Here is a 72,089-nt window from a genome sequence, read left to right as displayed (position 1 = left end):
GAGATTAAGAGTTAAAAGAACTGGGTTTTGGGGATTTCCCTGGTGGCACAGTGGTTAAGAATCCGCCTGCCTTACCCTTCCCCCTCCCCATGACCTCAAGTCCATTCTCTATGTCTGTGTCTTTATTCCTGTCCTGCCCTTAGTTCATCAGAACCATTTTTTTTTTTTTTTAGATTCCATATATATGTGTTAGCATATGGTATTTGTTTTTCTCTTTCTGACTGACTTTACTCTGTATGACAGACTCTAGGTCCATCCACCTCACTACAAATAACTCATTTTCTTTTTTTTTATGGCTGAGTAATATTCCATTGTATATATGTGCCACATCTTATATGTATACATATAGCTGATTCATTTTGTTATACAGCAGAAACTAACACAACATTGTAAAGCAATTATACTCCAATAAAGATGTTGAAAAAAAAGAATCTGCCTGCCAATGCAGGGCACATGGGTTCGATCCCTGGTCTGGGAAGATCCCATATGCTGCGGAGCAACTAAGCCTGTGCGCCACAACTACTGATCCTGTGCTCTAGAGCCCACGAGCCACAACTACTGAAGCCTGTGTGCCTAGAGCCCGTGCTCTGCAACAAGGGAAGCCACTGCAATGAGAAGCCCTCACACCACAACGAAGAGTAGCCTCCGCTTGCCGCAACTAGAGAAAGTCAGTGCACAGAAATGGAGACCCAAAGGAGCCAAAAATAAATTAATAAATAGAACTGGGTTTTGATAAAATATTTGCTAAATGTAGTGAATACGGAATGTGGTATTAATCACTTTTTCAGGTCCTGTTTTTTCAGCTGTTATATGACTTAGCTAGAGAAGATGATCCTTAAAGCCTTCTTTGGTCCTAATATTCTATGTACATCTCCCATAAAACAAAGAAGCGGGGTTTATTTGTTAATTAATTAATTAATTATAATTTGAAATAAGGATTTCAGGTAGTCAATTCTGGGCCTTGGAAAGTTGGTGAATAACATAGCTATATTGTTCTGAAAAGTTCACTTTTGATATTTTTAGCTTCTTATTCATACCTATATTTATCTTTCAAGCTACTTGTTGGTGTCATGGCATATTTTCATTTTCCCTTCTGAATTGACCACAAATGAGTAACTAGAATGGCTACAAGATGAATAGTTAGAATGACTACAGGTGAATCACTGGAGTGACTACTGTAGCCATTCTCTGGCTTTAATGAAGGTGTTTAAAATTATTCCTAAAGGTCAGACATATGTCAAGACCAAAATTAAGTAATATCTGCTGCTAACCTGTTATTTTATGGTCTATTCTTTTTACATATTTCTTTAAATATCACCTTAAAGAATAAACAGAAAAGTTTTCTTATCAAGGACTAAATAAAACACTTGAAAATTAATGTTAAGAGTTGTTATGGGTAGAAATAGACACAGGCAAGCAATTCCAACTGAAACAATTTCACAGTTTTTCTAAATCTGTTGTTAAGCTACAGGAGCAGATCCACATTTCTCCTCAATTTTATTTATTTATTTTTATTGAATTATAATTGGCATGCAATATTATATTAGTTTTAAGTATACAATATAGTGATTTGATATTTTTATGCATTACAATATGATCACCATGATGTCAATTACCATCTGTCATATACAGTTATTACAATATTATTGATTATATTCCCTGTGCTGTACAATACATTCCCATGACTTACTTATTTTATAGGCGGAAGCTTGTACCTCTTAATCCCCATCACCTATTTTCCCATCCACCCACCCCCACCCCCTGTCAACCAACAGTTTGTTCTCTGTATCTATGAGTCTGTTTCTGTTTTGTTTTGTTTGTTCATTTGTTTTGTTTTTTTAGATTCCACATATAAGTGAGATCATATAGTATTTGTCTTTCTCTGATTTATTTCACTTAGCATAATACCTTCTAGATCTACTCATGTTGTCACAAATGGCAAAATTTCATTCTTTTTTATGGGTGAGTAGTATTCCATTGTATATAAATACCACATCTTTGTCCATTCATCTGTCAGTGGACACTTAGGTTGCTCTCATATCTTGACTATTGTGATAGTGCTGCAATGACTGTTGGTTTTATCTTGTTGGTAATAAGACAATCAATCCCACTGATAAGAAGACATTTAATCCCATACACTGTGATTAAATCCAAAACAAGTTTATGTGAATTTATATTAAACATATATTTATAAGTCACCTGCACTGCAGTATCTTATTTATAACATATTTTGTGTTGTTTTCTTTGCTTGTATATCTAGAATTATTCAAGAAGTACACAAGACACATTTAATACCTAAAACAGTTGAACCTAAATATCCTTTTCTTTTAACATTAATGCAATTATCTATCCTTTTACTTAGAGGAAATGAGATGTGGTCACTTATGATCTGTAAGTCACTTACCATTTGCATTTTCTACTTCTTCCTGGATGATTATCTGCTTTTAAATGATATCTACTGCTTTGAAATGCTCTGTGTATTTTAGTTTTATTTTCTTCTAGTCTTTTAGTACATATTCAGTTGTTTCAGTAAGAGAGAGAAAAAGTAATCACAAGCTATGACTGATGAAAATGTCACCTACTGAACCACTTACATAAATGGTATTTATATACTTTCTACATATACAATAGATAGAGTTTAGGAGGAACACAATGATGGAACAAGGAAATGGTGACAGGGTAAAAGATGTACTCTGTGAAAGGTTTGTGAACAAATGGGTTTTCAAACTCATCTACATGTCAACAAAATATATATAAAAAAGAATGTTTTGAACAAATGAAAAGCTCTAAGCAATAAAAAAGCATACATAACAATCCGCAAGAAAATTAAATATGCTTCCTCAAGACCACAAATTCCTGCTTTCTAATTTTAATTTTATTTAAATTTGTTTTACCACTCTCAGTAAACATTTCATCCAAAAGCTACTGCAATTTTTTAAGAGGTTCACAGTATTTCCTTATGGCCAAAAATACTGAGAAAATGCTCCTAGTTTTGTTAACCATCTTTTCATACTTGCCATATTGGTAAAGAGGGAGAGGAGGAAAAAAATAGATAAATACATAATGTTGCTGCTAGGTACCTGTGTTAGTCAAGGAAAACTAATTTTTATAACAATTTGAAACCTCTTAAATGTTTTATGGCTAGTCTTCTACTTAGGAGAGGATTCAGCAACTAAGGCTGTTTCTTCTAATAGCTCTGTTGTTCTGTACGGCCACTGGACTTTTGACCTCTATTAAAGAAACATGTGAAGAAAGAATGAGGAAAGTCTTATTGGGAAATATTATGGTCCAGGTCTAGAGATGATGTTTATCACTCTGCCCATATTCCATTGGCCAGACAGTTGGGATATAAATTTTGACCGTCTGTCCAGTTCCTATGTTGATTCCACTAAATCTCAGTATTGGTAGGTAAATATTTCCAGAAATTTTTCTTAATGAAAAAACTAAATCTTGAGAACATGTTTATGGTAACCAGTTCTTCCTGTTTTGCCTGAGACTTCACTGGTTTTAAAACTGAAAGTTATGCATCCCAGGTACACCATCCTGTCCTGCGTAAATCAGGAGGGCTGGTCACTCTGCACACCAGGAAATTCTAGTGCCTGGATGTCAAGAGGTTGAGCTTGTTTCTGGGTCCACTACAAAAATGCTATGTCTGTCCTTGTGAAATTCACTTAACCCTTCGGGGTGTTAGTTTCAAATTTAGGATAAAACATTTCTTCCATTTCTAACATCATGATTCTACAGGTGGTTGGGCATTCACAGGGGAAGGAAAGTAGCTAAATGCCCTGACCCTAAATATACACAAATTAAAACAGAAACAACTCTTGCCTTATTCACAACAGGGAATGCTGTAAACCAACTGTAACTGCTTTACACTTGGGCAGTACAAGCCTGCTATTCCTCCCCACTGGCCCACATGAGTATGTCTTCAAATTCATCCTCAAGGAATAGTGTGTGGTCTAGTCAACTGATAAGAAAACTGATCAAAGTTCCAAAACACTTGGAAAAAAGACAGAAAACCATCATATTTGAAAAGGATACAGAAATTTACTTAGAATCGTCTCTGAGATACCTTTTGAATTAGAGTATTTAAGTTTGCTATTGTGTAAGAGGACAAAGTATTTTTGTAATTTCTCTGACCTTCTCTGCATCATTATACCTCCAAATAAGATTCTTTAATAATGGCCTCAATGACACTTCAAGCTTCTGATTTCTCCCACAGTGGAGTATAGAAGGTTGAAAATATTCAACCACTTTTGACCTAAAGAATCTGCAGTTTCTTACAGTTTTGCCTATAACATGGCCCTGACGCCACATGAGAAAAAACATGAATGTAGAATCTAAAGAATGTGTGAAACACCATCATTTCTGATTTCTACTCCCAGCAGAAAATTTGTAGATGCTGCCTCCCGTGTGAAGTAATGAGTTCCTGTGTGAAGCATAATTTGCATCATGTTTTTCCAGTGTGACTGAAACAAGAGAAACCTGTAAGGGCCAAAACGCATAAAATAAATAAAACTGTGTGATCTGAAACTATAATGAAAATACACTAACAGGAAGAGTTGTGCTGAGGACAGGTGATGTTATTGGTGCAAAGTAGGGTAAACAAAATTAAGAATAAACTGATAACCTGGAAGGGTGTTAGAGTGGTCAAAACTCCAACTTGTTCCTAGAAGAATCAAACTAAAATTTTCTTTGAGGATAGCATACCTCAATTTAGACACCCAGGTTTTCAACAGATTAAGAAATAAGATAAAGACAAAAAATTCAAAATCAAAAATCACTAAAACAAAAGGGGCAAATCAATGTTAGTGAGAATTATTAGTAATAAAAACAAAGGAGTGAGATATGCAAGCACTTCAGATAATAGAAATATGAGCCACAGAGTTAATTTAGACTATCTATGCAATAATAACTGCTAATACTTGGCACTCTTCTAAGTACATCACATATATTGACTAAGCCCATTTTACAGGAGAAACTGATTAATCTGCCACCTTTTGAGAGACTTCAAGTCACATACCTCCATTACTTACAGGAAATACAGTAGACACTTTTGGATCTCTACACAATTACAATGTACCCTCAACAACCTTTGATTTCACCTGGAGTGGCCTGATGCCATGCACGCTGAAAGTGTCTGCCTTCAAGATCCAAACAGATGTGTCTTCTTGTCTGCTTTAGGATTTTCTCTAAATCAATGAGATTTTTTGTTGTAATTCAACTTGACTGTAGGTGCAACCCAAAAGTTCAACAGAGGTAACATGCCCGGAGCTAAGTCTCAAACATTGGGGAATATAAGGCAGTGGATAAATTATTCAGCTTCCCATACTGGGGAGGGCGAGCATTCTGAGGTGTATTCTACACAGTTCCCCAGGGGGTCCCCAGTGTGACTGAGCTTCAGTTATCCTCGGTTGGCAACAGCTTAATAAAGGATCCATATTGAATTTGAGATATTTATTATTCATTCAAGTGGAAATGTCAAATATACTAATGACTATACAAGTATAGAGAGAGGCATTGGCTGAAACTTTCTATAAATTTGAGAATTTGTTACTCTTTATTTCTCTGTTTTGCTATTGAGGAATTTATGTTGTGCTCCGACTCTTGCTACTCAAAATGTGGTCCATGGACCTGCAGCATCAGCATTACCTAGGAAGTCATTAGAAAGGTCTAACCTCCACCCCAACCCATCTACTGAATAAGAATTTGGATTTTTACAATATCCTCAGGTGTGTATTTTATACATTTAAGTTTGCAAAATGCTGCTCTATACCTTCACTGTCCAATATGGCAGACAATAGTCACATGTGCTTTCTGAGATGTGCTATGAGTGTAAAATACACACCAGATTTCAAAGACTTAGTACAAAAAAAAAGTATATATTATAATGTCTCATTAGTGATTTTTATATTGACTTTATATTGATTATATGATAATATTTTGTATGTATGGGGCTAATAAATATATTACTAAAATTAATTTCCTCTCTTCTTAGTAAATGTGGCTATTATAAAATTTGAAATAATATGTGTAGCTCACATAATATTTATATTGGAAACTATCTTTATAAGCCATGAAAGGCCGTGGAAATTAACATTAAGGAACTTATATTCTTTCTTCCTCTGTTTGTATGTGATTTGAACATGTTTTCTTGGGGAAAATATATACTACAAATTGTCTTTGAATTTCATTTATCAGACTTTTGTTCAACTAACATTGTGATGCACCAAATATCTGATAAGCATCTAACATGATCCAGTCACTGTGCTCTGGAGAGTTAGTGAAGAAAGTAAACAAGGTCCCTTTCTTGAAGTAATCTGTAGTCTACTATGTTAAGACAACAACTAACAAATCATGGTAAAGTGTAATGAGGAAAGAAAGCAGAGTTTGGGTTTAGAAACAGTTGACAGTAACATTTCTCAGGGTAATGTTACCATTGTAGATGGGTTCATAGCAGAGGAAATAGTTGCTTACAATGAACTTTTAGGTGGCAAGAATGAGAATGGGTGGAGGCAGAGGTATTCTCTCTGTGCTAACTGAAATCTTAATATAAAAATATCTCCTGCTCTCTCTGCTAGTAGAAATAGCAGTCTTGCTACATACCACATAGATATTAAATGTGATAGTTTTTGTGTATAAGGAGAATAGAAATGATTTCTTGAGTTTTACTCCTTTGATCTTGGTGGATTCTTTCAAACTAGCATTTTCTCAGGAAATACAAGTTCTATAGTTCATCTGCTTTGGAAGTCTAATGCCTTCAATCATTCACCTACTGGTCTTCAACTCATTAGTGGCTCCAGTGTTGTGCACTAACCTAACTCACAGTGTGAATCAGTTTTGGTGCATTAGACAGAAGCATTTACAGAACTTTCTGAGGTTAGTATATTCCTTATGCACAATTTGATAGTTTCTAGAGTATGATTTTTAAAAAATATTTTAAAGATAAGCCTCAATTTGGGATGAGGAGCTGATTTATTTCTGTTGTGATTAGATCACACACATCAGACTTTAGTGAGGAAATCCACATTGTCTTTGATTTAGACCCTATTTCCCAAAAAGACTTAGACAAAAAATACAAACCCTCCTAGAACAGATCCTCTGTGCCTTTAACCATCATACTGGTGAAGCTATACCTCTTTCTACTGGTTAAGGGAACACCTTTGGAAGGAAACTTGAAACTTGAAAACAATTGGTTTATGGAACATATGCATTTAACATTTTCATTCATTCAGTTCCTTAAACTGTGGTAGGTTATTAGAGAACAATTCTTATGTTATTTTCCTCCTACTAGACAATAAATTGCTAAGAGTTCATTAACAAATGGTAGGGAAAAAGCAAGGGATTCAGAAAATATGTAGAAAATCTTAAAACAAATGCTTTCCATTCTGGAATAAATAACAGTCATGTCTCAGATCAGTAATTGGACAAAAGGAGCCTAGAATCAAGTTACTCAAAGCATTTAGAGTCTTCAGGAAGAAAAAAAAAAAAAGCTGGTGGTTACCATCCAGGATTAAATGCTAAGGAAATTTAGAAAATCTCTAGATGAGATTTTCTAGATGAGAAAATCTCTAGATGAGATTTCTGCAAATGAATTTATGTAAGTCTATGAAATAAAGCTGGTTCTGCCACTTTGATTAGCTTATAGAAAATATAGAGTCAAAATCTGTGCTTAGCCATATTTATCTGCTCTTCTTAAGGCTGGGAGAATTTTTTCTCTCTGTTCCTGTTCAAAAAGTTCCATTTGTTTTTAATCCTAATTGTCCTGTTTTTCAGAATTAACTTTCAAGCTGCCTCAATGGAAGTGTGGGACATTTTATTTAAAACAAACAAAAAAAGAACTCAGGAAATAAAGTGTCTCTGACTCCTGGCTCCTGACAAGATGGAAAAGGAAGGAGCACAGGAATCTGGCTCCTTTCCCAGAGCTTAATCCTGGAGATGCCACAAAAGCAAGAGGGAAGTTGACAGATCTCAGAACATTAAAACCCAGAGACGCAGAAGGTGGAAGGTTCCTGGTCCTGGGTTAGAAGAGAGCCAGAGGCACCAGTGGGGAATTAAGAAAAGAAGAGCATTATTGCTGTTCCTTTTTTTGCTTCAGGGTATCTCTGTTTACTTGTTCCATCTCAGACAAGATCAAAAAACAAAATAATCAGTGAAGGAAATAGGAGGATGAACTGGAGGATTACAAAACTGACTGTGCTGCAGGGCAAATAAGAAAAGATAGGGGTAGAGGGACGAGCCTCAGATTTCAAAACTTTCTGTTCATAACCTCCTCTTCTTTCAGTCATCTAGTTTATCAGAACGCAGGGGAGAAATCCTTGGGTGTGAGCAGTGTCTGGAGCAGAAGTACAGAAACTCTCCTGATTGAGTATGGGTTGAGGGCAGGAAAATGAGTTTGCTGGTGAACTCAGGTTGTAAGGAAAGAGCATCTCCATCTTGAGGCACATTCCCCAGACTCACTTCCTAAATTCACCTTGGAAGCTATAATTAGGAGTCTGGATGATAATATTTTTCCTGGGTCAGTGCATTCCCAGCTAATGCAGCTGCTATTTCCCAAAAAGCTATGTACTCACAGGATAAAATTAGAAATTTGAAGAATATGAAATGTAAAAATAAATAATTAATAATAAGAAGAAAAAAAAGGAAAGGAAAGAACAAAAAGAAAAATTAATTGAACAGACCTCCCCTGCCAAATCAAAATAAAGCATTATAATTAACCCCGGCAGATAGGTAAGAATGATGGAACAGTGAAGCAGAAGTAAGCAGTCATAAGAATGAACAAAATGAAGATTACCTGAAAATTTAAATAGACTAAGAGCCAAGAGATCAAATGAATAATGAAACACTAACTTATGCTTACAAAAGATATCAATAAAATAATTCTAGGCCCGGATGTTTTTACAGGTGAGTCTTTCCAAAGTTTCTAAAAATAGGTAATTCCTTTCTCTTACACATTGTTACAGAAAAGAGATATAGTTATTTAGGGTTCTCCAGCGAAGCAGAGCCAAAAGGATGTGTGTATATACAAAAAGAAATTTATTAAAAAGAAATAGCTCACACGATAATGAAGGCTGGCAAGTCCAAAATCTGCCTTGTGGGCTGGCCAGATGGAGACCCAGGAGAACTGATGGTGCAGATGAAATTCAAAGGCAGTCTTCTGGAGAATTTCATTTTGCTCCTCAGAATTGGAAGGGGGTGTCTTTTTTGTTATATTCAGACCTTCAAATGATTGGCTGAGGCCACCTACATTATGGAGGGCAATAATAATCCAAGGTTCCCAATTTAAATGTTAATCTCATCCAAAAGCACCCTCCAAGTTGACACATAAATTTAACGATCACAACAGAAAAAAATTCAAAATACATGCAGCTAATTTAAAAAGCATGTTTGAAATTCAGATTTCTAACTAGATGAGGATAGCAGAGGAATAGAAAAGCAGAGGCTCTTTTCATTTATGATAATAGATATGAAATTTCAAGTAAACTATTAGCTTTGAGTGGTATTAAGAATGTTTAACGTGAATTTAAATTAGAAAAATACCAGAGTTGCTACATCTTTATCCTAAAACAGATAATTACCATCAGAGGCAAAAATATTTCACATGCTAAAGATAAATTTTGCACACATAAAAGCAGATGCCAAGAATCTAAGTCATCCTATCAAACATAAAGATTACATTGTTGGTGTTTTTTGACATCTACACATTGAAAGAATTTTGACAAATTGAATAGAAGGAATTCACACACCTAATAAATAGTTTTTATTTTTCTTTTACATTGATATAGAGCAAGGAATCTCCCTTTGGGTGATTAATCAGCTACTCTAAGATCCTTCTTCAGGTTTTAGTTTATTTTTAATCAAATCTGGGTAAAAGGAGACAAATAGATTTCTTATTGAATATAATTTTTTTTTACAAAAGTATATGTTTACTTCTATGCTATTTGACTCCAAAAGTGTATTAAAATTTATCACATCCCCACATGTTTTATCCCTAGAATGCAAGCATGATTTAATGACTTGTTGAAGAATAATCAGTATGGAGGCTACAAAAACCAAAGAATATTAGGGAACTTAGGACTGCAAATTGGGAGACACAGATTTGGGTAAAACTGAGAATGTTCTGGGAAAGAGAAAGAGTCAGGAGCTTATATAGGCAAAAGCCACAAGGTTGTTCATGAATTGTTTGATCCTGATGCAAGAAAGGAAATATTTGTCCTTAAGGGATAGGTTGTCATGAGTTATTCTAGGGCAAGGGTCCAATAAGTATCTTGAGTTTCTGGAATATTGTGCAGATGTTCTGGATGTCTATGTTAAGACAAAAAGTGGTCAAAGTTAAATTCCATCTGGGTTGAGACATGCATAAGTCACACTCCCTCAGTGGCCTTCTGGCTCCATTTTAGAGAGCTCTTTTAGCAATACCAACTTCATTTTGATTTTCCTTTCACAGTCTTAAAATCTAGTGAAATAATTTGCCACAAAAGTTGTATAAAGGAGGAAAATCATATAGTTTTTTCAACTAAAAGAGAAAAAAATTCAATAAATCTCAAACATCAACTCATGATGGAGAAAAATCATTTAAAAGTAAGCAACTTGCGTATTTATTAAATTTATCTAGCAGAAATGAGTGTTTGTGTGTGTATGTGTGTGTGTGTACATCATATGAACTACAAGCCTTATACTTAAGAAGAAAAAATAATCAATGCAGGTATATGACCTCTAAGGAAAAAAAGATGTACATTATTATCACTATTTCTCATCATATACTGAAAATCCTAGCCTAAGTAATAAGTCAGAGGGAAAAAGAAAAAGTAGAAGTATAGGATCCAAATGATAGAGTCAAGACTGTCTTCATTTACAAAGATATAAATCACTACATACACAGCCCTATAAATTCAACAGTTACCAAGATTAAATTTCAAAAATCAACAGTGTTCTAAGAGTTTTACTTTTCATATGGCCGATTACCTCCTATCAATCCAACTTTCCCTGACAACTGAAAACAGCTGACAAAAAAATATAAAAGCTACTAGGAAGCACAAGGGAATGACCAATAACAGGCAGATATTGACTGGGAGGAGGAAAGTTGACACTTTGAAGAAGGAAAGTCACAGTGTGAATTTCCTATGTTTACAGCTTTTAGTCTAAGGATAGACTAATTCCATTAGAAAATGTGCTGGTTTGAAGACTCAAAGTCCTGGGATGTGGAAACCACAGCAACTAGAAACTGAGGCAAAGAAATTCAAGGAAAGGGAGAGCCAGAAAGGAAAATATCAATTGTTGCTGTAAATCCTGCCCAAACTATTGACTAAGATATGAACTGCAAATACATGGGGAAGCATCTAAACAGCCCAAGTAAGCTAAAAAAAACTAAACTGTTTTGAGCTGTTCCCCACCATGGGTCTGTAGAGTTCATCCAAATTATGTGCCTGTTAAAAAAGCAAAACAAAAGAAAAATAAAATACTCTTTAGAAGAATATAATAGAATTCAGAGTTTCTAAAACATATTATTTCATAATGTACAGATTGCAATCCAAAACTTCCCAACATATGTAAAACAGGAAAACTGAGTATTCACAAGAGAAAGGCAATCAATGAAGACCAACTCCAAGATGACTCAGATACTGGAATTAATGGACTAAGATTTTAAAGCAACTAGTATAACTATACTCAATGAGGTAAGAAAAAATACAGTCATACTAAATGAAAAATAGTAAAACCTCAACAGAGAGATATAAAATATATGAAAGAACCAAATGGAAATTCTAGAACTAAAATATGCCATATCTAAATAAAGTATTCACTTGATGGATCTAACAATAAAATGGAGACACCAGAAAAAAGAGTCAGTGAACCTGATGAGTAATCAATAGTAAGTATGCAATCTAAAAAACAAAGGAGGGGACTGATTTCTGTTTTCAGCTCCAACATGTAAAGAGGTTGGAAGTCATCAGTTCTGTCCTCCCAAAAAGAAAAAAAAAAAAAAAGCAGAGAAACCTGAAAATCAATGATTTAAGTGAAATGGACCAATTCCTGAAAATACTTACACAAGGAGTAATAAATAATCTGAATAGGTATATACCTATTAAAGAAATTCAGTGAATAATTAATAAACTTCTCAAAAAGGAAGCATTATGATCAAATGGCTTCAATGGTGAATACCAACAAACGTTTAAGGAAGACATTGAAATGAATTATAATTTTCTATAATCTCTTCCAGAAAACAGAAGAGGGAGGGCTTACTAACTCAATTGAATGAGGCAAGCATCATACTAATATCAAAACCAGATAAAGACAAGACAATACAAGAAGGATATACATTACAGAACCAATATCTTCCATGAACAGAGATGCAAAAATCCTCAACAGAAATTAGCAAATCAAATCCCAAAATTTATAACAATAATAATACAACATAACCAAGTAAATTTATTCCAATAATGCAAAGCAGTTTCAACATTAAAAAAAATCACATAATGTAATCTATCACATCAATAGGCTAAAAAGGAATAATCATACCAATATGTGAAAAAATGTACTTCACAACATCCAATGACTCTTCATGATAATCTCTCAGCACATTAGGAATGGTGGGGACCTTTCTCAACTTAATAAATAATGTCTACAAAAACCTACAATTTATACCATACATAATGATGAGAAACTGGATGTTTTTCTCTTAAGATCTAGAACATGGCAGGATATGCCCTCTCATCACTCATATTCAGTATCACACTGGAAGTCCTAGCTAGTGCAATAAAACAATAAAAGGAAATTAAAGATAAACATATGGAGAAAGTAAATAAAGCTGTCTTTGTTCATATATGACATGATTCTCTATGTAAAAAATCACAAATAATCAACAAAAATACTCCTGGAACTAGTAAGTGGTTGTAGCAAGGTTGCAGCATACAAGGTTAATATAGAGAATTCAATTGCTTCCTACATATCAGCAATTAAAAATCAGATATTGAAACGAAAAACACATCTGCAACCAAAAATGAAATACTAAGATATAAATATGTCACAAAATATGTACAGGATCTATATGAGGAAACCTATAAAACTCTGGTTAAATAAATCAAAGAAGATCTAAATAAATGGAGAAATAGACCATGTAAATGGATAGGAAAACTCAATATTGTTCAGATTCAATTTTTCCCAAGTGACCTATGGATTCAATGCAATCCCAGCCAAAATCCCTGCAAGTTATTTTGTGAAAATCAACAAACTGATTCTGAAGTTTATGTGTAAAGGCACAGGACCCAGATTAGACAAAATAAAATTGAAGAGAAACAATGAGGTGAAGAAATGACTATCTGACTTTAAGATTACTGTAAAGATTCAGTAATTAAGATAACATAGTATTTGCAAAATAATAGACAAATAGATTAATGGAACAGGAGAAATAGCTATTTGTGTAATAGGCTCACATAAATATTGCCAACTGATTTTTGACAAAGGAGCAAAGGTGATACAGCAGAGAAACGACAGACATTTCAACAAATGGTGCTGGAACAATTGGGCATTCGTATGCAAAAAAATTGTTTTAGACACAGATCTGACACCTTCCACAAAGATTAACTGAAAATGAATGACAGACCTAAATGTAAAACTCAAAATTATATAACTTCTAGAAGATATGAGATAGAAGGTATGAAGATATTCTCTGTTAAGAGAATGGAAAGACAAGCCACAGACTGGAAGAAAATGTTTGCAAGATAAAGGACTTGTATCCAAAATATAAAAATAATTCTTAAAACTCAACAATAAGAAAACAAACAACTCAATTAAAAAATGGGCAAGTGATTGAACAGAGACCTCACAAAGAAGATATGCAAATAGAAAATAAGCATAGGAATAAATTCTAAACATTTACCATATCATATTTTTATAATAATCATATATCATTAGGGAATTACAAATTAAAACAATGTGATAGCACTACATACTTATTAAAATGGCTAAAATCCAAAAAATTCACAATACCAAATGCTGGTGAGGGCAGAGGGTACAGAGCAACAGGCATTCTTGTTCCTTGCCTGTGGGAATGCAAAATCATGCAGCCACTTTAAAAAAGAGCTCCATAATTTCTTGCAAAGATAAATATACAACACACTCTTACCTTGCAATCTAGGAATCATGCTCCTAGTTATTTACTCAATTGAATTGAAAACTTATGCTTGTTTTTCATAAACAAAAATGTTTATAACAGCTTTACTTATAAAGCTGTAAGAAACCAAGATATTTTCAACAGATGAATAAATAGAGTATATACATAAATGGACTATCACTCAGCAATAAAAAAGAAATGATCTATCAAGCCATGAAAAGACATAGGATAACCTTAAATGGATATTTCTGAGTGAAAGAAGTCAATGTGGAAAGGCTACATATTGTGTGATTCCAACTACATGACCATCTGGGAAAGGCAAACTATAGAGAAAATTATAGAATCAGTGGTTTTGGGGATTTGCTGGAGGTAGAGGAGGCATGAATAGGTGAAGTACAGGGAATTTTTAGGGTGGTAAAACCATTCTGTATGTATGTAATTGTGGATACATGACAATATGCTCTTGTCAAAACCCAGAGAACTGTACAACATAAAGTGATCCTTAATGTCAACTATTTATTAATAATATATCAACAGTGGTTCATCAAATGCAAAAATGTACCACACTAATGCAATATGTTAATAATAGGGGAAACTGTGAAGAGGGATATATGAAATGCTGGACTATTTTGTCAATATTTCTATAAGTCTAAAACTGTTCTAAAAATAAAATCTATAAATTTAAAAAAGGAGAAAGATTGAAAAAGTTAAGAAGTTTGGGGAGCTGTAGGACAAAATAGATAAAACTAACTGATGCTCATGGTACATACTCTGAGGGGAGTATAAACTGGCAAAGCGCACAGTGAAAATTTATGAAGCACTGGAAATATTCCATGTCTTTTTTTGGGTGGTTACAGGAGTATGTACATATACATATGAATATGTGTATATAATCATAAGATATACACTTAAGATTAGTATACCTTATAGACCTTACTATATATATATATACTAGTGGCGAGGGGGAGACAGAGAGGGAAAGAGAGAAATTGGTATTGGAGTATAATTATTTTATGAACTAGACCTAGAAATGGAAAATAGGAGTTATCATTAACATAACTGTTCACCAGAGATTCAATTCGATTTTTTCTTAAAAGTTGGTCAAATTTCTCCATGATAAGTACGTTTGGAGATTTTTCTTCTAATTGCCTTTAGAGGGTTTTTGTGTTATAGCAATTTTTCACTGTTTATTAAATGCCAGGTAGATTTCTATGTGTTTGGCTATATACTGAGTGTGAGGTATAGAAAGAAAATGCCAAGGAAACAAAAAAGAAAACCTAAGAAAACTAGAAAATTTTAATATAACAAAACTTATAAGTTGTGGGTTAGGCTATGTTTTAAACATTTCATTATAATTTGTTTGATTTTGCTAAAAATCAGTGTGTGGCTTTTTAGAAATATTCTCATAGCATTAGGAATATTAAAATATTCCTAAACAGTTTCCTAACTGTGGAGGTAGGGGTCATTGGGGTAGGTTGGAAAGCATTTTTAAGGTCAAGAAAATATATGAATATAGGAGAGATAAGGCAAAACTAAAGAATGTATTACACAGCGAGTATATGCAAAGATTGAATAACAGTAGCAAGTAATCATGATGAAAAAGTATTAGCCAAACAATTTATTGAAATGTATCTTTGTGAAGAACAGAAAATGCATAAGATGGAGAGAAAGAAGAAATTATGAACCTCTTTGTTATTTGGAAATGACTTAAAATAAGTCACATTTAGTAGAAAATCACCCTAATCCCGAAATCCATGGAAATCTACTTTAAATTTCCAAGGAATCAGTTATCTTTGAAGATTCAAAACAATAGGTTTCAAGACTGCATTCTATACATTCCAAGGTGTATGAGGTAGTGCATATCATTCAATAAGAATATAATTGTAATACTCCCATTTACAGGTGTTTCGTAAAAATACTCAAACTGGAACTGCTTGTTACTTGTTCCTGATTTGTATTTCTATTTCCCTTCAGATATGTTATTCCTGAGGTATAAGAAAGTGGAAATACAAATGAGATGTGGGCAGATATATTTTGGGGAACTTTTGGATGATGCCAGCCAAGGGTTTAAATACATTAACATCCATCCTATTGTTTGATGACATCAGGTAGAAACAAAATTGTGTTAATAAGTGAAACTATAATAGGACATTTTTTTCTTTTTAATTTTAGTTGGCAGTTTGATAGGTACAGATTTCTGTTTTTGCCGTCCTTGAAGGAATATAATGCTAATGAAAATATGAAACTCTAGAAATGTTACCGAGACATTCTACAGCAGTTAGAACAAATTCTACAGAAGCTGAAGAAAACTGGGCAACCAGGACAGATCAAGAAAGAGCATAAACACATATTAAATGCTGCAGCTTAATGCTCTACATTTAGTTATTTATTTTTAGTTCAGACTATGGCCAGAAGAAGGGGTTTTCAGACTGTACAGAATCAGGGTAAAAATTGCCTCTTCTTATTGCCCCTTGATGAGTAATACATTTTTATTAAAATAGTAATTTAAATAGGTTATTGATGACAATTAGATATACAGTGGTTTTAAATATTAGGAAGTAAAAGAAATTAGTACACCCTCAAAACCATAAAATGAAACAGATATAACTGTTAAAATGAAAAAAAAAAGTTGCTGATAATTACTGAATCACTTTTTATCTAGTCCAAAACAAATCTTCTTAATCTCTGGTATGTAAGTTCTAAACACTAAACATTTTTAAAAAAGAGATATATGGCAAAGTCAAAGATAGGCAATGCAGCAATACAAAATTAAAATGAGAAAGGACTCAAGGAATTAAAGAATGTAGAAAGAACAGAAGATTAAACAGTATAGCATTATCTACTTTAAACCAAGCACAATGTTTAACTAAAAAAAAAAAAAAAAATCAAATCCATCTTCTCCAGTGCAGGATGATAAAGCAGATCAAGAAATGTTTGTAAAGATAAGATTGGCCTTGAAAAGACTAGAGGAGTGCTCAAGGGGGATTTCCCACATTCTGACACTGATCAGCATACAAATAGCTAAACTAGCTAAGAATGGGGGACTTTCACATCCAAAGAATGAATTGTCTCCATGCAGAAATGTATAAATGAGCAAAAAAGATGGCTTTAGGACATGAACCAATGAAATCCCAAACAGCCTTATTCTTAGTGAGGAAAACAGACATGTGTTGCCCTTTCATTCCCTGAATTACGATTCCATGGAAACTTTAAATGCTCTCTCAGTCCAAAGATATTTGAAAGACAGTTTATAAATGCTTACTGCCTCAGTTCAAACATTTCATGCAAAATCCTCAGGACTTGAAACTCCCTTTATGTTTAAGGCCTACTTATCTTTGATCATTGTAATTTGGGGAAGACTAGTGCTTTTTAAAAATCATTAAATCAGCTCCCATTCTCTCAGACTCCAAGTCAAATACTATAATGAATACAGCAAAATAAAAAAAAAACTTTTAGGAACATTTTATGCTTCTATTTTAAGATAAGATAAGATTAATTGTAGCCTAGTTTTATATAAACTTGAGTTGAATAGAGATCATTATAAAGTCTGGGTCAATTCCCATACACTAGTCTCCCATTTTTATACCTCACATCAAAGATGTACTACAAAAGGCAAAATAAACAAACTAAAATGAGAAATTGGTTGTATTTCTTTCTAAATCACAAATAAGAATTTATTTGGGAGTGATATGCTTTGCTCAATACCTATATTTCTCAAGCTCCCTTGCAGATAGATGTGGCCTTATGTTGATGCTACTAGGAAGGGTGTTTAAGCAGCTATTATTTGTGTTTTTTCTCACATTTCAGGAAATTCAATTCCTAACTGATATGACACCATAGAGCATGGGTTGACAAAATATGGTCAAGGGCCATATCTGTCCAGGCACGTATTTTGTGAATGAAGTAACACTACAGCGTAATCCTACCCAATCTGTTAGATAGGTCTATGGCTGCTTTCAAGTCATAATGGCAGAGTTACAACTGAGACCATATGGCCACAAAGCCTAAATTATTTACTCTCTTCTCTTTTACAAAAAAAAATGTTTTCTGACCCCTATTCTAGAGAATGTCTCACACATAAACAAAGGAGAAATGTTTAGGATCACAAAAGGTTTGCAGTTGTTATTTCTTACCCTCTCTTCGTCTTGACCAACTTTAGTCAGGCTTCTGTCTTTCCTCTAGGTTCCTGAACTCTGCATGCTCTTAAGTATGAGAAAGCACTGAAAAAAGTAGAATCTGCCCCTCCTCTCAGCTTCTCCTGGGAATCAGCTGATCACAGCAAGACCCTTTCTTGGTATATTCACTGGTCTCTTCCTTTTGCTTGTCCAGCTTCCCCTTAAAAGATTCTGGGGCTTCCCTGGTGGCACAGTGGTTGAGCGTCTGCCTGCCGATGCACGGGACGCGGGTTTGTGCCCCAGTCCGGGAAGATCCCACATGCCGCGGAGCGGCTGGGCCCGTGAGCCATGGCCGCTGAGCCTGCGCGTCCGGAGCCTGTACTCCACAATGGGAGAGGCCACAACAATGAGAGGCCCGCATACCGAAAGAAAAAAAAAAAAAAAGATTCTGTACATCTGTGCTTGCCCTTCCTTTACCCTATAAACCAAAAAGCCTTTTCTGTTTGATTGTGAGGTGAGTGCAGATTTCTGAGATTGCAGCATTCTCCCTATTGCAGGAGTATTTCTTCTGAATAAAACCTCTCTCTAAATCCAGGTTTGTTTTTAATTTGACAGTTTCTAGTGCCATGACATGGATGGAGTACTGACCACTGCACACACCCTGTGGTCTTTACCTTGGTATTCACGCTGGCTTCTCAAACCCTTGTGTCCATCTTAGCTGGGGAAATCTGGATCCACGGTGGTGAGTCACAACTCATAATCCAGTGCTCCAGACACTATTTTGAATTAGCATAATTGGGAGTTGCTTTAATTCTATTAAATTGACTTCTTCAAGTTCTTTCCTATTTGAGCAGGACTTTTCATGGCTCTCTTTTTTTTTAACTTTTTATTTTATATAGTGGAGTATAGTTGATTAGCAATATTGTGATAGCTTCAGGTGTACAGCAAAGTGATTCAATTATACATATACATGCATTAATTCTTTTTCAAATTCTTTTCCCATTTAGGTTGTTACATAATATTGAGCAGAGTTCTCTGTGCTATACAGTAGGTCCTTGGTGGTTATCCATTTAAAATATAGCAATGTGTACATGTCAGTCGCAAACTCCCTATCACTTCCCTCCACCCTTCCCCCCCGGTAACCATAAGTTTGTTCTCTAAGTCTGTGAGTCTGTTTCAATTTTGTAAATATGTTAATTTGTATAAATTCTTTTTAGATTCCACACATAAGCGATATCATATGGTATTTCTCTTTCTCTGTCTGACTTCACTCAGTGTGACAATCTCTAGGTCCATCCATGTTGCTGCAAGTGGCATTATTTCATTCTTTTTAATGGCTGAGTAACATTCCATTGCATATAGGTACCACAACTTCACTCTGTATGACAGACTCTAGGTCCATCCACCTCACTACAAATAACTCAATTTCATTTCTTTTTATGGCTGAGTAATATTCCATTGTATATATGTGCCACATCTTCTTTATACATTCATCTGTCAATAGACACTTAGGTTGCTTCCATGTCCTGGCTATTGTAAATAGAGCTGCAATGAACATTGTGGTACATGACTCTTTTTGAATTATGGTTCTCCCAGGGTATATGCCCAGTAGTGGGATTGCTGGGTCATATGGTAGTTCTATTTTTAGTTTTTTAAGAAACCTCCATACTGTTCTCCATAGTGGCTATACCAATTCACATTCCCACCAACAATGTAGGAGGGTTCCCTTCTTCCCACACCCTCTCCAGCATTTATTTTTTGTGGATTTTTTGATGATAGCTATTTTGACTGGCGTGAGGTGTATGTCATTGTATTTTTGATTTGCATTTCTCTAATAATTAGACATGCTGAACATCTTTTCATGTGCGTCTTGCCCATCTGTATGTCTTCTTTGGAGAAATGTGTATTTTTTAGGTCTTCTGTCCATTTTTTGATTGGATTGTTTCTTGTTGTTGTTGAGTTGTATGAGCTGTTTGTATATTTTGGACATTAAGCCCTTGTCAGTTGCATTGTTTGCAAATATTTTGTCCCATTCTGTATGTTGTCTTTTTATTTTGTTTATGGTTCCTTTTCTGTGTGAAAGCTTTTGAGTTTAATTAGGTCCCATTTGTTTATTCTTGTTTTTATTTCCATTACTCTGGGAGACAGACAAAAAAGATATTGCTGCAATTAATTTCAGAGAGTGTTTTGCCTATGCTTTCTTCTAGAAGTTTTATAGTGTCTGGTCTCATACTTAGGTCTTTAACCCATTTTGAGCTTATTTTTGTGTATGGTGCTAAATAATGTTCTAATTTCATTTTTTTTACATGTAGCTGTCCAGTTTTTCAAGCACCATTTATTGAAGAGACTGTCTTTCTCCCATTGTATAGTCTTGCCTCTTTTGTTGTAGATTTATTGACCATAAGTGAGTGGGTTTATTTCTGGGCTTTCTATCCTGTTCCATTGATCTATATTTCTATTTTTGTGACAGTACCTTACTGTTTTGATGGCTATAACTTTGTAGTATAGTCTGAAATCAGGAAGTGTAATTCCCCTAGCTCCAATTTTCTTTCTCAAGAGTGCTTTGGCTATTCAGGGTCTTTTGTGTCTCCATACAAATTTTAAGATTTTTTTGGTTCTAGTTCTGTGAAAAATGCTATTGGTAATTTATTGATATTGCATTGAATCTGTAGACTGCCTTGGGTAATATAGGCATTTTGACAATATTGATTCTTCCAATCCAAGAAACATGGTATATCTTTCCATCTGTTTGCATCATCTTTCATTTCTTTCATCAGTGTCATAGCTTTTGGATTACAGGACTTTTGTCTCCTTAGGTAAGTGTATTCCTAGGTATTTTATTCTTTTTGATGCAATGGTATATGGGATTGTTTCTTGAATTTCTCTTTCTGATCTTTCATTGTCAGTGTATAGAAATGCAACATATTTCTGTATATTAATTTTGTATCCGGCAACTTTACCAAATTCATTGATTAGCTCTAATATTTTATGATAGCATCTTCAGTATTTTCCATGTATAGTATGTCATCCACAAACAGTGACAGTTTAAATTCTTCTTTACCAATTTGGGTTCCTTTTATTTCTTTTTCTTCTCTGATTGCAGTGGCTAGGACTTCCAAAATTATGTTGAATAATAGTTGTGAGAGTGGACAACCTTGTCTTGTTCCTGATCTTAGAAGAAATGCATTCAGCAATTCACCATTGAGTATGATGTTAGCTGTAGGTTTGTCATATATGGCCTTTATTACATTGAGGTATATTCCCTCTATGCCCACTTTCTGGAGAGTTTTTATCATAAATCGGTGCTGAATTTTGTCAAAAGGTTTTTCTGCATCTATTGAGATGATCATATGGTTTTTATTCTTCAATTTGTTGATGTGGTGTATCACACTGATTGATTTGCAAATGTTGAAAAATCTTTGCATTCCTGGGATAAATCCCACTTCATCATGGTGTATAATCCTTTTAATGTACCGTTGGATTCAGATTACTAGTATTTTGTTGAGGATTTTTGCACCTTTGTTCATCAGTGATATTGGCCTGTAATTTTCCTTTATCTTCTATCTTTGTCTGGTTGTGGTATCAGGGTAATGGTGGCCTCACAGATTGAGTCTGGGAGTTTACCCTCCTCTGCAATTTTTTGGAACAGTTTCAGAAAGATAGGTGTTAGCTCCTCTCTAAATGTTTGATAGAATTCACCTGTGAAGCCATCAGGTCCTGGACTTTTGTTTGTTGGGAGTTTTTTGATCACCATTTCAGTTTCAGTGCTTGTGACTGGTCTGTTCATATTTTCTATTTCTTCCTGGTTCAGCCTTGGGAGGTTGTATCTTTCTAAGAATTTGTCCATTTCGTCCAGGTTGTCCATTTTACTGGCATACAGTTGCTTGTAGTAGTCTCTTATGATCCTTTGTATTTCTGTGGTGTCAGTTGTAACTTCTCCTTTTTCATTTCTGATTTTATTGATTTGATTCCTCTCTTTTTCTCCTGATAAGTCAGGCTAAAGGTTTATCAATTTTGTTTATCTTTTCAAAGAACCAGCTTTTAGTTTCTTGATCTTTGCTACTGTTTTCTTTGTCTCTATTTCATTTATTTCTGCTATGATATTTATGATTTCTTCCCTTCTACTAACTTAGGTTTTGTTTGTTCTTCTTTCTTTAGTTGCTTTAGGTGCAAGGTTAGGTTATTTGCTATTTTTCTTGTTTCCTGAGGTAAGATTGTATTTCTATAAACTTCCCTCTTAGAACTGCTTTTGCTGCATCCCATAGTTTTTGGATAATTGTGCTTTCATCTTCATTTGTCTCTAAGTATTTTTTGATTTCCTCTTGATTTCTTCAGTGATCCATTGGTTGCTTAGTAGCATATTGTTTAGCCTCCACTTGTTTGTGTTTCTTACAGTTTTTTCCTGTAGTTAATTTCTAATTTCATAATGTTTTAGTTGGAAAAGATGTTTGATATATTTCCATTTTCTTAAATTTACCAAGGCTCACTTTGTGGCCCAGCATGTGACCAATCCTGGAGACTGTTCCATGTGCACTTGAGAAGAATGTGTATTCTGCTGCTCGTGGACGGAATGTCTATAAATACCAACTGTCCCTCTGGTTTCACATGTCATTTAAGGTTTGTGTTTCCTTATTAATTTTCTCTCTGGATAATCTGTCCATTAGTGTAAATTGGGTGTTAAAGTCTCCCACTATTACTGTGTTACTATAGATTTCCCCTTTTACGGCTGCCGGCATTTGCCTTATATATTGAGGTGTTCCTATGTTGGGTGTATATATATTTACAATTGTTACATCTTCTCTTTGAATTGATCCTTTGATCATTATGTAGAGACCCACCTTGTCTCTTGTAACAGACTTTGTTTTAAAGTCTATTTTGTCTGGTATGAGTATTGCTACTCCAGCTTTCTTTTGATTTACATTTGCATGGAATCTTTTTTCTATCCCCTCACTTTTGGTCTGTATGTGTCCCTAGGTCTGAAGCGGTCTCTTGTAGACAGCATATATACAGGTCTTGTTTTTGTATACATTCAGCCAGTCTTTGTCTTTTGGTTGGAGCATTTAATCCATTTACATTTAAGGTAATTATTGATATGTATGTTCCTATTACTATTTTCTTAATTGTTTTGGGTTTGTTTTTTCAGGTCTTTATTCTTCCCTTCCTCTTTTATTCTCTTCTCTTGCAGTTTGATGTCCATCTTTAGTGTTGTGTTTGGGTTGCTTTTGCTTTTTTGTGTGTGTATCTATTGTAGTTTTTGGGTTTGCTGTTCCCATGAGGTTTTGATATAGCAGTCTATATATATATATACAATGTTGTTTTAAGTAGCTGTTCTCTTTCTCTCCTAGAAGAGTTCCTTTAGCATTTGTTGCAAAGCTGGTCTGGTGGTGCTGAATTCTGTTGGTTTTTGTTTGTCTGTAAAGCTTTTGATTTCTGCATCAAATCTGAATGAGAGCCTTGCTGGGCAGATTATTCTTGGTTGTAGATTCTTCCCTTTCATCACTTTAAATATATGGTGCCACTCCCTTCTGACCTGCAGAGTTTCTGCTGAGAAATCAGCTGATAACCTTATGGGAGTTCCCTTGTATGTTATTTGTCATTTTTCTCTTGCTGCTTTTAATATTTTTTCTTTGTGCTTAATTTTTGTCAATTTGATTAGTATGTGTCTCAGCATGTTCCTCCTTGGGTTTATACTGCTTGGGGCTCTCTGTGCTTCCTGGACTTGGGTGACTGTTTCCTTTCCCATGTTAGGGAAATTTTCAGTTATTATCTCTTCAAATATTTTCTCAGGTCCTTTTCCTCTCTATTCTCCTTCTGGGACCCCTATAATGTGAATGTTGGTGCATTTAATGTTGTCCCAGAGGTCTCGTAGACTGTCTTCATTTCTTTTCATTCTTTTTTCTTTACTGTGTTCTGCAGCAGTGATTTCCCATCTGTTTTCCAGCTCACTTATCCATTCTTCTGCCTCAGTTATTCTGCTATCAATTCCTTCTATTGTATTTTTTTTTAAATTTCAGTTATTGTATTGTTCATTTTTGTCTGTTTGTTCTTTAATTCTTCTAGGTCTTTGTTAAACATTTCTTGCATCTTCTTGATACTTGCTCCTTTCTTTTTCTGGCATTAACTGGCAAAATTTCCCTTTCTCTGAATTCCAAGCTTTAACAAGGCATCATGATGATATACAGGCATACCTCATTTTATTGTGCTTATCAGACATTGTATATTTTAGAAATTGAAGGTTTGTGGCAACCTTGCTTTAAGCAAGTTTATTAATGCCATTTTTCCAACAGTAGTTGCTCACTTTGTGTTTCTGTGTCACATTTTGGTAATTCTCGTGGTATTTCAAAATTTTTCATTATTATTATATTTGTTATGGTGATCTGTGATCAGTGATCTTTGTTGTTACTATTGTAATTGTTTTGGGGTGCCAGGAACCACACCCATATAAGACAGCGAACTTAATCCATAAATGTTGTGTATGTTCTGACTGTTCCACTGACTGGTTGTTCCCCTGTCTCTCTCCCTCTCCTTGGGCCTCCCTATTCCCTGAGACACAATGATACTGAAATTAGTCCAGTTAATAATCCTCAATGGCCTCTAAGTAATCGAGTGAAAGGAAGAGTCGCATGTCTCTCACTTTAAATCAAAAGCTAGAAATGATTAAACTTAGTGAGGAGGACATGTCTAAAGCCAAAACAAGCCAAAAGCTAGGCCTCTTGCACGAATAGTTAGCCAAGTTGTGAATGAAAAGGAAAAGTTCTTGAAGGGAATTAAAAATGCTACTCCAGTAAACACATGGATGTTAAAGTGAAACAACTTACTGCTGATATAGAGAAAATTTTAGTGGTCTGGATAGAAGATCAAACCAGCTGCAACATTCCCTTAAGCCAAAGCCTAATTTACAGCAAGGCTGAGTGAGGTGAGGAAGCAAGAGAAGAAAATTTTGAAGCTTGGTTCATGAGGTTAAGGAAAGGAGCCATTTCCAAAAGGTAAAAGTGCAAGGTGAAGCAGCAAGTGCTGATATAGAAGCTGCAGAAAGTTATCCATAAGATCTAGCTAAGAAAATTAATGAAGGTGGCTATACTAAACAACAGATTTTCAATGTAGAAGAAACAGCCTTCCATTTGAAGAAGATGCCATCTAGGACTTTCATAGCTCAAGAGGAGAAGTCAATGCCTGTCTTCAAAGTTTCAAAGGACAAGCTGATTCTCTGGTAGGGGCTAATGAAGCTGATAACTTTAAGTTGAAGCTCATTTACCATTCCAAGAATCCTACAACCCTTAGAATTTTGCTAAATCTACTCTGCCTGTGTTTATAAATGGAATGACAGTGCATCTGTTTATGACATAGTTTACTGAATATTTGAAGCCCACTGTGGAGACTTACTCCTCAGAAAAACAATTCTTTCAAAATATTCCTGCTCATTGATAATGTACTTGGTCACCCAAGAGCTCTGATAGAGATGTAAATGAGATTCATGTTGTTTTCATGCCTGCTAACACAACATCAATTCTGCAAACCATGGATCAAAGAGTAATTTTCAATATTGTCTTATTATTTAAGAAATACATATTTAAAGTCTCTAGCTGCCATAGACAGTGATTCATCTGATGATCAGGTTAATGTAAATTGAAAGTCTTCTGGAAAGGATTCATCATTCTAGATATCATTAAGAACATTTGTGAGTCATGGGAAGAGGTTGAAATAGCAACATTAATAGGAGTTTGGAAGAAGTCGATTCCAACCCTCATGGATGACTTTGAGGGGTTTAAGACTTCAGTGGGGGAAGTAACTGCACATGTGGTGAAAACAGCAAGAGCACTTATCTCATGATAAAATTTTAACTGATGAGGAGTCGATTCTTATGGATGAGCAAAGAAAATTGTTTCTTGAGATGGAAACTACTCCTGGTGAAGATGGTGTGAAGACTGTTAAAATGACAATGAAGGATTTAGATATTACTTAAACTTAGTTCATAAAACAGTGGCAGGGTTTGAGAGGATTGACTCCAATTTTGAAAGAAGTTCTAATGTGGGAAAAATGCTGTCAAACAGTATTGCCTGCTACAGAGAAATCATTTGTGAAAGGAAGGGTCAATCAATGAGTCAAAATTCATTGTGGTCTTATTTTAAGAAATTGCCATGGCTACCCCAGTCTTTGTCAACCACCTTCCTGATCAGTCAATAGCCATCAACACTGAAGGGAGATCCTCCACCAGCAAAAAGATTATGACTTGCTGAAAGCTCAGATGATTGTTAGCATTTTTTAGGAATAAAGTGTTTTGTTTTTGTTTTTTTTTTTAGGAATAAAGTGTTTTTTAATTAAGGTATATACATTTATTTTTTAGACATAATGCTTTTGAACACTTAATAGACTACACTATAGTGTAAACATAACTTCCACATGCACTGGGAAACCAAATTTGTCTGACTTGCTTGATTGTGATATTTGATTATTGTGGTGATCTAAAATGAAATCTGCAGTATCTCTGAGGTATGCCTGTACAGGCTAACAAAGCTAAGTGTATACAGCACAGACTTATGACTATCTAACTTGAAAAAAAGTTGAGGGAAATCATTCTAATACCTTAGGGCCACCCTCAACTTCGCCAAAGTATTTGGTAGAGATACTTGTGGCTATTAGGGAAAGGATACTAAAAGAACACCCCAGGACAAAAAGACAATAACTTTAGAGTCTCAGTGACTTCGCTCTGAGAGATCTGCTCTTCTCTGCCCTCAAATACTCTTAAATAGGTTAGAAGAAATAATAACTGCATTCAATGGGCAATCCACCACCTTTCTGGTAGGCACTGGAGTCACCTACTCCACATTTGACACCTCACAATTTTCCACCCTTATCCCTCAGAGTACACAAACAATCTCTGAGGTGCAGTTAGATAATTCACCACAAGTTTTATCCCTTATGTCCTTTCTATATCTCTTGGGCCTCATGCTGCCCCACATAGCTTTTTATTAAGTTCCACCATTCAGTTTATCTAACAGGCAGAGACTTGCATTCTAATTAGAATTTTAATATTTCATGTTCACCTCAGGTACTTGCCCTTAAAGCCCAGGATTCCTCTCCCACTCATCTTCGTTCTCTGACAGCCCTAATAGATAACCCCAGTTTTCTTGCCCCTTTTACAGTTCCCAAGCCATTAACAATTCCCACATTCAAGGCATGTTTAACTCACATTCCTGACTCACTTGGGGCTATAGGACCAATAGACTTAGGCCATATCTGGGAGACAAAGTCCTTAAAGGTGGATGTAGACCTCACTATGTCCTCCCAAATACCATCCTGTCTTTCATCCTGTCCTCCAATGCCGCTCATTTTACCACTGTTGGTTTATACTTCACTTTCTTCAGCATATCCTTTCATTCTAATTCCCAATACCTGTTTACTTTTACATGGGAAAATCAACAATACACTTGAGCACCAGGGAATTACAGAAACCCCCACACATTTTTCCTGGACTTTAAGTGAAAATATAAAAGACTTGATCTTCCCTTGTAATTAAATCTTCATTCAATATGTAGATGACCACCTTCTTTGTTCTAAGACATTCAGCAAATCTCTACATGACATCCAATACTTATTAAAAGACTACTCTAAGAAGTGCCATAAGGTCTCAAGTGATAAAGTTCAGCTCTGCTACCCCCAAGTCCACTATTTAGGTCATAATATTCCCTCTGAAGGAAAAACCTGATCCCCAGATCACATGAAGACCAGAATTAACAGCCTCCTATCTGAACCAAGAGACAACTTCAAGGCTTTCTGGAACTGATTGGCTATTGTAGAATGTGTATTCCTACCTTCTCTGCTAGAGCACCCCCTTTATATGGCATGACTAAAAAAACTTGTGTCTGAACCTCTAAAATGGGACTTGCCTACTATAACATAATTTGAATCCCTAAGTTCTCCCTTTGTTCCACCCCACTTAGGGCTTCCTGACTACTCTTTGCCATTCTTCCTATTTGTTCATAAAACAGAAGAAAATGCCATAGGGGTCCTTTCTCAAAAACATAATGGAAATCAGAGGTTAATCAGATATTTTCCTCTTACCTGGCATCCTACAGCTCATGTTTTCCCTCCTTGCTTGCTAGCAGTAGTGGCAACTGCACAATTAGTTCAAACTACAGCTGACCTTGTGCTAGGTCATACCCTGAACATTTTATGTCCCTTATGCGGTTTGGACCCTTCTCCTAACTGAAAATACCCAACACTTTTTGAACTCTCAGTTCACCTGTTATGAAATTCTTCGGCTTTCTCCTTCCACATCACTATCCACCCATGTCAAAGTCTCAATCCTGCCTTTCTTCCCTCTCTCAATGGAAGAATAACTGCATGATTCTATTATGGACACTCAAGCCTCAATCCTCTCCCATCTTGGCCTTTTAGAAATCTTCCTTGCAAACCCAGACCTCAATCTCTTTGTTGATGGCTCCTATCTCTGTATCTCAGAAGGAAATGTTCAGGCAGTATATGCCACTACAAATTTTCAAAATCCCAGAAAGCATAAGTCTTTATTTGGTGCTAAGTCAGTTCAGATCACTGAACTTGTGGCTCTCACAAGACCTTCTTATCTTTGGTAAAGATAAGAAATTTAACATCTATAGGGACAGTAGGTATATTTTGGGGATAGCACATGATTTTCATATGTCATGGAAAGCCAGAGAATTTAAGACAACAGCTGGGACACCAATGGAGAATGAAAAGCAGTGACTTCTTAGGTGCTTTATTATTGCCAAAGGAAATAACCATACTTAAGATAGCAGCACACATTGGCTACAAAACCCCTGAAGCAAAAGTAAATTTACTCTTGATAGATATACTAAACTGTCATAAAGCTGTTACACCCTCACCACAATCAGATAAGATCCTAAATCTACTCTGATTACACCTGATCCTCTAGTTAAGGTACTTAAAACCTCCCAGTTCAAAGCGTTTGAACATTAAAAGGCCAACTGGAAACAAGTCGAATGTCTTATCTAAGTGGTTGAACCTTGGAAACACTCAGATAGCCCCTTGGTCTTTCCTCAGTCCCTTACCTGAAATTCAGTTTCTGAACTTTATAAAATCACTCATCAAGGAAGGAAGAAACTAAATCAACTCCTCCACAAACATTGGTGGGGAAAGTTTACCCCTATCTGAAACAAGTGGTGGCTTCCTGTCCCACACCTCAAAAATATAATCCTGATAAACCTGCAAAGGTGGGACAAAAAAAGGAACCTTTCCAGCAGGATCTTTTCTTCATTGACAATTATATTTATTCAGTTTGCTAAATCTCATGGAAATTAATATATTATTATCATATCTATGTACTCTCACTGGCTTGAAGTTTTCCCTTATGAAAGTACCACTCACTGCCACTACTGTTACTAAACGTTTGTTACAATAAGTATTCTCTGCATGGGGAATTCCACTGGACCTTTCACCTGACCAAGGGACCCATTTCTTTGGTAGTCCTCTAAGCAATCCAGTAAGTTCTTCCCTTATCCCCAAATGACACTAATTCTATCATTTCCAGTCATCTGGAATGATAGAGTTAATGGACTATTAAAGTTAAAACGTACAAAACTGATGAAAGAACTAAATTTCCTACTGCTTAAGGTTTTACCTTTAGCCCTGATTGCTCTCTGAGCCTCTCTATATGGGTCACAGCAACTGACCCTATATGAAATAATAACTGAATGACCCATAACTATTCCCTATTCTGTATGGGCTCTTGAAAATTCTATCTTGGTCAATTCAAACATCCTAAATATTGCAAGGGACTTATTATATCCACACTAATCATCAACAGAATAAGGCTGCTATTCCTCCAGTTCTTCCATCCAAACCCCTCTTCAGCCTAGAAATTAGGGGCTGGGGAGGGGTTTGGATGGAAGCCTAGAAATTAGGGGCTTAGTTCTCTGGAGCTGATATCATGTGAAAATTAATTTTGAACCCTGTTGGAAGGAAGCTTATGTCATCCTCTTTACCATTAACACTGTTGTCAAACTCCAGGGGATATAAACCTGGCTTCATATTTCTCAACTGAAAAGGTATAAATCCTGCTCTGAATGGAAGTCCACTCCAAATGGAAACCTTAAACTGAGGCTTTCTCGAAAGTCCCCAGAAGCATACAGAGCCATGAAGTAGATAGCTTTAAGACAAGCTGATGACACCATGAAGTCATCAGTTTCCACCTCAGATGTCAGAACACGGCCTCCTAGGATTCTCTTAACTACTTTTAGTTCTCATTATTTTTCTTGTCCTCCTTGGCTTCCTCCTTCTCTATCCCCTCCCACATCACTTTGGCTATTCCTATAACTCTCCACATTGAAAGCATAACTTTATATAATAAGATTTATATTGTACTATCTATTCCTCCCTCACCAGACCTGTGACCTGTTCTCCCTTGAATAATTCCTCCATCCCTGCAAGGACCCCAGAATCTATGACATCGTTTTATTCAATTTATAGCACAATCTCACAACTCTACTTTTGATTGTTGGCATATACTCCCTTTCCTTTGTAAGCCTCTGGTTTCCCCTAAATTCCTATACCGGTGTCAGATTTAAAGTCATCCTCTGTGTTATCATTCAGTGGCCCTTTTGCTTTCTACTCTAGATTTCAAAAGGACCCTCCTTCAACTTAATACTTTTCAAAAAAGGCAATTTGTGCTTCCACTGTGACATAACCAAAGGCCATTTCATGTACCTAAAACTATTTGCAATCAAACATACTTTGCCACCAATACAAATACATACACCATTACCATGGGAGGCAGGAGTACATGAATCTAATAGACTTAGATGATCCTAAACATAATTTTACCCAGTATGCTTCAGACTGTTCATTCTGTAAGCACAAACCTAATCATTATCTTCTTCTTAATTGGATGAGATAACATCTCTATCAAAAGAGCACCTATGAATTCCAAGATGCAAACTCAGGGGAAAATTATTTCATGAATTTGGATAGCCCCTAATGAGGCATAGTGGTACCTCTTGGTATCTACCTGCTAAGTGAACGGGGATCTTGTTAACCTAGTTAACCTAGTTAACAAGATCTTGCAAACCTAGTTAGTGTTTATCAAATTTTTAACCAGACTGCCTTTTCTTCTGATGTTAACCGCTAATTTTTTCTCATTCTATTACCTCTAAATTTTCCAGGCTCCACAAGCCCAAAGGTCTACACTAACATGTTACAACTACAAACTCAGGCACATAATAGTAGCCCTAGAAGGAGGGTTCTTAAGAAGCCTTAGAAGAGGAGGTTAAAAGATTGAGAGTAAAACCTAGAAGACTTAACTACTGCAGCAGATCATGTATGAACAACCTTTGTGCCTGAAGCTGTTGTTCAGTGGGCCACTTGGGAAATTTGATAAAACTCCTGAATTTTCCTTGCTCTACCCCAGAAAATATCCATAACTGTGGACATTACCAGAACTTTCAATATCATTGCCAAAGAACTACAGAACTCCAGTTAGCAGTCCTGCACAATCATCTGCACATGATTCTGGCTTTCTGAAGAGGCACATGCACAGTGCTTGGAAGACATGTTCATGTTTCTAGAATCTGCTGATGTCTATGTCATCACCAAAAGTATTCAGACTGTAAACTGGGAAATTCTCAGATTGCCATTGTTATCCTCATTCTAGTATCTGAATGTAGACGCTTTAGGCCCAATATCTTGGAATCTTCTCAACTGTCTCCGTCCAAACCTCATATTTTGGTTCTATTCACTTGTTCAACCTTTAATACTTATTTTTAAAATTTTCTTCTTATATATATATTTTTTGTTAAATGCCTGATTTCTAAGACCCTCCAACAGCTGTCAGTCTGACAGCATACTCACTATAAGATACCTCTAGTCTTTCAGGGTCAATAAGAATGTGAAGGGCATCTTACCCCCGAAAACTATTTGGACCAACCTTAACCCTGCAATGACTCTTATTCTATTTCTAATAGTGTCTAGGCATATACTTTTTCTCTTAAATAGTGAGGAAGATTGATCAAATGTTCACAATTGGCCATTTCTTGTCCTCAGCTTTGTCTTGACCAAACTTTAGTCAGGCTTGTCTCCTTCCTACAAGCCCCTGAGCACCATGTGCCCCAAGCATGTGCAAGCACTGAAATGTGGAATCTGCTCCCATTCTCAGCTTCTCCTGGTATTCAACTGACAATAGTGAGGCCCTTTTCTTGTCAGATCCTACTGGTCATTTCTCCTTGCATGTTCAGCTTCCCCTAAAAAGATTCTGCTTACTTCTGTTTCTTCCATGTTTACCCTATAAAAGGAATTTTTAAAATTTGATTGAGATGTTTGCAGATTTCTGAATTGGAGTGTTCTTCCTATGGCAATTGTTTTTCTCATGAATAAAACTGCTTTTTAAGTTGGGATTTGTTTTTGTTTGACAGCACTATTCGTTACAACAATTTGTAATACTGAAACTAATCAATAAACAAAGAAACATGAAGATGGGGGAACTTAAATATCTCTAAAAAAGAATGGGAAAATTCAATTGTGGTTTATTAATTCATAAAAATGAATAGTACTCAGAGATAAAATGACTAAACTAGAGCTAATCAATTCTAAAGCAACACTGCTTAAATACATACTGTTAAGGCGGGGTGGGGGAAGATAGCACAGTATAATGCAATTTATTCAAACCTTAAAATTGCCAAAATATTCTATATTTTATTGTTTTTATATGGTTTATGCAATGTACTCATGCAGTAAAAGTATAAATATACTTTTAGGCATGAACTCTATCTGAGGAGAAGGGGAAAGGAATGTTTGGGCAGGGAGATTAAGTATAAATTGTATTGGTAAATCTTTCATTTCTGTAAGAATAAAATACAGCACAATGTCAACTTGTTTAAAATCTGGTTGACAGACACATGGGAATTTATTATGTTATTCTTTGCATGTTCTGTGTATTTCAAGTACTTCATAATAAATCAAACATGGAAGGGAACTCTAGAACACCAGGGACTGTTGACAAGTAAAAAGTTATCTCTGAACCAGTGTTTCCTAGCAAATGCAAATATAAGGACTTTACCAGTAAGTCTTGCCCTGTGACTGGAGAGGGGATCCACAGAAGAAGTCCTAGTCCCTTGTAGTCAATTCTCTGTTGCAGCCTAGGCTAATTTTCCCATCACTTTGAGTCGTGTATTAAAGGCAGAAATTATACAGGTATGGGTATTTCTAATAACAACCTTTTTATTTTATTGAAACATAAAAATCAAGCACAAATTATTTATATTCAAATAATGATTTAAGAAGGGAATACTTGTATTTGTTATTTATTTTGGTCCCTTATTTAAAACAAGGGATTTTGCTAATGGAGAATAGAAAATAGTCACAGACCTTTAATTCTGTCTGCTTTTACTGGGCAGGAAAAATCAATGCATGGTACAGGAGGGCAGTTACCTTTAAAGCTTTTGATCATATACCCTTCAAAAGAATATTTAAAATTATGTATCTTCTAAAACATTTTGAAATTCACATACATTTGTTTTAGAAAATCATAACCTTAAATAGATACTGAGATGTGTTTTTTGGAGACAGTTAATCCTGTTGTTGCCTGATGTTTGTTTTTATGCCTTTTCAGTACATGTAGAGTAATTTCAAAAGAATTAAAGTTAGTCCAAAGACTTTGGTTTTGTTTTGTTTTACATTAGCAAACAAAAGTGTTTTTCTAATTTTTGTCATTATGAGTGTAAAGAAGTGGATGTATCTTTTTCCTTGTTAGAAAGCTAACCCCACAGCCATTATTTTTAGAATTTGTTTCATGAAATATCTTGGCACTTGTTGGAAACAGAATTTACTGAAGTAAGAAACAGGATATTGTATATCAGATGTAATTAGATGATAGAACTCATGGAAGTGTGCAAAAAGAAAAAAAATTCCCTGTAAGTGAAAGCATTCACATTTTATACATTGTAAAACGGCAATGCTTCACACTTCCATGATGCCTTACTTTGGGGAGTCAAATGAAAGAGGTTGCAACTGTTTAAAAAAAAATGACTGTGCAAAGACACAGTTCTATTAAGCAAATTTAGAAATGTAAATCTGGCTAGAAATGCACTCAATCCTTAGCTATGCCAGTCACTAAATAAGTACGTGAACATGGGTAAATTACTTAACTTCTCTAATCCTCCACTTCTCAGGTTGGTGGAAAATAAAGGCAATAATAAATATATTATATATTATATTTATATTATAATATATAATATATTTATACACAATATAAAGGCAGTAATAAGGGCAGTCATATATTTTATAAATGTGAGGTGCTGGTGTTAGCCTACTGGCATCTAAATTGTGGAAAACTTTATTTTTGTTTATCTGATAGATAATAGGATATTATTATTTCCCTAGGAAGAATAATTTTAACATGAAACAATGGATGCGCATATTTTTTGGTAAATAATTTTGATAATACTTGTCTCACCTGAAATACTATGTATATCTATAAACACATTTATTACAGGAGTCAACGGTACATGAGTATATGTGCTCTTGGAGGGAGACAGTGCTAGGAAGAGAAAACACTGAAAAATGAAGTAAGATAAAACCAAGCCAAACAAAAAACAAACTAAGAGAATTAATGTTTGAACCACAGAAATTTATCTAGGTTTTATTTTTCTCAGGATTCCTGGTTAACAAACAAACAAAATGACTTGGACGGGGAGAGCAGTACCAATAAATCAACAAAAGAGAAATAGGCTATTGAGTACCTAAGATATCTGTCAAAATGCTTTTATTTATATCCATAGAAAATGTACTATTTATTGTTCATCAGCTTCTCAACCTTAAAAAACTTAGCAAGTACAAACTAAACAGAAGAGTCTTCCAGTGATGAAGGTAGCTTGAGCAACAAAAAGAAAAACTAGAAGTTGATGGAAAAGGAGAAGACAAAAATTATAAATTTGAAAATAAAATGTATTTTTTTTTTTTTTTTTGCGGCACTTGGGCCTCTCACTGCTGTGGCCTCTCCCGTTGTGGAGCACAGGCTCCGGACGCGCAGGCTCAGCGGCCATGGCTCACGGGCCCAGCCGCTCCGCGGCATGTGGGATCCTCCCAGACCGGGGCACGAACCCGTGGTCCCCTGCATCGGCAGGCGGACTCTCAACCACTGCACCACCAGGGAAGCCCAAAATGTAATTTTTTAAACTAAAAAAATCTGAGGCCAGATACTATATAATACAATCACCAAATAGCATTAAAAAATAGCATATGAATTTAATAGTGATGATCTCAGATTACCAAGTAAATTAAAAAATATATTTACTATTCTCAATTTTGAAAGTAATTTTTAGAAAGATTTCAATGCTAACTATAGTAGAACACCAGAATAACATTATAACGTACACATTTGGATATAATTGGTTTGGCTGGAATTCTCCACGCAGCCCTCTTCTAAATATCTTGTGCTGTTGGGCTGAGGGTTGGTGGGTACAATGTGGAGAGGGAGGAGAGGTGAGACCAGGAAGGTAAACAGCATGCAATACAGCCTCAATAAATAGAGCAGCGAACTGGATTTCCTTGCCTCCACTATTCTCTAGGTTTTATATCTCTACATGAGGCCAGTATTTGGATTGGAAATCAACAAATTTCAAGAAGATTTCAAAAGGATTGACACTACTCTCCTTTAAGTCTCAGCCAGCCAGAAAACTCAGAATCATCCCATTGACATTTAATTCAAAACAGAAAACCACTACCAGGAAGCTCCAAACTGCAGGCAGTAGTGCAGTTTAAGTAGCTCAGCCAAATGCCTAGAACTCCCAATCAGCTACTTGCACAAGTTTCACTAGTACCTTTCTCTAACCTTGCAATAACGTGACCCCATGTTTAAGTTTTGCACTTTGTGAGCCTTAATTATCATTTGTATTAGATGTATTTTTGCCCCATGCCGTAGTCCCTCAGGTCAACTCTCATTTTACCTGCAACTGTGTTGAATAATTTCCACACTGGAGAAAAATATTCCACCTTAAAAGCTTGCCAAGTCTCTCCAATCTTTTTTTTGCCTCAAAGTTTTTCCAAAACCATGAGATCTTGCTCAAATTCATGCAGGGCAATCTAGACAGGAGATTTAATACAATGGGGGTGTGGGTAGGTGGAAGGGATTAGGAAATTGGGAGGCATTCTGGGGTAAAATTGGCGTATAAATGTCTCAGCATTTTGAGACATTCATAGTGGTTCTCCAGTGGGATTGAATCCCACTTGTCCAAATAAGTAACTAGCTCTTTAATGATATTTTATTTTCTCTTATTTTTTCCTTGCTTTACTCTCCAATTCTCTCACTCCTGCTGCCAGGTATCACCTGCTTAAATAAACTACCTGCTCCCAAGTCTTTGTTTCAGATTCTGATTTGAGGGGAACCCAAACTAAGACACTGTGATAGCAGTTTCACTGTTTTTTGGTATTGTATGTTCCACTGTATGTTTTTAATACTTGAAAGTTTAGCACTAATCACCTATAAAATTCTATGTCTGATTATACACTAATTTTACATTACAAAAAGCAAAACAAAACAGCAGGGTGGTTACAGAGAGACGGGCAGGGACCCTAAGATGTTAAAGAGGTTTCAATATGGCCTCATATGCTCTGTGTGGCCTGCTTTTCTGATCTTATTGTTTATATCTATCTCCCTTGTTTACTGTATCCTATATTATCTGTACACCTTTTTCTCTGGGGCTTTTCACTTGCTGTTCTTTCTTTCAGGAATATTTTGACTCCATCATTCAAGTATCTGCTCTTTGACATTCCTTGGGAGAAGCATTCCTTGACTAGCCTATCGAAAGAGTCCAACTCTGTTCCTGTATATCTCCTTGCCCTACTTAATTTTTCTTCATACTCCTTAGCACTACCTGACATTTTGTTATATATTTTTATATGTTTATTGTACCACACTTTCCTATACTATAAGCCTTCCAGGAGAACACATTAATAACACTCTGAAGGACGATAATATCATTCAAAATCTCTAAAATTTTGGCATGCAGTGTCTGGCAATCAATAAGAAATTAACAGATAAGTTTCTCAGAATATAGTCAGGAGACATAAACTACACAATAAATTTGAATGTTTAATAATTAAAGAATTAAGAACTATAACAGGAGATTAGCATAATAGGAGATTATCTACCAAATTATAAAGAGAACACTAAAGAATACAAGAAGAGCAGTTATTGGGAGCAGCCACTAACCCTAGGACTAAGACAGAACACCCAACAAAATAGCAAATCTGGAAAAGGGGTCCTGCCTCTGAGGGTTGGCATCTAGACCTCACTGAAGAAAGTAAGGTTATAGCCAATAGAATGGCAGGAAATTCTGTGAAGGATCTGTGCTTGTGGAACTTTCTGGGATGGAATCCACCTTCTGGGACAGTGAGGGATGCCGCACATGGAAGTCACCCTCTGGGCTGCAAGGGAAAGCTGTCAACAAGGAAGTGGTACAAAGAGAACTTAAAACTCATTGGGGTGGTGCACTAAGATGCTATCATTTAGAATGCTGGCAGAAGTTGTCATGGGGAGCTGCTGTGCACTGCTGACTTGGCACACATAGTAAGTTAAGAGAGAGCACACACAGGAAGGAAGAAGAAGACAGCCTTTCTCTGCCAGGTCCATTGAAAGTTCTTTGCTTTCAAGAGCTGAAACAAAGGCTAACTTTATTCCAGCTGATGGGAGAAAATTCCAGTATTACAAGCACAACAATTAAGAGTGAATTTGGTACCTAAAGGCTATATATTTGTTAAATGTTACAGTCCATCCCTTTGGCTACTTACTTTCATATGCACCCTTCTACTACATTTGAATTTCTGTATAACAAGAAAACCACTCGGTTTTCCAATAACAAGATACAGCTACCTTTTGCACAAGTGAAGAAGTTCTTAAACTTTCCCCCAAATGCATAATCCCAGCAGTTACTGTACCCACACCTTTAGTTATAGTACTACTAAATATTCTGTTACCTGTATGTTAAATTGTAAAGCTAATAGTCAACAGCTTTATTTAGAATTACAATGGAAATAAGAGAAAAATAGCATATATAAAGAAGCACATACATACTATAAGCAAAGAGAAAAAAGACAAAGCTATTGCTGTCCTCATTTCTTTAATTGGTCAAAAGAGAATAGTTGATAATTTAGAGATTCCTTCCTCTAATACCTATTCCCTATTTTCCCCAAACTTATGCAGGATCTCAGTTGAGGTTCTTTACCTGGTTGAACGTGCCAACGAAAAATTATCACTTGCCATCTGGTTCTATAAGAATAAAGTCATTAGCCACTGCAGTCGCTAACCTTCAACATACCCTGAAAGGAGTTCGGGTGGAGATCCGGAATGAGGCACTCTGTGCTCTGGGAAAAACTGGCAGAACAGGCCTTCAGGATAGTTAGATATTTTCAGGAGAAGATTTTATGAGCCCAAATTCTTGCATCTTCTCATATTTAGAAAAGCACTGAAATCATTAAAGGATACATCTGCTCCTCATGACTTGCAGCAAGGCTCTGCCAACATGTGTGCTTGACTGCATGTACCACCCCCCCTTCACTAAAATCATATATAATACTGACCTTCCCCGCTACCTCTTCAGAGCAGCTCCTCAGAGCTATCTGAGATGCTGTCTCCCAGACTACAGTCCTCCTTGTGCCCCAAAGAAAACTTAACTCACAACTCTCGGGTTGTGCATTTTTTTCAGTTGACAAATGACTCAAAACTTTATTCCCAAAGTTTCTGTATTCTTCAACTGTTATGCCTTCTTTTTTCAGTTGTAGTTTTCTCTTAACCTTTACTATCGAGCATATCTATTGAGCATATAAGTACTAAGAAGGACCCTAGTGAATTATTTGGATTGTGGACATTGTTTTCCTTGTCACCATTACATAGCAGCAATCTGATTTTCCCTTTATAATTGCGAACAACCTCTTCAACCAGCAGAGAAACCCTCTGTCCTGCCTGTTGTTTCAGTGGCACAAGGATCCAAAATGGTTAGATATCAGTCAGATTTCCCAATACCATGAAGACATTCCTTATTTTCAATAGTCAAATTATTCCCTCCTTTGGAACTGAGACCTCCAAACCAGCAAAATTTAAGATTCTTATTACAGGAAATAAACATTCTGACATTACGTTATTGAGTATAACAGCAAGAAGAGCCACTCCCACTTCATGATTCCCAGAACCATGTACTCTGGCTATGGGGAGACAGCATGGCAGAATGGTCTTTGGTTCAAAGCATATACTGGATCCTATAAGACAGAACTCTATCCTTTCAGGGTGTTGTCTCCCAATTGGTGCTATAAAGGAGACATCAGTAAGCCATTTCATTTTTCAATGAGTCCAACTGCTTTCAAGCAATGCGACATGTTTTAAGGTTAGTTCTACTGACATTAGCCCATTGTTATATCTTATTTGATAAAATAAGTTCCTTGATCAGAAGCAATGCTATGTGGAATGCCATGATGGTTTACAAGGCATTCTCTGAGATTCTGGAAAGCAGTGTTGCCAGAACATTTACAGTAAGGTAACGAAAATCCATATCCAGAAAATGTACCTATTCTAGTATGAAAAATTATCTTCCCAATCCATGATGAAATGTTGTCAAATTGCCATAAGGTGACTGGCTTTTACATCCAGGCAATGATGACATATTCAGGGCTCAGTGTTCACCTCAACTATTGGAAAATTAGGCACTCAGCAGTATCATTATCCAGGCTATTCTTGGTAAAAGAAAATACATTATTGTTTGCCCATAAACAGCCTCTAGTCCTGCCAATGTAGATCTTAGTTCAGAGGATTACTGAGCAAACACTGGGATGGCAGGGGAAATAGTCTGGCTGACATCCAACAGAGTGTGCCACTTTGTCCAACCGATTATGAGGAGCCCACCCTAAAGGGGACGCTTTTTGTTGAACATTAACATGAGACACAAGTTCCTTCATAGTCTGTGCCCATTCTGAGAGGTCCATTCATACCTCTTCTCAGTTTTCTTCATCACTAATTTTTCAATCCTGTTTTTTTCCAGACTTTGACCATCCAGCGAACCAGTTAGTGACTCCCCATGAATTAGTGTAGATTCATGCCTCCAGCTATCTCTTAGTCAGACAAAGTGGACAACCAAATGTAAATGTACTGTTTGAAGTTTTCACCATTAGGAGGAGTTTTTTTTACCACACTTCTTAAGTAAGGATTATCTCTGAGTGGGGCTGCGGTGTCTTATTACTGCATTTTGGTAATATTTGTATGTCACATTAAAGCCATCTCCTAACCAGGCTTGAGTTGTTTTTTTTTTTTTTCCTCAGTCAACTAGTCTTAAGTAATACCCCATGTTCCCAAAATCCATGGACATAGATTGAAGGATATGAGACAATACCAAAAGAGTTGATATCAGGGCCTCCCTGGTGGCGCAGTGGTTGGGAGTCCGCCTGCCGATGCAGGGGACGCGGGTTCGTGCCCCGGTCCGGGAAGATCCCACATGCTGCGGAGCGGCTGGGCCCGTGAGCCATGGCCGCTGAGCCTGCGCGTCCGGAGCCTGTGCTCTGCAACGGGAGAGGCCACAACAGTGAGAGGCCCGCGTACCGCAAAAAAGAAAAAAAAAAAAAAAAAAAAGAGTTGATATCAAAAAGTGTCTGAGCTACCTTCTATGCATATCAGTTATACCATCTGGACCTGCCCAAACTGTTCTTACTCATAGAGGACTGTGCTATTATTCTCTTATTGTACAAGCACAATATAACATTCTTATTCACCAAGGACACTTTAAGTATCATTGAATCAGCTGGATCATAAGTCTCAAGCAGTAGAGTGGTTTGAAGTACAGCCTGAACTTGTTGCAGAGTCTCCTCTTGCTCTGGTCCTCACTTGAAACTGGCAACCACTTGACACTTTGTGGATAAGTAGCATACTCAAATGTGGTACATGCTGTCTTCAAAATCCCCCCAAAATAAAACTATCAAGTTTTTTGCCAGTTACTGTGGTAAGAGGTATAAGGAGCAGCTGTTTGTCTTTTATCACGTAAGGGATATCTTTACATGCTCTAGACTACTAAACCTTCAGATGGGAGATAATGATGTGAGATTGTGGAAAATTTCACTGAGATGAGGGTCCTCTAACTTTTTGTAAGGTTTCTCACTCACCTTCTAATCTGTACATGTCTTAGTAAGGTATTTAAAATGCTTGCTACTTCCTGCTCATCAGATCCAATCAATATAATATTCTCAATGTAGAAGACCAGTGTCATGTTTTATGGGATGTCAAAATCATTAAGACCTCTTCAGACTATATTATGGTATAGAACAGAGGAATTGACAGTCTGTGGCAAGACTGAAGGCCTCATCTTGTTCAGGTCAGGTGACAGCAAACTGTTTTTGGCGGTCCTTACAAAATAGTATGGGGGAAAAGAGATGATTTATTCAGTAAAGGTAGTACATCTTAAAGAGTAGCTACAACTGGAGTCATTATCTGATTAAGTCTGTAATAATCCACAGTTATTCTCTAAGATCTATCCAACACCTGTAAAGGCCAAACTGGTAAGTTAAACGGGGGATAGGATAGGCATCTCCTCCAGGTTATGTTACCACAGATTTTTGAACAAAAGAAAGCTACTTTCCTCAGAAAACAAAGTACTTTCACTGGTAAGAGAGGATCAAAGTGATCCAAGGGCTGAAGGTTGTTTCAGGGTTTCAGAATCCCTCTATTTCTGAATCAATGTCCTAACCTTCACAGAGGAAACTCTGAATTCAACTGACTATGTAATTCAACAACCTGTACAATTAAATTTTATGTTTGATTTTCCAACAGTATTAGCCTGGCGGGCAGAAGAAATAAAAGATTAATTTAGGGTTAATCTCCACTTGACAGACAGTTTTTGAAACTTAGAATTAAAGGACCCAATCTTCTTATCTTCTTTCTGTAAGTCATCCTGTGCACTCAGTTGATGCCTCCCACACATAGTCCTTGTAGTCAGCACTACTGCCCTAAAGGTCAAGTGTGGCATCCGATTGGGTTCCCAAGAAACTTGCTTCAGTGGGCATTTCAGTACAATTAACCATAGTTAACAGCTTGATCATTTGTAGTGTCACTTTATGTCATTTGTGACTAGCAACACATTTCCAATTGGCAAGAATTTCAGAACTATGCTCAAGCCAAAGTCATGATCAAATCAATCCTCAAATCCCATTCCTAGTACCAATTCTATATTAGGGGCCAACTGGGAGACAGGACCTAGAGAACAATTTGAACAGGGAAATATTATTATAAAGAATTATTAATAATAACAGGGATTGAAGTAATGGAATATTAGCTGCCAAGGGTTAAAGAGAATTCTAAAGGAAACAGGGATATCATATATAAAGAGAAGTCATTACCCTTAGGGTTGGAGCAGAGCACACATTTAAGGATATCTGAAAGAGTACTCCCCACCTCCAGGCCTCCCGAGAAAGGGTACAATTATGATGTACTAGATGGTAAAGACACTGAGTTGCAGCACAGGTGGAAATCTCTAGGAATCCATCCTCTGAGTGTTTGGGGAAACCAACCACATAACAGTTCTGTGCTGTTGGAAGCGGTTGGGAATCTACCCTCTGTGGTGCCAGACAAAGCCTCCAGCAGGGAGATGCTATACCTGGAATCTACTGGTAACTATTGAGGAGCTGAAAGGAGTTATCTATGGGGAAGTGGCAAGCATGAAAGTCACTGAATTATCCATTATTACTAATACCTTGGGAAGATTCTCTCTGGAATTTGGGGGGATGCTGCCCATGGGGAGGTGACATACACTGATGGCTGCTACTTGCTGCAGGAACCTATCAAAAGAGTACACACAAGAACCAGCAAGAAGTATCCCTTCCCTTCCGAGTACCCCTCCAGTGTCCTCTACCTACAAAGCTTAAAATTATGCCTCTGGCAAAGAAGAAATTTTTCAGTATCACAAGCAGAACAATGAAGGGTATATTTGGAGCTGAGAAGCAATATATTGATAACTAACACACTAGGCATTAGAAGAACAGGACCAAATGCCCCAAAGCCAAAAGAAAAATAGAAGCATAAACTAACTAATGGTGATACAGATGATTTGGCATTGGCAGATTAGAATTTTATGATTATTGTGTGCAAAAAAAATAAAGGAAACATTGACAATGTTACAAAAGTGTCGGGATCTATAAGAAATCAAATGAATATTCTACAACTGAAAAATATAATAATTAGAACAAATTTTATTAAAAAATAAGAACACAAAATTAATAATTCAATTTATAGGGTTAATAACAATTATTAAAAAACATATCATTAGGAAACTTGAAACTAAGCCAGTAGGAAATATTCCAATTGAAATGCAAAGAAGGAAAAAATAAAGAATGGAAAAGCCAGTGAGGCCTATATGGTATGACATGGTGAAAAAATTAACACATATTTAATAGAAGTCTCCAAAGGAGAAGAACAAAAGAGAGAAAAAAAAATTGAAGAAATATTGGTTCTGCTTGACTTATCTGGAATGGGTGTTTCTAGCTTCAAATGATCTCTCTTGAATTCTAGAAACTATCCTTTGACAGAAGACCAGGATGTGTTAATTTTCCCCACCACAGTAACTTAAGAGGACATGCAGAATTTTAGAATGTGAAGGACAAAAGTTGAATAGGTTGAGATTTAGAAGATTGAAATGATTGGAAAGCTGTTCTCCAGGACTTAGAGTGCCACTAAAACAATTTAATCGAATACCATTGTAATTATATCCTAAAGGGATTGTTTTGGAGGTTTGTGTTTGCTTTTCTGTCCTGTGGAGTGACCATCAGTATAAAAGCTTCTACATAAATTAGTTGAGTAAACAATCAATCTTGCAAAGTGGCTATTCCCAGTAGCTTGAATGATGACTAATGATTTCATAATTATCCTGGGAGAAATGAAGGCCTTACTGACTATATAAAAGCTTAGAAAGTTGAGATTAGTTGCTAGTATTTACCTTTATACTAGGTATAGTTAGATGAAACCCAGAAGGCACCAGCAGCACATATAACTCCTTATTGAACAAATCTATTTCCTGATACTTTTCCTGAAGATTTCATCTCATAAAGCTTTTAACATAGTAAAAAGTGTAATTCTTGGATTACAGATCTTCTTTGAATTTAAGTAAATGCTGATTCACAGAGAGTCCATAATATATTACTTGGGGTTTAAGCAAAAGATAAATTATAAAATTGCCTATATACCTCAGGAGAGTTAGTCTTTGATTCAGTCTCTGAAATTATTAATGTGAATAGAATATAGCAAAATACGACTCAAAAGATATGAAATTGTTTACAAATAACTTGAAATATAATTTCAACTCTTCTGGTTGCTGTCCACTAAGTATGGGAAAGGAAGAAATTGCCACACAATATTTGAAATAAAACTGTGTATTTCTTACTCAGTAATGGAGAGTTGTGCTTATAAGACACAGTATCACTGGGACTTCCCTGGTGGTCCAGTGGTAAAGAATCCACCTTACAATGCAGGGGATGCGGGTTCAATCCCTGGTCGGGGAGCTAGGATCCCACATATGGCAGGGCAGCTGAGCTCGAGTGCCACAGCTACTGAGCTCGCACGTCTCAACTAGAGAGCCTATGCTATGTGCCACAGACTACAGAGTCCATGAGCCCTGAAGCCTGTGCGCCACAACTAGAAAGAAGCCCACGTGCCACAGGGAAGAGCCCTTGCATAGCAATGAAAGATCCTGCATGCCTAAACGAAGATCCTGTGTGCCAAAACTAAGACCTGATGCAGCCAAAAATAATAAAATAAAATAAATAAATCTTAAAAAAAAAAAACAACAGACAGTATCTCTGAACAAAGTACACTGCTGATCTTAGATATGGGTTTTAGGAAACGCATATATCAGAAATTGGTGGGCTAATCAGAAGCAAGAGTGTTTAGGAATAGGATGACCTTTGGCCTCAGTTACAGGATTGCGGCTGCCACCAACTGGTTGACCTTCAGAGTGTGGGACAGTCCAACTATAGGATAGTCGAAGTTCTCATTGGTTAGGAGGATTTTTAAATCAATTTTGGAAGTTCATTTCTATTAAGGTCAAATAATAATCAGCATTTCTGTAGGAGAATAGAAACTTTTATTTTCAAGTATTAAAAACAAAAATATATATATCTTTAAAGTAATTAGAAATGCAGCTTTTCTATCTCCACTGTCTAATATACTAAATGATAAAAGTAAAAAAAGGAAAAGAAAATGCAAGTTTGTCATACAAAAAGGGAGCTAGTAAACAAATCTGTGTGGGACTGCAGTAAATAGTCCTGCTTCAATGATCTCTTTATAGTTAATCCTGTTGTGGGTAAACTGCAATAATTTTAAATTAATTTAAAGAAAGAAAAACATTAAGTAGCTGCCTTTTTGCAGAGAATGAAGAAAAAGCTAAACAGATATTTATTTTAACTATTTTTGCAATAACGAACTGCCCACCATCATACTTTTTGGCTTCCATTACAATATGCCATATTCTCCTATTAATACCTAAGACCAGTTGTACACAGCATCCAAAAACCACAATTAGAAATTTAGTTCACTGTGTGATGAACAAATAACTTATTCAAAGTTTGTGCAATATTTTACCAAGAGGCAAAACTTACTGTCCTTTAGAGATCACTTATTTCAATCCAATTAATATGAATATAGAAAACTAGGTATTTCCCATCTAATTATCATCAAAATTTAACTGCTGTGCTAAAGAGAGTTGAAGAATGTTATTGTGTTGGAAAAGAGAATGGAACTAGATTTACTGAACCCCTGTTATTTTTCTAGGTGCTGTTCTATGTAATCAGCTTGTTTTCTCATGTTATATATTTAATTTTCATAGTAGCTGTCATATTTTCTTTATGAAAAACATCACACATAAATACACAAATAAGCCTTATTGTTAGACAATTTTGTAGATGAACAATCTATGACTCAGAAAGATTTGATAAATTTCTCTGGTTAAAAAATAAATTGGGGGAGCAGGGACTCAAATCCAGCCCTGCCTAACATGTAAGCCCATGGGAGCTCTATGATGAAATAAAACTAAAACTCATTGCCTCTTTCCCATTGCAAATTAATCTTAATCTTGGTGAATTATTCTGTGTTGTGAATATCAAGAATGTTTAACTATGGAACTTATAATTTCTGTTACCTAGGCTATATATGAGTTTGTGGGAGAAACAACTGAATTTGCCAAATGGGTTATGTGGATTTACACTTTTCAGCAAATATTATTTATGGAATTTCCCACCACCCTACAAATTGAGCCATATGCCATGCACACTAAAGTGCTTGCCTTGGAGGAACTCAAGTAGGGCAGCTCTAATAGTCTATTTTGTTTTTTAAAGTGTTGTCATTCAACTTATTGGAAGGTACATGACAGAACAATGCTTCCCCCTTTTCAGTAAATGACGCCACATTTCTTGTTGTTTTCCAATTTTCTAGCTTTCTGTAGTGCTCCATGACTTTCCAACAACAATTTTGACTGTGCTGGGTAGTTTATTAGTGAATTCCTTCAACACCCAGGGATCCATTTTATTTGGTCCTGCTGCTTTATGTATGTTCACATTTTTAAAAAAGTATTCCCTGGTGAGTTTTAGTCAGCATCCATTTTTTCACTTCTTTCCAATTCTGTAAACTTCATTTTCTTTATCAGCATTATTTTCTTAGTTTGTTATACTATCTCCAGTTTTTAGTCTCTTCTTGTTTCCTGTGAATCATGGACTTTAAAAAAAATTAGCTAATTTTCTCATCTCTTCAGAGTAACTGTTCATTTCTCTACTTTTTTTCCCCCTTGCTACTGGAATCTACGTTTTCTGATATCACATTGAATTCTATCATTGTAAGTGCCTCTTTGTCCTTATCCCAGATTCTACCCCATTTATTCCCTGTCTCTATGTGGTCTTACTATTTAAGCACATCAGAGTTTGCCCTTCTGATCACTAGGATATGGATACTCCAGTTCATAAATTTTATATTTAAGTTCTCTATTAAATTGCTTGATGGAATACTATCCACAGTAGAAAAAAAGACAAATGTGGTATATAGTACACACACACACACACACACACACACACACACGTAATTAACACAGGGTGATATAAATCATGAAAGAGCTTTACGTTGCCCATTGTAAGTCCAAGATTCAGATGCCTAAGTTTATACTTCTTGAATAATGGCCCCTACATATTAATTATATTTCAGCTTCGTATTTAGACTCTTTCACATATATCCTGTTTAGCAAAAGGAGAACAGCTACTAATAGTGAAAGAATTAACAGAACCAGAGATATGCAAGGCTCTTATGGAGCTGTGTTTCTGACCTCATATATTGGCAATTACTCTTCCATTTAAAAAATTCTTTTTGGGAACCAGCCAAAGTGAATTCCAGTTGTGATTCACACACATGTTGGGCATTCCTTTCAGCTTCCAGAGAAGTTTATAGCTGGCTGCCTTTATAAAGTTAAATGTCTTCCCACAATCCCTACTTAGCTCCTAATCTGTACCTTCTTTCTCCACATGAAGATGCTATAAAATTTGCACTTGAGAATACAGAATAGTATTCTCCCTGTGTTTCTTTTTATGTGTTTTATCAGTCTTGATGTGTCAAAAGTCTTGCTAAGACACTTAATACTGAATTCACTGAATACAATGGAATAAACTATATATATATTAGCTATGGCCTCAAATAAGACATCATGGTAGAGCACTTGTTGGTAGAGAACAATTCAATACAGGATACTGATTCTTATTGGCTAAGAGCTTATAGTACAGTCTATAGGGCCAGCTGTTGCTTATTAGGAATGTAAGAATGTAAATCAAAGCACAGGGAAATTATACATATTGGTATTGTCCTTTAGTGGCATGTATGTGTATATACATTTAATCATACATATTCTCTTTCTCTGTCTCTGTTTCTCATATATAGTATGCATGACATTTGATGAATGTACTTAAATGTTATCTTGTAAGTACTTTAGAGACAAATAGGATTTCATGCACATGCAAAATATGGATGGTTTTAAAATATGAAATGTGTATCTTTGTTCACAAATTCAACTAATATTTATTGGGTGCCTAATCTATACCATTTGAATCACATATATTCTCTCTCTTAATAATTATGTTTATATTGTGAATGTGATCATATCATCAGGGCATATAGCAGAACAAAATGGAAGAAGACAAGATCTTTGTGCTGTTCTTGTATGAGTCACTCTCAGGAAAAGTAAAAAATAAATAGACTTGCACGTTGAGAAAAAGAGAAAGCATCAGTTCTTAAAGTCCAAAATCACAAATGTAAGTTCCCAAATAAGGGAGAAATAGAATAGAAAAAAAATTATCCAATATATAATACAAATTAATGATCCAAAGTTAAAGAACAATTGACATTCCCAATATATAACCAGACAGTAATGAAAAAGGTCATACCTATACATGTCATTTTCAAAACCAAAACTTCTAGAGTATAAATTTTAAAAAAATGTGTATCAACAATCAAACATGACAAATGAAATAAATAAACCAAAATACAATCTACAAAAGGAAAAGAATCAATCCAGCATCAAACGTATCACCAGCAACGCCTGATACTAAAAGCCAATAGATTAATTCCTTCAAAATACTATTGGAAACATTCAACATTAATATCTATACCTAAGTAAAAATTTCACTCAAATATGAAGATATAATAAATATACTTTAAAATGTGCAACTCTGAATATCTCAAATTTAAAAAAAAATTCTGTTTATATTTCTTCAGCATGATTTTTACTTGATATTAATCACATTCCTCAATTTAAAGTGCATCATAATCATGTATATTTTCATTTTTTATGTGTTTGATGGCTGATTTGGGATACACTTTAACCCCACTGCAATCCTATTTTCTCTTAACATTGTATATTTAAATACAGCCACTCTTATGTTTTAAATATGCCCCTCTTTCATAAATGAGGCCCTAATCCAACAGGACTCTTATTCTTATAAGAAGAGGAAGAGACACCAAGAGTGTGTGTGTACTGAGGAAAGCCCATGTAAGGGCACAGTGAGAAGGTGGCTGTCTGCAACCTAGGAAGAAAGGCCTCACCAGAAACCAACATTATCAGCACCTTGATCTTGGACTTCCAGCCTCCAAAACTGTGAGAAAATAAATTTCTGTTGTTTAAGCTACTCAGTCTGTAGTTTTCTGTTATGACAGTCTGGGTAGACAAATACACTATGCAATATTTATACTACATATAGTTGACAAGAGACTTGTATCCAAAACATGAAAATAATTCTTACAAGTCAAAAAGTGAAAGACTAACAATCTCATTTAAAATGGTTAAAATACTTAGACACTTCATACAAGAAAATATCCAAGTAACCAATAGGTATGTGAAATGATACTCAGCATATTTAGCTATCAGGAAAGTTGAAATTAAAAACACTGTTACAACCCTTCACATTCTCTAGAATGGATAAAATTAAAGTCTGCCAATACTAAATATTGCCCAGTATGTGGAACAACTGGGACTTTCACATACTGCAAGTGGAATTATAAAATGATGCAACACTTTGTGTAATAGTTTGGCAATATCTATTAAAGTAAGCTAAACATACATGTAATTTCTTACCTACCAATTCTACTCATAGTTATATGCCTCTTCCACCAAAGGACACATACAAGAATGTTCATAACAACTGTTGGGGAAGAAGAATCTATCCTTCTAGATTCTTCCGGCTGGTCGAAGAATTAAATTGACATGAGACAGATTAACAGGAGAAAATCAAACAAAAGTTTAATAACATGTATACATGGGAGAGACCCAGAAGAACTGAGTAACTCACCAAAATGGGCAAAGCCCTCACCTTAAATACCATCTTCAGCTAAAGACAAAGAGAGGATATTGAGAGGGGGGAGATGCAGTTATGGGAGGTTACAGGAAAAAACAGTAAAGTAGGGTAAGGTTGTTGTGCAGATTTAATGTCTTCTCCATTGATAAGAGTTTCTAGAGATTTGGCCATTCTCCTCTTCTTGGTACAGGGAGGGAGACACCCTTACAAATGGAGATTTCCCTTATAAATGTAAATGTTTCTTACTAAAGCATAACTCCTACTTGGTTTTCAGAGTTTTTCCATGCCTGCTATTCCTTAGAAAATAACCAGCTTAAAATAATTAATACGCCAAAGAGACATACGTTTGTAACGGAGCAGAACCCTATGAAGTCTTCCCAGAATAGGTCCCCACCCATGTCTTCTGCCTGCCTTTTGTCTGTAGAAGAACTTTGGTCAAAGAATAAACTTAATCAGAAAAGTGAGAAAATACTTAAAGGAAAAAGTCAAGCAAGACAAAATAATAATATTTTGGCCATTAAACAAAGTCAAGGACCTTTAGTTCTTCCTCAAGGACTATAGATAATATTCTGAGCCATGTCTTTTGAGCTGTTTTGCAGATACTGAAACCCCCACCAGGTGGAAGAAGTTAACTGTATGCTGCCCACAAGCATGTAGACCCCAGACTGGTTGGAACCAGAAGGTTGATGATGCTGACTCCCAATTACCTCAACACCAACCAATCAGAAGAATGTCCAAGAGCTGATCACACCCCACAAACTGCTTCCCTCACCCTGTCTTGATAAATCTTTCCCTGAAAGCCTTCAGAAAGTTTGGGTCTTTTAAGCACTAGCTACCCTGGACTCCTTGTTTGGGGCCCTGCAATAAAGCTATTCTGTTCTACTTCACCCAAAACTCTGTCTCCAAGATTCAGTCCAGCATTGGTGCACAGAGGCCAGCTTTTGGCATGATTTTGGGGTGGCAAATTCTGCTCCCCTACACAACTTTATTCATAATAAGCAAAGACTAGAAAGAACTTAAAACGTTCAACAAGGGAACAGATATATTCCTCAAGAAGAGAAAAGTGTCTTCAACTTAATAAAGGGGAATCCAAGAGAAAATATCTATATTTAATGAAACTAGAAATAAGGTTTATATACTACATAGAGTTACTAAAGTATATGGTATTATAATCTTTAATTGTGGTGGAATATTCTGAAGAGAAGGAAGCTGGCAATCATATAAGTAACTAAGAATGTAAGAATGTATGACAAATCCCCATTTGTCATAATAGGAGTGGATTATATAATATCTAAAATATGTTAATCAATGATCTTAGTAAAACATCATTTAGAGATGTGAAGGTCCCTATTTCAATTCATGGGGAGTGGGGGGGCTCCCATTACCAACAAGCAATTGTCAACAGTGTTCAAGAATTCAACTCAATTCTGACACTACCTACCCCAAAACAGCATCAGATTCCACAGGTTAAGAGTTTGATCCTGCACTATTGCCCTCCATCCCAGCTCCTCCCCCGCCCCAACTTCAGACACCAGTCACAAGCCTAAGTTGTCACCTGTGCTTATGACCAATTGGCTATAGATCAAAGGTTCCAATGAACCCCTGCAACTTGGGATGCAACTGCAAGCCCAGGTTATTACCTGTACTTCTGACCAATTGGCTATAGGTCAGAGGTCCCCATGACCTCCTTCCTGGGTTTGATTAATTTGCTAGAGCAGCTCAGAGGACTCAGAGAAATATTTTACTTGCTAGATTACTGGTTTATTATAAAGGATTTAACTCAGGGACAACCAGATAGGAGAGATATATGGGGCAAAGTATGGGGAAAGGGCGTAGAGCTTCCACCCCATCTTTAGGCAAGCCACTCTCCCAGTACCTCCCTGTGTTCAGCAATCCAGAAGCTCTCTGAATCCCTTCCTTTCAGGGGTTTTTAAGGAGGCTTCATTACATAGGTATGATTGATTAACTCATTGGCCATTGGTGATTGATTCAACCTCTAGCTCCCTCTCCCCTCCCCAGAGGTCAGTGGGGTGGGACTGAAAGCTGCAACTAAACCTTCTAATCACTGGCAACCAGCCCCCATCCTTAGGTGCTTTCCAAAAGTCACCCAAATAACACAACAAAAGACACCTTTATATCTCTCCTCATGTAGTTTTAATAGCTCTGTGCCAGAAAGAAGACAAAGACCAAACATATATTTCTTATTATAAATCACAATATCAAAGCTAGAAGAATTTAACAGAGATAAAAGATTAAAATTTGGTCCCATTTTGGAACAGAACAGGGAATGCAAAAACAAAACAAACCAAAACAAAAAAAGGTTTGTTTTAATTGTGAGCCCTTCTGTATTATTAAATATTTTTAAGGATGCACATGTTTTATTTTGATTATTAAAAAGCTATTTATATAGTTGCTTGCCAACCATTCTTGTACATAAATAGCATAAATGGTAAAATCTATTTGGTAGGCAACCTAGTAATAACGAAATTGTTTGAATTAAAACACAGATACTCTCTGACCCAGCCATTCCATTAATAGAAATTCTGCATACAGATAGTTTTTCATGAAAGCACAAAGATATAAGTATGAATATTCACTGCAGTGTTGCAGTAAAAGACAAATATCCTTCAACAGAAACTCATTAAGTGATTTTGCTACACCCATGCATTGGATTATTCTTGTTTATTTTAATCTCTCTGTAACTTTTTGAAGTATTTCAAGATTTATTATTACATTAAGTGAGTAAAGATGCAGAACATTATTAAAATATGGTCTAATGTACCCAAAATAAGTATGTTATGAACATACATATATATATACACAACACTTATATGCAAAAGCATTTGAGGGGAGGGGAATTGAGAAGTAATTGTTAACTGTACTCCAGAGAATGACACTGTGGCAAGGGTGGTGAGATAGAGAAATTCTGTGGGGAAGAGAGGGGATTCCCTCTGTAGTGTTCAAATTACTACCCTGAAAATGAATTATGTTTCCTAGCAAACAACAGTTAAAAACAACTTAAGAATAGCTTTATTCATCTTTGTATTTTTGAGCTGTGTAACTCAATTCTTTGTTTGTAGTGGGTGCTCAGTAATGGCTGATTATATGAATTCCAAATGAAACATGCCAGCAGAGAGTCATGTGACCAAAATGGAGTCTCCTACACTTAGGCTGAATAATTCAGCAGCAATTTCCTGTCTAAAACATCCTTTCACTAGGTAGTAGTTAACCAACATTAAGCGCCTTAAGAACTAATTGAAAGGATGGCAGAGGTCCTTGTTAGAGAGTATGTACCTGTGAATTTCATTGTAATTAGGCTTAATGAGGCTATTACTGCCCTGTGTCCACAGTGTCATATTATTGGTGAAAGGACACCAAGGCTGTTGTAGTTCTGCTCGATTTGGAATTGGATTACTCTTTTCTAGGTAGAAATTTCATTAAGGTCAGAAACATAATGGGAATGGACATAAAAGGCAAGGACAGAGTCTTTTTTTGTTTCACCTCAACTTTTTTTTTTCCCTAAATACCCATTTGTGGCCTTTTCACTCTACATTCCTCACAAAATGAGGTCAGATCACCCCTCTTACCTATTAAACCCTGGGTTATAGTATAACTCCTAAACCCATTACCTTTACCTACTGCAGAAACAAAACTGAGATATTTGTTGGAGCTCTAAATAGCAGTAAGGTAGTGTTTAAGAGCATAAGGCTGGTTCACAGTTTGATGACCTGATTTTGAATGTTAGCTCCATCAATTACCAGCTGAAAAATTCCAGGCAAGGTATTTAACCTCTCAGAGCCTTCATTTACTCATTTGTGTAATGCTGAAAATAAGCCAATAGAGCTATGGTAACAAATACAGTTTTTAGAAAGGTATCTTCACAGGGTTTTAAAATAGTGGTTATATATAAAATGCAATCAGACATAAAAAAGGAGTACCTTTTTTCAGTAGGAAAATACATTTGTAGCTTCTCCTAGGCAAGTGGTATCTCAAAATTTAAAAAAAAGTAGGGTTGGCAGTGGTCTTTCTTAGGAGAGTCACCATATACTCTAGTGGTTATTATTCTATAATAAGCTTAGAAATTGAGAAATAATAAGCTTGGAAAAGGTATTGAAGACCCTAAAAGGTTTGGTGTACTATATCCTCTTCCATGTGCCAGGCAAGCATGTACATACCCTGAAAATCCATAAGAGCAAGAAATGGGCTTTAAACTGTCAAGCAACAGAGAAAGAAAAATTCTGGTGACCAAAACTTCTTGGGAAGCTTACCTCCAAAGCGTCAGTTATGTGATCTCACACCTTGATTCCAAATAGAAGATAAAAACTTTGTTTCTGATTGTTGTATTGCTTGCTTGATTGGTATGCTCAACAAATGTTTACTGAGCACTTACCCTATGAGAAATCCTCAATCATGAAGAAAACAGAAGTGATCCCTGCCGTCATGCACCTCTCAGTCTACAGGGAGAAAGAGAAAATAAACAGGTAAACACATAAATAAATCTACAAAGACTAATTGTAGCACATGACATGAGCTCAAAAATCAGAGCTCAATGGCAAAGAGAATGACAACTATGGTGAGGTGCATTGTTATCTATGTAGAGACGGTTTTACATAAAATTATTCTGAACTGAGCTCAATTTATTTATTCTCTCTATATTCAGTATGAATTAGAAATGCCTTAAATTGTTAAAAATTACCCAAGCCATATAGTTTTGCAATCATTCATTTCATTAAAAGAAATGAGTACTTTTCAACCCAGTTTTTCAAATTCTTATTTTTTTTTAAAACTACTGAATTAAAATTCAGTGCACTAAAACCCCTCAACTTTCTCACACTGTAAACCATTGAAGTTCCATCTGTCACTATAGAGTATCATTGATTTCATTTTAAATCCTCATATAGTGACTAGATGCAAAAATCTTCTCTTGGCTAATACCACTTAATTAAAAGCAAAAGATAGAAGTAGTGATTTAAAACTACTAATTTATTTATGTTTTTCCAAGAAACTTTGTTCTTTGATTCTTTACTGGCAAGCAGGCAAGAAAACAACAACAAAACCTAGGTCCAAGGAATTGATATGACAAATCTAATTGCTGATCAGAACCCCCTACCCTGTATAAGATGGCAAGTTGCAGTTTTAGAATCCTTCAGCTAGTCCATTACTTGCTGGTACATCAAGCCCTAAATTACTGATTTTCTTTGCCAAGGTCTTTAATATTGCTACCCCATGCTTTTTAAAAGACTTATTTTAAAAAGAACAAAAAAGTGAAGGCCAAATGAAGAGCAACAGGCTACTGGATTATAACTTTGATCTTTTCCTACAATTAGCTCTATTTGTCCTAGAAAGCTCAATGAATCATTTGAATATGTACTGAAGAATTACTGATCCCACCTCCTCCTTCCTTCCTCTGTCATATTGATAATTTGAAGAATTTAATCTCTTCTATTTTCTTGTTTTGAGCATTCATTCCTTTCTCCACCCCAAATCTGAGGTAATATTAGGCAGAATGGGTTTCTTAATCATCCAGCACCCCTTCCTCATAAAAAACCACAGACATGGTTGTTTTCTTGTCTGTTCCTTTGTAGTTGTCTGTGATTCATGGGCTGGCAGTTTTGATAGTACTTTTGATGGTTTCTATCCAAGTCTGTCATTTCCATTCATTTCAGAGTTAAAGCTTGTTATAAGTAAATAGTTTTGTTACCAGAAGAATCTTAAAGGCTTTTGAAAGACTTCTAAAGTAGTCAAATCCATTTGAGTATTCAATTGCTCTAACTTCCAAGGTTAAGCCCCATTTCTCACAGGAACAACTTTGAATGCTACAGCAGAACACACAGGGCCTGACAAGTAGCAAGTGACTGATGACGCTACTGAGTTTAGCCTTGGTTGGTTTTCTATATGGCTATACGGTTTTCTATACGGCTATACGGTTTTCTATACTTTACAATTCTCATAAAGTATATAAAAATAAACCAAAATGAACTTCTCAGAGCAACAATAAAAATTAAACTGCGTTTTTAATAAAACCACACAGCTACTGACACTTTCCATCACTACTATATTAATAATATACAAATGGAAACTTTCTGGAACCTCAAATTAGTGATATGCAGAAGGTGAACAGCTATTTTCAATCCCATGCAACCTCAAAGCTATGTTACCATTGTTATGATATATATTATTATGTTTTACCATCCACCCATACTTGAGAGATTAGTGGCTAAACTGATATAGAAGGCAGCTATATTTATTATTTTATGATTGTAGTGAAAATCTGAAGTTATTCCATCATGAAGCACTTACAAAGGTAAATACTTAAAAAAATAAGTTATGGATCTTCTTTCTGTTTTATAATACTATTTATTTACTTCAGTTGTCTATAAATTCTGTAAACTTTACATGTGTATATGTAATAGTGTTTTTATTTAGGCCATATTTTACTATAGAGAAATTTTATATTTTGAACAGTTCATGTAAAAATCAAAGCAATATAAAATGGTACAGAAGGAGAAGTCTCGTTCTAATCTGTCTTATTCTATCACACTCACTCCCTCCATAACCATTTTTAGTTTCTTGTGTATTTTCTCAGTGTTTATTTATGTAAATTATAAGAAATACTATATATTCTCTTCCCCCTTTTCTTAGATACTGTCCTAAAACATTTTTTAAAATTTAAGAATACATTCTAGAGATAATTCACTATCAAGACGGAGAGGGTTTCCTCATTTTTTTAAATGCTGCATAATTTTGATGTGTAGTTGTACCCTAAATTTTAGCTTGCTTTCAAACTCTAGAAAATGCAAGTTTGCTACACTGAAAAAGATGCCAGATGATTAAACTTATACATTTGTTATTTTGCACATGTTCAGGAATATCTACAGAAGAGATTCCCCAAAGCAGGATTGCAAAATCAAAGGATGATGCAGTTGTAATTTCAAGAGATGTTGCCAAATTTTCCTGCAGAGAAGTTGTTTCAACTTAACATTCTTGCCAACAGGTTATGAGAGTATGTTTTCTCCATTGTCCTATCAACAGATTGTGTGGTCAACCTTTTGGATTTTTGCATTTCTCTTGTTTGGAGAGAAGTTAAACACCTTTTCATCTGCTGAAGAACAATTTATATATATATATTTTTTCTTGTGGACTATGTATATACTTTGTTCTTTTATATAATGATCTATTGGTCTTTTTCTTATTGATTTCGTGGGAATATATATATCCATATATATGGATAGTAATCTTTTTTTCTGTGATATAAAAATTTTTCAGTCTTATATTCTTATTTTGATTTTGCAGTAATAGTTTTTGCTATGCAGAATTTTTTTTAATGTACTTATAGTTTATTTGTTAGATTGTAATTTTGTGGTTTCTAGGTTTTGGGTCATGATCCTTCCCTACTGCAAGGTTATAAAATGGTTCACTCATATTTTCCTCAAGCACATGCATGGTGTTAGGTTTCTACACTTAAATCTTCTATTAATTTGCAGTTTACCTATTTCTTGAGATATGGATCTAAATTCTTAACGCAGTTGACCTTGAATCATTTATTCACAAATCCATATTAACGCTACTAATGTAAGATATTGCCTTTCTTAAATAAAAAATTTCGTATTCATCTGGGCTATTCCCAGTCTTTCTCCTCTGTTCTTTTGGTCTATATATGTATTTATTCATCTTCACCACACTGTTTTAATTACTGTGATTTATTTTTCAGAGTCTTCCTGAATATTCTTGCTTGTTTATTTTTTCCATAAGTACTTTAGAATTTGTGTAACAATTTTAGAAGCCAGCCTTCTGTTTAAATCTAATTATTAAATCATTGCTATTTATATTGTGGATTTTCTTATTCTTCAAGAGTCAGGCTTTTATTTTCCTGGACGCTCTTCAAAATTTCCAGATTTGGTGACGAAGACATTAACATCTTCTAGCTGTGTGCTCTTTTTTACTTTTTATTTTTTTAACATCTTTATTGGAGTATAATTGCTTTACAATGGTGTGTTAGTTTCTGCTTTATAACTAAGCGAATCAGTTATACATATACATACGTCCCCATATCTCTTTCCTCTTGCATCTCCCTCCCTCCCACCCTCCCTATCCCACCCCTCTAGGTGGTCACAAAGCACCGAGCTGATCTCCCTGTGCTATGCGGTTGCTTCCCAGTAGCTATCTATTTTACGTTTGGTAGTGTATATATGTCCATGCCATTCTCTCGCTTTGTCCCAGCTTACCTTTCCCCCTCCCCGTATCCTCAAGTCCATTCTCCAGTAGGTCTAAGTGTCCATCAACAGATGAATGGATAAAGAAGATGTGGCACATATATACAATGGAATATTACTCAGCCATAAAAAGAAACCAAATTGAGTTATTTGTAGTGAGGTGGATGGACCTAGAATCTGTCACACAGAGTGAAGTAAGTCAGAAAGAGAAAAACAAATGCCATATGCTAACACATATATATGGAATCTAAAAAAAAAAAAGGTCATGAAGAACCTAGGGGCAAGACGGGAATAAAGACACAGACCTTTTTTACTTTTGAAAGTAACTTTGTCTCTGTCCTTCTGAACATGTGACTTGGCAGCTAAAAATCTTCAGTGACTCTCCATAGTATCTGGAGTCCAAACTACCGAACCTGTCATACAAAGACCTCCAAAGCTCTCTAGCCTCTGCACAAACCATGCATCCCCCCTCTACCCACAGGGATTTATTTGCGATTCTGAAACAGTACGTTATCTCTTATAACAGGATATTGGCAAAACACACCATATCACATTATTCTTCAAGAGTCTGTCTCTAGCTCTTTTTGGAGCCCTCAGCCAAGGCATCATCTCTTCTGTAAAGGTTTTCTTAGCTCTCACTGACTGATCCAGGTACTCCTCATCTGTGCTCCCTCAGCTTCAAGAGTACATCTTTTTTTTTTTTTTTTTTTTGTGGTACACGGGCCTCTCACTGTTGTGGCCTCTCCTGTTGCAGAGCACAGGCTCCGGACGCACAGGCTCAGTGGCCATGGCTCACGTGCCCAGCCGCTCTGCGGCATGTGGGATCTTCCCGGACCAGGGCACGAACCCGTGTCCCCCGCATCGGCAGGCGGACTCTCAACCACTGCACCACCAGGGAAGCCTCCCAGAGTTCATCTCTTATACAGCTCTCATCAAACGTTGATGCAAATGATTATTTTAAAAGCCTTCACTATGTTTCTCAAGTATATGATTTTTTCTTAATATATGCACATTCTCATGAGACAAGCATTGTAGATGTGAAATAGAAATCACTGAATGCCTGTTGAGTTAATTAATGTAGTATAATTCTTGCAATAAGTGAGACATGGTTTTAATTTGTCTTTAATTAGCAGCTCAAACGTCAAACTCACCTAAATTTTACAATATTGATGATAGACCTGAGATAGAACCCAAGATCCTTGGCAGGGAGCTTAGTTTCTTTCCATCACTACATGATAGGCTGTTCATGCAAATCTTCTACCAAGACTAAGTGTGGATGGATCAAAGGAAGTACGTGCCAACACACGGTGTGAAGAGTAACCCTGGGTTATGTGTATGTATAGACTTACTGAGTGGTGTTAGTTTTAAAACCATTTGCCACATGTATGATTATAAGTTGCTTGATAATTTTCATGGATTATAAAGGGACAGCCATATATAAGATCATGTGGTTAATAATGCCTAAGTATGTAACTAAAGATTAAATTTCCTTCGGAGAAGTATAAATTCCTTTTAGCAGGTTAAACAAAGTTACCTCTAGCAGTAAATTCAAGAAAGGCTAATATTGTTTGTGTAATAGTAGTAGGGAAAGGTTAAGTATAACATCTAAGTCATAAAGCATAAAGGAAAAGTAGGATAGACTTGACTGCATGAAGTAAAATGCTGTATATCAAAAACAACACGATCTTGCCTTGTAATCTAGAGTGAAAACACTTATAAAATATGACAAAAGGTCAATATATTTGCATAAGTAACTCACATATCAATATGAAAATTATTTTAAAATTTATACTGATATAGGACTTTTAAAAATTTATACTGGCATAGGACATTTGCAGATAACTTAAATGACTAAATTGCACCAATAATCGAAGAAACATACATAAAAGAAAAATTTGTGTGCATTGTAGTAGGGTTAAATAGACACACATAATACAAAGAAAAGACAGCTTCCTTCTTCCTTATAACTGATTTAGTTTTTTCACAATCCTCCAATTCTCTGAGTGGTGGGAAAATGCTAACTTTACAATTAATAATATTGTCACTTTTTTTTTCTGTTGTAAACTGTCTTAAGTCTTAGCAAATGTATGACTGCTCCTTCTTCCTGGAATTCTTTCTTCTGTAGCCTTTTCTCACTTAAACTGACTAATCCATCCTTCTATTCATCCTGCAGATGTTGGCTTGACTGTCAGTTTTTCAGGGAAACATATCTTGTCCTTTAACTAGGTAAAGCCTCTCTGTTAAATGTTCTTATACAGTCTTACTCTGTTTTCATAGTACATATTAAAGTGTAATCAGTTGATGAATCACCTATCCCCTGTTAGACTGTGTTTCCATCCACATGGCTGAGACTTTGTCTATTTTCTTATTTTAAATTAAACCCATTTTCCCTAGTGCTCAGCATGTGCCTTGGCACAAGATTGACATCCATTAAACATTATTTAAATGAGAAAATAAACAAGAGTCCTTGAGCAGCAGAAGCATAAGATGGTATAAAATCTCTGAAGATAAAAGTATGTATACCCTATGACATACCACGCCTTCATAGTAATTTACTCTGAGCTGTACAAATATAAATGTAATTTTAACAATCATTATCTATAATAGTGCAAATCAGAAACAATATAAATGTCCAAAAACAGGGAATTGCTAAAATAAATTACTTTAATGGAACACTTTATAAAATACATTTTAAAATGGTATAAAGGTATAGTTTTAGAAGTGGGAAAATAATCACTATAAAGTACTGAATGAAGAAAAGCAGATTTTGTACATGATGCTTTGATTTTTTTTTAAAAGAAAGACACACAGAGGCATACATACACAAATGTGTACAAATATTTTCAAAGCCATAATGTGAGTTTTATGTCTAGAGAATTCCTTCCTTTTGTGCCTTTTTATATTTATTTCCTGAATTGAACATGTATTCCTTTTTTAAACAATATTTTTATAATACTAGGTCTGATCATGGGAAAGTTATTATGTTGTTTAAATTGTACTACCCTTTAAAACCTGGTAAGTCAGTACTGTATGATAAAAATAGCCAGGAAAAATCTGACATAATAGGAGAAAAAAAGAGTCACTGTGTTTCAGAATCACTGCATTTAGTATAGCTAGCTAAAGTTTTAGAATCATATCTTCTTTTTCTACCTGAAGCAACAAATTTATAGAAAATAACCTAATGGATTCAAAAGGTAAATACATTTTCAAAAGGCTTCCTCTAATACAAAGGTTACATCAGGCAATGTTTTACTACTAGACAAACTGGGCTTTGTGTCAAGGCTGGATTAAAGAATTTGGAGTTTAACTTTCTTGTCCCAGCTCAGTAATGGCCACGAGTAGCTGGCAAAGATCAGGAGGATAAGTGAGCATCAGCTCATTCGTCCTGATGCAAACATCTTATTATGGACAGGGCAGAGTTGAGAGCCAAGGGTGGCCCAACCCTTCCTGAGTCAGTCATTCTTTTTGCTGAAGTCCTCTTCTCTATTGCCCGCCACAATGGAGGACTGCTACTCTGATGTTCATTCCAGAAACCGCAACCCTGAAGTAGCAGGGAAGGCATGTGGTTCACCTGCAGGTGTCTAACTACAGGATGTCTTCATAATTCATTGAAAATCAAGGTGCATATCCAAGTTGAGCAAATCTACTATATATGTGACCTCAATCTATTTTTAGATTTATGATGGTAGGAAACAGAAGCAAAATTAAAATTTGCTATTTTGTTATATCTGTGAATCAAGAAAATAGGGTGAAGGGAAGGGAAGAAAATTAGTGTTTTGAGAGATGTTGGAGAGAAATTCAGAAATTTTGGGTTAGAAGTTACCTCTTGTATAAACTTTCTACGTGATATTGGGTTAATCACATAAGTGGGCTTGGTCTCATTTTCCTTTTAAGTAAATAATTCATTGTATAATATTTAATGTCTCTTTCATTTTCTAAATCTTATAACACTGTTTAATTTATGAATGTATTAATCACCTTTTTAATAAAATGTATTCATGGATAAATTGCACTACCATTTTTGTCAATGATTCTAATCTTAAAGGAAAGAAAATCTCTCAAACTCTAATTTTAGCAACATTTTATTTGTAGTAAATATAATGAACAAGCACAATTTGTTCATTTATTTAATTTTTATCTTTGTGGAATAAGCCAGCACTGATCATCAAATTCTTAACTCTGAAAAGAAAATGTTGTGGAATTGATTGTGATACTAGAGATGAATAAGAAGAACTGAAAGAATGGTGATTGTCAGGGGCTAGGGACTGGGTGAAACGGGAGATATTGGTCAAAGGGTACAAATTTTTCATTTATAAGATGAATAAGTTCTGGGGATCTAACATACAGCATGGTGACTACAGTTAACAATACAGGCATACCTCATTTTATTTATTGTGCTTTGCAGATATTGTGTTTTTTACAAATTGAAGGTATGTGGTAACCCTGTATCATGCAAGTCTAGTGGTATCATTTTTCCAACAGCATTTGCTCACTTTGTGTCTCTGTGTCACACTTTGATAGTTTTTGTGACATTTCAAACTTTTTCATTATTATCATATTTGTTATGGTGATCTGTGGTCAGGAATCTATGAAGTGATCTACTGTAATTGTTTTGGGGTGCCACAAACTGTGCCCGAATCAAACAACAAACAATTGATAAATATTGTTTATGTTCTGATTGCTCCACTGACTGGACCTTCCCCAGTCTCTCTCCCTCTCCTCAGGCCTCCCTATCCCCTTAGACACAGTAATATTGAAATTAGGCCAATTAATAATCCTACAATGGCTTCTAAGTGTTCAAGTGAAAGGAAGAGTCAATTGATGTGGCAAACTTCATTGTTGCCTTATTTTAAGAAGGTGTCACAGCAACCCCAGCCTTCAGCAGCCAGCACCCTGATCAGTCTGCAGCCATTAACAGCGAGGCAAGACCCTCCACAAACAAAAAGATTATGACTTGCTGAAGGCTCAGGCGATGATTAGATTTTCAGTAATAAACTATTTTTAATTAAGGTATATACTTTGTTTTTTTTAGACATAATGCTATTATACACTTAACAGACTATAGTATAGTGGAAACATAACTTTCCTATGGGAAACCAAAAAAATTTGTGTGACTAGTTTTATTGCAGTGGTCTGGATCCAAACCCATGATATCTCTGAGGGTATGCCTGTACTGTACTGCACATTTGAAATTTTCTAAAAGAGTAAATGGTAAGTGTTCTCACCACACACAAAGAAAAATGGTAATTATGTGAGGTGAAGGATGTGTTAATTAACTTGATTGTGGTAATCATTTCACACTATAAACATACATATTAAATAATCACATTCTACACCATTAAAAAAGTCATGTTGTACAACCTAAATTTATACAGTTTTTGTCAGTCATACTGCAATAAAGTAGAAAAAACAAAAAAGAAAATCCAAGATCTGAAGACACTTTTAATTTCAGGTTTATGATCTCATCAGCTTGTAAATTACAAAAGTGAAATCCATCTCTGAAATAACTGAAGCAAAATAAATTAATCCTTATATCTATTATATAATTATCTAGAAGAAGTGAGAGCACACAACAGTATAGACTGTCTTATACTCTGAAAGATCATAGAAAACAAGTTGGCCTCAGAAACCAAGGGGAAAGACAAGGGGGACCAATAATGAGTACATTGGTTCAATTGCCATCTTAACCACAGCCAGCAATCTTTTGTCTTATTCTGTTATGACCTATTAGTCCTCATAAAGTCTGATATTAAAATAATAAGGAGTGATAACCTCTGCTTGAAGGGACTGTCAACTGAAAGTTAAAACTACTTTCCTACCTAAGTCTAGATTTCTCTCAAATGTCTGGCCTTGAGGCAGCATCATTTGGAGGAAAGGACACAAACATATGAATTGGAAAGTCCTGAATTCAAATAACAGTTCTGGTGTTTTGTCAGACAACTAATCTAAAACACCTTCCTCCATGAAATTGGGGTAATCCCACTATACAGAATTGCTGAATAAATATGTAATATATTATTTCAGGCATTTAATATTTCCTTATTAATTTTAGTTCTTTTCTTTTCTTTATCAATCTCATTATATAGCTAGATGATGATGATAAATGTAGAGATCGATGACAGAGATAGATAGATAGAAAGATAGATGGACAGATAGATAGATAGATAGATGAATAGATAGATAGACAGGAGACCTAAATAGCCCCCATAGTGCCGTACTAAAGAGAGCAGAGGCAGAACACTTTCCCTGGAGCATATGTAAAGCCAAGATTTGCCATCTAGTATATGCTCAGTTTCAAGAATTTTCCAGGGCTCTCATCACTGGAGGCTATTTTAAATGTTTGATACGTGAGCAGAGGTACACGGAGGCAGAGATTTCTTCTACGTCAAGTAGAAAAGCTAGTATTCTCAGAGATGAGTGCTCTATTTAGAAATGTTGAGGCCAGGTGCCTCCTTGGTGACACTGTTGGCCTTCCTGTCCCTTCTGCTTAGCATCTCACTTGGCCCAGCTGCCTTGAAGTTAAACAACTGGGAGGAAGCCACAACTTGCTTATAATGTGAGGGTGTAGATGCATATGAGGTGTGCTGTTTTGGATACTCCAGGTAACTTCCCTCCTGGAAATGGATTTCTGTTGTAATTCATCATTGTCCCTTTGCCTTATATTCTTGCCTAATAAAATGGATTTCCGTTCCATAAACCCAGAAAGTCTTCCGAGAGTAGAAATGAATGAGTCACTATGGTTTTCTAAGCAATGGACTTGCAAAATCCTGAGGGCAATTCTGGAAAAATTTTGGTTCAAGGACTATGGCAGCAGAAAGGATGCCTCTGTTTCTTACATTGTGTATGTCTTACTGGTATGAATTAACGGTAAGTTTGGAGCCACATTCTAGGTAGGTGACAGATTTATTTCAGTGCAGACACTGTAGTCTGAAGCTTGCCTCTATGTTAGTAAACATCAGTCACCAGCTAAAGATAAGTGAATTGTCATTGGCTTCCTCAATATGAATTAAAGATAATATCTGAATCATGTTTTAAAGTGAGGTTCACATAATATAGAGAAAAGGAAATGCTTTCAGGAATATGACTCAAGTTGGGACCCAACAAATCTGTGTGCTCTTTCCCAACCCTCCAGTACTCATAGGTTTGCCACCATTATCTGTATCCAGGTCATCAGGATTAATAATTTTATGTTCTTTATCCTCCTGTAGATCAATCACCTTAAAAAATCTTACACATTTAAGGTTAATCTAATTCTTATATTCTAGTGCTTATTAAGCTCAATGGGGGCAACATTTACCCGCTACCTTGTCCTGTTTTCTCTGCATCCCCTTATCACTCTGGCTGCTTTATTTTTCTCCAGAGCAATTTACTATGTAGTTTTCTATTTGTTTTTCTGTTTTCCCCACTAAAATGTAAGTTCCATTTTAAAAAAAAGGTTTTGGCTATCTTGTTCACTGCTGTTCCCCAAGCACATAGAACTTGGCATAGAGTAGATAATTAATAAATATTTTTGAATATATGCATGAATGGAATTACTAAAACTGTAAATGATATTAATAATATATATTTAGCAAGTATTTATGAGTACTTAATATACTATGTATAAATTATAAAAGATATTAAAACTTGCTATATAATGTCTAACATAAACATCCCAAGATAACAAATAAACTAAGATTTATCTTTCCAATAAATCAAGGATCTACAACATTAATTATAAGCTCTGAATGTTGGAGAGCCTACTATTTTCCACTTCCAATGAAGTATTAAATAAGTTCCTATATTCAAGTATTTCAAAACACTGTTCAGCAAATGAGGCTTGTACATAGATAAAATGCAAAGTAGGAAATGTAATCCAAAGAGAGCTACAGATAAAATTACTTGACTGTATTAAGGTAATTACGATTTGGCGGTCAAAAACACAGCCGAATTCAGCAGCAAATACTTTCTTTTAGTGTGTTATGATTGAATAACTGAATATTCAGTTTTATATTTTAAACCTCACAGTCTTAGGTAGTTTCAAACTAATAGAATCTAGAAAATTATACTTGGTGACAGCTTATATCAGTGCCTCTCAAAATTTAATGACATATACACGGTACTATACTTAACTAACACAACATTGTAAATCAACTACAGTCCAATATAAAATTAAAAGAAATCAATGTGCATTTGAATGAACTGAAGATCCTGTTACAATGCAGATTCTTTTTTTTTTTTACATCTTTATTGGCATATAATTGCTTTACAATGTTGTGTTAGTTTCTGCTGTATAACAAGGTGAATCAGCTACACATATACATATATTTTCATACCCCCTACCTCTCGCATCTCCCTCCCACCCTCCTTAACCCACACCTCTAGGTGGTCACAAAGCGCCGAGCTGATCTCCCTGTGCTACGTGGCTGCCTCCCACTAACTATCTATTTTATATTTGGTAGTGTATATATGTCCATGCCACTCTCTCACTTTGTCCCAGCTTACCCTTCTCCCTCCCCATGTCCTCAAGTCCTTTCTCTACGTCTGCGTCTTTATTACTGTCCTACAATGCAGACTCTTATTTGCAGTAGATCTGAGGTAGGACCTGAAACTCTGCATTTCTAATGAACTGTCAGGTGTTGCTGGTAAAGTTGCCAAACTATGAGCTAAATGTTGACAGCAATGTCCTAAACACTGCCATAGTCATTAAACAATGATCATTATAGCAACTGAAATTTTAAAAAATGAGTCAAAGAGAAAGTCAATTGAATTTGATTTTATACTTTGAAAACTGACACCTAAAACATGCATCAATACATTTTCACTAGTATCACTATCAAGGAGAAATTTCAGTGTGCTGTGCAGAAAGCTCTAACTGTGACTTAGGATGAAAACATATTAAGATTATAAATCTTGCCTGCTATAGTGCTTCCTTACATATTCATTCTTTTGATGCTTGTGAGGTACCCACAGAGTTCTATTGCAGCACCAGGTACTATGTAAAAGAGAATTTAACAGAACCACTTATTTCTCCTTCAAGATCTAGCCAACCAGCCCCCACCCATGACATCCAGTTGTAAAACCTGATAATATTTTTATATGACCCGAAGGTCATTTTGAACATCCTTAAGGTCTTATTAGGAATTAAGAAAGTTTTTCAAATTTTTCTGAGTTCTTTGCGAAACCTCATTTTTAATTTGATCTTTTACCAAATGCCTGCTAGTGAAGTCACTGAAGACTGAAATTTTGCAAAAGAAGATAAAATTGCTCTTCTAAGTGTTAGAATAAGTAAATGCAAATTTAAAGAAAGGTATGCTTTATTTCATTTACAATAGATATTGTGCACCCAGACCAGAAACAAAAGGTAAATGCAGCTATGGTTTAGGACAATTAACTCTCACACAAACCCACCTTTCTGACAGAAGTCTCAAGTATGCACTTAGTTACAATATATTATGAAATGTGCTAAAAACTGAAAATAAGTATATGACTTCTTACACAGGTTACTTAATCTACGTGGAGTCTCAGAAGGAAACCACAGAATATTTCACATATATATTGAAATTTATAATATGTTATATATATTAAATAATCTATATATTAAAATTTCATATACATTCATATATGTAAGTTAGAGGAGGTGATATGTAAGCTGGGAAAGTAACATCTAATAAGAGTTTTCATGGATAAATACTTCTAGAGGGAATGCATAATCTCTGCTGAAACTTACAGGTTCAAAAGAACTGGGCATATATGGGGAAATAATAAGTACTTTGCTGCAGTTGGAGAAAACTGCATATGGATGGAGAAGGGGAAGCAGGAGATGCTGAACAGAGAATTTTGTTACAGAATTTTGAACAGTTACAGAGAATCTTGTGTGCCTTATTTGTTAGGGTGCTGAGAATTTATCTTATAGCAAAAGAAGAATCATTAAACATGCCCTTATAAATATTGTTTTCTAGAAAGCTAACGTTAGTAGAGGTATAGAGGATGGACTGGTTGGAGAATGTCTTGAGGTCAGCTATCATCTACGAGCTTATTGGCTAGAAAAAGAAAGATGCTGAAAGCCCAAACCAATTAATTAGCAGTGGGAATACAGAGGAAGCAAAGAGCATTTGTGTGTATGTGCGTGTGTGTGTGAATTGTACCTCTGTGTGGATGGATGGATGGATATATACATATATATATGGTTTACTGAGTAATTAGATGCATGGTACCTCATAGGGTTGTCTATAAATACTAAAAATTTGTGAATGGTGATGTGCTCCTAATATAAGGTACTGATGAAAAATTTTAATATACATATGAATCAGTAAGAAAATCTCTACTTACATGATGTAATTTTGAGTGTGTCTTGTCAGAAAAATAATACATTTTTTCATTAGGATTTTAGGAGAGATTTGTTATGAATATGTCCTTGTCTTCCATATCTTTATGGAATCCTCTAAGATATGAAGAGTGTCAGAATACACCACCCCAAAATACATCACTTTGGCCTCAGGATTACTTTGAGCTAAAGATACTAAAAAAACAGCACATGCAAGAAGGGCATTTTAACTTCTTTTTTTCTTCCTGAAAATGGGAGATTAAAACTTCCATGTGAAAGGTGCCTTCCCTGTACCAGGAGAAAAGAAACATTCTTCGATGGAGAGTCAAAGCCAAGCGTTCTCTATACAAACAGAGCTTTTTGAAATAATTCTTATCTTTCTTTTGCCTCTGCATACAGTTTAGTTAATTTTCCACAATTGTGTCTCTTTGTTCAACCCAGTATAATAGCATGTAGGTTTTGCCATTTCTCTGGGGCTGCACCCCATATGAGGGTTCCCATATCACATAAATTTGTATGCTTTTCTCCTATTAATTTGTCTTATGTGAGTTTAATTCTCAGGTACAACCAAAACACCCTGAGAGGGTAAAGGCAAAAATTTACCTTTCCTACAGCTATGTCAGCAAAATTTGGGAACTCTTCATATAGAGTAAAAAGCAGTATTAGAATATATATTACCACAGTGTACTGTAACTTTGGATGCATTTTCTTACCTCTCCTACTTTGAGTATTATGTAAATATCAGGGTGTGATTTCTCCATGAGTTCCATCTGTTTCATAGCTAAGGACCATGAGATCATTTGGTGTAATATATTACCTCAAATATGTATGCTTTTAATCATAAATAAATCTGGATAAGAGAATAAGACTTGTCCAGCACAACTAAATCCAACTATGAAAAGTGACACAACATGTTATGTTGGTTTAATAGTGGCATATTTATATAGAAAAGTGATCACATTAATTTATGGATATCACTACTCCTGGGGAATGCATAAATCACTCAAGGGTAGTGATAAGTGTGAGCAGAGGTGTAGCAAGGTCTCAGGGAAGAGAGATATGCCAAGTGCACGCTCTGATGTCTCCCAAGCCTTCTGTAGGGTTGCAAAGCTGATGAATGCAACGTCCTGTGAGTGTGCACATACCCTCATGGCTCCACGTCCAGTACACACAGGTTGTTGCTGTGTCAACTTGTTTTGCTTTTCTTTTTACAGTTTGCTGGAAATGTAGATTAAAAGAGCAGATTGGTAAACTATTTTTGTTTTCTCTAATAAACCTAGGGTACATTTGGATATAGTTATTGGGCTTTCAAATTCCACATTTTGCTCATTGTTGAAAGGTTTTTGAATAGAAAATATCTGCTAAATTCCAATGCAATAACTACATTCTTTCTCTCAAATAACCACTGATATATTCCTTTTTTAAATGTGTAAAAGATCATGAGGTTTAAATCTAAGATGATGAACTTAACGCGAACTCCTGCTATCAGGGAAGATTTAAAGTTAATAGGTCATGTTAGAAATTGTCATATGAATTTCAAAACTGAGACAGAGAGAAAGAGAAACAGAAACAGAAAGAGAAAAACAGAGAGACTTTGTTGAGAAAGAGAGTTGGGAAAGGTAAAAGTATTCCCCAAAATGACTTCTTACTGAAGAGTGAGGTTTAAAATTTTTTTGCAGAAAGTTCTCTTTGTGAATCTGACTGTGAGATTTTTAGCTCATTGATACTTTATAAATGTAAAGCAACTTGGATTTATCTCATTTTCTCATACAACAGGGGTAGCGCTATTCCATTTTCTAGTCCCATATGCAAAATAATGGCTCCTCTTGCATGCCTCAATAACTTTTGAATTTAAATTAGGTCATGAAGGTAAGAGGGTAGGAAAGAAATGCTAACTTTTTCAATGTTTATTACCTGAACTTCCAAATTACTTGAAGAAAATCACAAACTTCTCTAAAATTAAAGGTGGGCACAGCCCCCAAATCATATTTTTACCCATGAAATTCAGATACATAATTATATGGGAAGTAGTTATTTTTCCAATTACAATTTTTGTTATTCTTCTAGTGTTTAAATTCTGAGTGATCTTGCAGAAGAAGATCTGGTGATTTCTGTGGCCCTATACAAGATGATCTTGAGTATTGTGTTCATACTACCTGGCTGAGTCTAATAAAGTGAATTGTTATGGCCAAATTTTGTCTACCTAGCAAAATTGAAGGAAACAGCATTACCTGTAAGCTAGATAATTTTAATAGTGTAATCCCTTAATTGCCATCTTTACTATCCTAAACAGCCAGAATGAGATTCCTAAGTTATTGACTGCATTGATGGACACTTAACACCCTATTTCCTGAATTGTGATTCTCTTGGCTTTGTACTTAGTTGTCTCTCTACTTTTCTCTCTCTTTCTTTCTGTGTGTGTGTGTGTGTGTGTGTGTGTGTGTGTGTTCTCTCTGGTTCTTTCTCACTCCCTCCCTATTTTTGATCTTCTTTTAAGTAAAAACTATAAGCATAGTGTTAGGAATAATTTACTTGCCAATCACATACATAACACTTGCTATGTGCCCCTATCCTAAGTGTTTTTAAAAAGAGTAATATATTTAATTCAGCATAATCCTTACAACAATTCTATGAAGTAGGAATTATTTTAATTGTCATTTTACAAATGAAGAAACTGAAGATCTAAGATATTAATTAAAAGGCAATAGGTAGTGAGAGATTAGGAATGTAAATCAAGTACATCAGCTTTCAAGGCCATTGCTACTTTTATTATGCAATGTAACTTTTAAAATAAACTGATATCTTGGATTTATCTCATATAAACGTAGAAACAGGGTCACGAGTTATGTTGTAGACAGTTCCCTAAGGGAATAATTCTAAGTCACTATTTAATTAAACCAGTAACTCTACTAGCTTGTTAACCATTGTTTGTTGATTTATTCTGAAAACTACCATTTATTTCTACTCCTTTAATTGCAGATTTTGACAAATTTGGTGATGGCTATTTCTACTTTTACCTTTTTTTGAGTATAAAGTATCATGGACACCAACATGTAGTAGGTATTTGACAAAGATTTCTACACGATTGGGTGTGCCTTTGGAGCAGGGGTGGGAGATGATAGCTTCATCTCTCTATCTAGTGCCATGTTTAGACATGGGGGAGTCACAGTAAACATAAATCATATTAATCAACGAAATATTTTTTAAACTCTTGACAGTTTCTCTTCTATGTTATTATCCATTATTTATTTATCAACACATTTTATACTTATTATGAATCTAAATCATTTTATTCTCATCCTAGAGTGCTCACATCATTAAGGGACATTCAAATCATCAGCAAAATCTATACTGATAAGTTTTCCTTCCACTAAGAAACATTAAAATGGTTATTGTATTTGATTTTTTATCCTAATGGCAACTAAGAAAAAATGAAAATTTTCTTCTAAATTAACAAAACATATTAAGCCATCAAGATCTGTACTTAAATTTGGGAGAAATACTTTAGTGTTAAA

This window comes from Leucopleurus acutus (assembly GCF_964270905.1).
Source record: "Leucopleurus acutus genome assembly, chromosome: 12".
Lineage (NCBI taxonomy): Eukaryota > Metazoa > Chordata > Mammalia > Artiodactyla > Delphinidae > Leucopleurus > Leucopleurus acutus.
The sequence above is the reverse complement of the archived record's forward strand: the minus strand, read 5'-3'. Positions refer to the sequence as shown.